General features: G+C 43.7%; 1 long non-coding RNA gene across 2 annotated transcripts; it reads right to left on the minus strand.

The window, feature by feature from the left end:
* Positions 1 to 18,626: 18,626 nt before the first annotated feature.
* Positions 18,627 to 47,791, minus strand: LOC142829066 (uncharacterized). 2 transcript variants are annotated; one of them, XR_012903271.1, is made up of 3 exons: positions 47,454 to 47,791; positions 47,127 to 47,214; positions 18,627 to 18,830 (listed from the first exon to the last, which is right to left on the minus strand). It is a non-coding gene; the product is annotated as an uncharacterized LOC142829066 (long non-coding RNA). The 2 variants fall into 2 exon arrangements; XR_012903272.1 differs by lacking the exon at positions 18,627 to 18,830 and adding an exon at positions 40,874 to 41,308.
* Between the last annotated feature and the right edge of the window lie 13,157 nt (positions 47,792 to 60,948).

Here is a 60,948-nt window from a genome sequence, read left to right on the forward strand (position 1 = left end):
AGGATGTGGGACTGCTGACCCGCCACTTATGGAGGAGGAGGTGGTGCAGGGTGAGCACTGGCAGCTGGTTACTTCTGGCAGCAGGCAGAGTTCCACCCCTGCTTCTAACCCTCCCACTGTGTTGTTACATAACCATTATACTTTACTTTCTTCAGGAGACAAGGAGTCACCCCCCACAGTGGAGGAGACCAGGCCTTGCACCACCAAGGTTGAGCAGTCTCCTGCCACCGCTGCGAGGAAGAAACGTAGGGTAGTGGTGGTTGGAGACTCTCTTCTGAGGGGAACGGAGGCGCCCATCTGTCGCCCTGACAGTTCATCTCGAGAGGTATGCTGTCTGCCAGGGGCCCGTATCCGAGATGTTACGGAGGCATTGCTGAGGATTATCCGGCCCTCTGACTACTACCCCATGCTACTCATCCATGTGGGCACAAATGATACTGCCAGGTGTGACACTGAGCAGATCAAGCGTGACTACAGGGCTTTGCGAGTAAAGGTGAGGGAGTTTGGGGCGCAGGTGGTATTCTCTTCGATCCTTCCTGTCAAAGGTAGGGGCCCGGGCAGAGAGAGGTGCATCCTGGAGGTGAATGCCTGGCTGCGAGGATGGTGTCGCCAGGAGGGCTTCGGCTTCCTTGACCATGGGGTGCTCTTCCAGGAAGGACTGCTTGGCAGAGATGGAGTTCACCTTTCCAGGAGCGGGAAGGCCTTGTTTGGACACAGACTGGCTAACCTTGTGAGGAGGGCTTTAAACTAGGTTCGACAGGGACAGGTGACCAAAGCCCACAGGTAAGTGCTGAATGTGCGGGACTGGGAGATGGGTTGGAAATGGGGGGAACTACGGACTATAATGGCAAGGAGAAAGGAGAGTCAGGGCACAACAGGGAGGCAAGATCAAATCAGTATCTTAGATGCCTATATACAAATGCGAGAAGTATGGGTAATAAGCAGGAAGAACTGGAATTCCTAACAAATAAATATAACTATGACATCATTGGTATTACAGAAACCTGGTGGGATGGGACGCATGATTGGAATGTTGGTATGGAAGGGTACGGCTTGCTCAGGAAGGACAGACAGGGGAAAAAAGGGAGGAGGGATTGCCTTGTATATTAAAAATGTACACACTTGGACTGAAGTGGAGATGAACGTAGGAGATAGATGTGTAGAGAGTCTCTGGGTTAAGCTAAAAGGGGTAAAAAATGAGGGTGATGTCATGCTAGGAGTCTACTACAGGCCACCTAGCCAGGTGGAAGAGGTGGATGAGGACTTTTTTAAACAATTAACAATACTATCCAAAGCCCAAGATTTGGTGGTGATGGGGGACTTCAACTATCCAGACATATGTTGGGAAACGAACACAGCGGGGCACAGGCTATCCAATAAGTTTCTGGACTGCATTGGAGACAACTTTCTGTTTCAGAAGGTTGAAAAAGCTACCAGAGGAGAAGCTGTTCTGGATTTGGTTTTAACAAATAGGGAGGAACTAGTTGAGAACTTGAAAGTGGAAGACAGTATGGGGGACAGTGATCATGAAATAATAGAGTTCATGATCTTAAGGAAAGGTAGAAGGGAGACCAGCACAATTGAGGTAATGGATTTCAGGAAGGCAGATTTTGATAAGCTCAGAGAACTTGTAGGTAAGGTCCCATGGGAAGCAAGACTGAAGGGAAAAACAACTGAGGAGAGTTGGAAGTATTTCAAAGGGACGTTGTTAAGGACCCAAAAGCAAACAATTCCGCTCTGTAGGAAAGATAGAAAATACGGCAAAAGACCAGCTTGGCTTAACAAGGAGATCTTGCATGATCTCAAAATAAAAAAGGAGTCCTATAAAAAATGGAAACTAGGACAAATAACAAAGGATGAATATAGGCAAGCAACACGGGAATGCAGGGGCAAGATTAGAAAGGCAAAGGCACAAAATGAGATCAAACTAGCTACAGGCATAAAGGGAAACAAGAAGACCTTTTATAAATACATTAGAAGCAAGAGGAAGACCAAGGACAGGGTAGGCCCACTGCTTAGTGAGGAGGGAGAAGCAGTAACAGGAAACTTGGAAATGGCCGAGATGCTCAATGACTTCTTTGTTTCGGTCTTCACTGAGAAGTCTGGAGGTGTGCCTAACATAGTGAATACAAGCAGAGAGAGGGTAAGTTTAGAAGATAGGATACACAAAGAACAAGTTAAAAATCACTTAGGAAAGTTAGATGTCAGCAAGTCACCAGGTCCTGATGAAATGCATCCCAGGATACTCAAGGAGCTGATAGAGGAGGTATCTGAGCCTTCAGCTATGATCTTTGAAAAATCATGGAAGACAGGGGAGATTCCAGAAGACTGGAAAAGGGCAAATATTGTGCCCATCTATAAAAAGGGGAATAAGAACAACCAGGAAACTACAGACCGGTCAGTTTAACGTCTGTCCCAGGGAAGATAATGGAGCAGGTAATTAAGGAAATCATATGCAAACACTTGGAAGGTAATAGAGTGATAGGGAATAGCCAGCATGGGTTTGTGAAGAACAAGTCATGCCAAACTAATCTGATAGCTTTCTTTGATAGGATAACGAGCCTTGTGGATAAGGGAGAAGCGGTGGATGTCATATACCTAGACTTTAGTAAGGCATTTGATACGGTCTTGCATGATATTCTTATTGATAAACTAGGCAAATATAACTTAGATAGGGCCACGATAAGGTGGGTGCATAATTGGCTGTATAACCGTAGTCAGAGCGTTGTTGTTAACGGTGCTAAATCCTGCTGGAAAGGGATAACAAGTGGAGTTCCGCAAGGGTCTGTTTTGGGACCCGTACTGTTCAATATCTTCATCAATGATGTAGATATTGGGATAGAGAGTACGCTTATTAAGTTTGCAGATGATACCAAACTGGGTGGGGTTGCAACTTCTTTGGAGGATAGGGACATAATTCAAAATGACCTTAACAAGTTAGAGAAATGGTCTGAGGTAAACAGGATGAGGTTAAATAAAGAGAAATGCAAAGTGCTCCACTTAGGAAGGAACAATCAGTTCCATACATACAAGATGGGAAGCGACTGTCTAGGAAGGAGCATGGCGGAAAGGGATCTAGGGGTCATAGTGGACCACAAGTTGAATATGAGTCAACAGTGTGATGCTGCTGCAAAAAAAGCAAATATGATTCTAGGTTGTATCAACAGGTCTGTTGTAAGCAAAACTCGTGAAGTCATTCTGCCGCTCTACTCTGCACTAGTTAGGCCTCAGCTGGAGTACTGTGTCCAGTTCTGGGCGCCACATTTCAAGAAAGATGTGGAGAAATTGGAAAGGGTACAGAGAAGAGTGACAAGAATGATTAAAGGTTTAGAGTTGCATGACCTATGAAGCCAGGCTTCATGAACTGGACTTGTTTAGTTTGGAAAAAAGAAGATTAAGGGGGGACATGATAGCGGTTTTCAAATATCTAAAAGGGTGTCACAAGGAGGAAGGAGAAAATTTGTTCCTCTTGGTTTCTGAGGACAGGACAAGGAGTAATGGGCTTAAAGTGCAGCAAGGGAGGTTTAGATTGGACATTAGGAAAAAATTCCTAACTGTCAGGGTGGTCAAATATTGGAATAAATTGCCAAGGGAGGTGGTGGAATCTCCCTCTCTGGAGATATTTAAGAACAGGTTAGATAGACATCTGTCAGGGATGGTGTAGACGGAGCTTGGTCCTGCCTTGAGGGCGGGGGGCTGGACTCAATGACCTCTCGAGGTCCCTTCCAGTCCTATGATTCTATGATTCTAGTCCATAGCCAAGAGCTTCAGCAAGGGGGAACTTCATTAACAATGTAACTACAGCAGGGAGACAATTGGAAACTTAACTTAGTTTAGTTTGTGGCCATAAATAATCATGGTAATACGGTTCAGCTGCCCTGAGCAGATGTTTGACCCGCCCATTGTTCAGAGGGGAGGTGCTGAGACAACTGAACATGGCCTCACTCGCTGGCTATTAACATGAAGATCAATGGAATTGAGAAGATAAACCTCACCAGTCACACAATGGAAGTGAAGGGTTGTACTCTTACTGGCGTGTTTTATGGTTTCAGATTGCTCTGTGAGTTTGCATTAACTACACATGGGCTAAGTCTATTAGAATTTAAATAGTGTTGTCTAGAGGGAGTCCAAAATGATTTGGTGGATTCAGGGCCATTGAACTTTGTGGTGTTTGGAAAGCCACAGAAAGTTGTGCATTTTACTATTCCCAGAACACCTGCTCACTGGCAGTGTTGATAAATAATCTGACTTGGCCCTGAAGAAATTGGCAGGAAGAGCAGCTTTTTCTGCTTCTGTTGCTTGATTTCTGATGGCCTGAAACAACCAGCAGCCTTTTCTGTTTGCTTTTGCTGCAAAGACTAGCAATATCCCAGCTGTGGAGTTGGGCAGAAAACCAACTCAAATCCTTTAGAAAGACCAGGAATTGGTTGAGAGTGTATGTTGATGTTTAAAGTTTTGGGCCATAGGAGCATAAGGACGGCCATACTGGATCATAACAATGGTCTGTGTGTCCCACTATCCTGTCTTCTGGCAACGTCTGGTACTAAATGCTACAGAGGAAGTGAACGTAACTGGGCAGCTTATCGAGTGATACATTCCCTTTCATCCAATTTCAGTTTTTAGCAGCCAGAGGTTTAGGGATACACAGAACATGGGGTTGTGTCCCTGGTTGTGTGGACAAATAGCCATTGATGGGCCTATCCTCCATGAATATACTAGGGATGTAAGCAACTAGTTGACTATCCGATAAGCATAGTCCCTCTATCATATCCCCCCTTTAGTCATCTCTTTACCAAACAGAACAAATCCAAACTTTTAAATCTCTCCTCATGTGTAAGCTGTTCCATATCCCTTGTCATTTTTCTTGCCCTTTTCCAACTCTAATACAGGTTGAACCTCTCTAATCTAGCACCTGACTGATGCTGAACAAAAGAATTTGCCGAACCATGGGAGGTGAATGTTGTCTAGCGGTATTAGCAACACTTCCACTGGGCTCTTAGAAGACATTTAGGGGTAAATTAGAGCTAAATAACAGCACTGAACACTGAGAGCCAGGACTGGTGGCTGTAAACAAACTTTATGGGATTGCAGGAAACTTGGCCACCCTTATGATAAGTGGACATCTGGCTAACTAAAATCATGCTGGACCATGGATGTTGCTGGACCAGAGAGTGCTGGATTAGAGAGGTTCAGCTTGTATACCTGTTTTCAGAGGGGGTGACCAGGTCTGCACACAGTATTCAAGGTATGGGTGCACAGTGGCTTTATTATATTTTATGTCTTATCTGTTCCTTTACTAAATGGTTCCCACCAGGATTAGCTTTTTTTTGACTGCAGCTGCACATTGAGCAGATATTTTCAGAAAACTATCCATGATGACTCCAAATTCTTTTCCTTGAGTGGTAATGGCTAATTTAAACCTCATCATTTTGTATGTGTAGTAGGGATGTAAAATCCTGTTGAATTAGTTAACCAGCTAAAAGTGGGGGCTGCTCTAGCTGTGCTGGAGCGCCCCATGCCTGCAGCAGGCCCTGCAGCACTGGAGCAGCCCTCCTGCCTGCCATGGGTAGGGGGCTGCTCTAGGCCCTGCTGGTTAACTGTAAATGGTAACCATCATCCAGTAAGGGTGATGCTTACTGGTTAGCTTATTAACCATTCACATCCCTAATGTATAGTTGGGGTTATGTTTTCCAGTCACATTACTTTGCATTTTTCAACACTGACTATCATGGCAGTTTTTTTTGCCTGTCACCCAGTTTTGTGAGATCCCTTTTTAACTCTTTGCTTTGCACTGAACTATCTTCAGTCTTTTTTTTTTATCATCTGGAAACTTTGATGCCCCATTCTCTATACACTTTTTCAGATCATTTATGAATACAATAACCTTGAGGGACCCCACTATTTGCCTCCTTCCACTGTGAAAACTGATAATTTTTCCTACTGTTTGTTTCCTGCCTTTGAACCAAGCACCGATTCATGAGAGGACTTTCCTTTGTAAACCAGGACCGTTTACTTTGCTTAAAAGTCTTTGGTGAGGAAACTTCTTAAACATTTTCTGAAAGCCCGAGTACAATATATCCAGTGGATCACCTTGTCTACATGTTTGTTTATCTTGTCTCCTTGTCCTCAAGAATTCAAATAGATTGAGGTATGATCTTCCCTTCACAAAAGCCACGTTTACTCTTCTAACATACTGTGTTCATCTATGTGGTTGATAATTCTGTTCTTAAGCTTTGTTTCAGAGCAGTTTCCCTGGCATTGAAATTAGGTTTACCAGCTTGTTATTCCTAGAATTGCCTCTGGACACTTTAAAAAAAATCAGTGTCATGTTAGCTAATCTGCCAGTCAGCTGGTACAGAAAATGATCTGGTACAGGTCTGTGCATGTGTATCGCATGAGATCTTGCTGCCTCTAGGCAATTTAATTGTTGTCATGACAGTCTCTCTCTCTCTCTCTCTCTCTCTCTCTCTGTTTTATAGATCCCAGCAAAATCTTCACCTCCCCAGATTCACCAACAACAGCTATAGATAGCAGAAAAAGAGAATGCAGTCGACGAATAGGCTTAGAATATCATCACTTTCCAGTTAACAATCCCTAACCATGAGAGGAAAATGCCCAAAGTTTTAGACTAACAGACATGTTAGAGACTGAAAAGTTGAAACTACCTGTGTAGATTTTTAATTTGCAAAGTCTGATTTCAGACTAATCTTCGTGGTGTTTCCTCACCCCGCTTCTCTATTCTTTATCTCATTGTGAGGTCAATTCCTCATTCACAGTGCCATGGATATCAGCATCAATTGTCTAGTTCTCCCAAAGGGACATCTGTAAAGCCTCTCATCTTCCATAAAGTCCCTCTCTGCCATAACAAATAGGAAAAACTGCCTACTGATAATCATAAGAAAGGCTGTGAGCTGTGATTACGGCTACTGATTGGCTAAGAATTGTGCACCCAGTTGATCTGAGCTAAAGCGTGTTATTTTTGCTACTCCAGCTTTCTCTTCCCACTTTCCTTCAAAGCTCTGTCTCATGCACTTGCTGTTTTGACGGTTTAGACGGTATGGTCATTGAGGCAGGGATTCTCTCATACTCTGGGGTATGTACAGTGCCTAGCACAAGGGATCTTAATGATTGAGATTTCTAGGTGTTACTATAAAGAATTAGCTCACATGGCATTTATGTAGTCAGTGTAAACTACTTTGTGGTCTATGTGTAACTGCACAGAAAAGAGGCAGTTACAAAGCTATTTCAAATATGATCTTTTATAACCATTTAGATCAGCTGTTTTTTGAGGTATGATCTCACTCGGGTGGTTTGTAGCTATTTCCCCACCTGCTGAGGGATTTTCTGTATAATGTATGTTGTTTAAGGAATGCTGGCTCCCTTTCAACTCACAGGCACCTCAGGAGCCAGAAACACATAGGAAAGTATGGCATAAGCCACTGGTGGCAAGAGTATGTTTGAGATAGTAGGGAAACGGGAAAGGCTTTACCAGAACTGAATGAAAATAGTATCCTAATCTGCTTTCATTGCAGAGTAAAATGAAGCAGATAGCCTCCAAATTAAATATTAAATCTAAATCATAATTCAGACTGTCTACAAATCATATCAGAATTAAAAGTGAAATTTAATTAGCCACAAGATACCTTTATTTATGTCATTTTGTACATCATCTTATGCTGTTTGTTTTGGGGGGTTTCACAAATTGGTTTTATTAAAACAAGCCATGTTGCTGTGTTTTGTTTTGTTTTTTACTAGATGGGTTTATTAAACGAAACCATAATGAAACACAGAAAACAGCTAACTATAACTAATGACTAGGGAGGGGCTGACTCATTAGAAGCCAGTGGGAACAGAGGACAAATCCCCTTCCCCATAAAATAACTATTTGTTTATCCAATGATGATGAAGACTCAAACCATTCTCTATTTAAAGAGAAATAACTACAGCAGGACATGAACCAATTTGAAATTAATGATGAAGTCTCTTAGAAATGTCAAAATACCCTTCTGAGGGGTGTTGGAAGAATACAATCAGCAACCCATTGTGCATAACACTGAATAAATACACTGTTACAATAAGATTCACTGCTGAAAAGAACTTTGCTTAGGGGGAAATCCTGGTCTTATTGAAGTCAACAGAAGCTATGCCATTGTCTATGGAGCTATGATATATGTTGCAATAGCACTCATTATGTATATTTCATCAGCAGCCAAAGTGTCTGCTACCTGCCAAAATCTTTAAAACCAAAGGAACTCCTGTATCATCTCCAGATATCACATTATGCAATGAAACATTATTTTATTAAGCTTATTATTCAGATGGAAATCCCCCCACCCCCTTATCTTTTATGTAGTAAATACCACCCACTGAATTCACTGAATGCAAATCAAAGTGCAGATTAGCATTATTTGTCATACTCTAAGATCGAAAAACTGAGACCAATGTGCAAATGTAACTTGTTTGTAAACAGAGAGGGAATCTTTACAGGCATATCCAAAGTAGTTTATTCTTCTGTCATCAGAAGTGTGGGTGTGTGGTTAAAATGTGCAACTCCCGTTAGTGCTGGGGGTGTGATTTTTTTTCTCCATATTGACAGGAATCTGGAGTCTCATGTGTCAGTAAAAGAAAATATAATGGCAGAACAGGGAGATGGCATTATAGTACAAGTGTGGGAAAGCAAAAGACACAATAGAAATCAAGCAAATGGTTCTCTTCTAGAATTAGGTGTGGGCATGTGCATTCCCTGTTCTGGTTGCTTTCACTTTTGTTAGCAAAGCCATTGAGTTAAACTTTGCAACAATAATGAAAGTGAGTAGATACGCTAATATCTATGCTAATTCAGCAATGCAGTCTGAATCAAGGAATACAAAAATGTCACAGTGAAATCATGAAGAAATTAAAATTGAAAGTTGTAGCAGTCAGCAAACATAGTTTTGCCATTTGTGATCAGCCCTACTCATGGAAAACACATCCTGTCTTGCAGAATAGTGGTTAAAAATAATGCTAAACAATTCCCCAGCCTCATGAAGGCTGTAATGAAAACATAAAACACATCTTTCTCTTAGAACTCTTAATGCACCACATCTTGATGAGAAAATGCTCTAAAAGGGATATGTTTATTTATTTATACTGAATTCATTTATAGAAGAGTTTATTGAATTGCGACCCTGTAGACACTGTATATATACAGTCCAACGTGCCATGGACTAATATAAGAATGCATATACTGACATTGCATGTATCATTAGATTTAATTTTTTTTAAATAAGATGTTACATTTTTTTAACACTAATTTCACATGGGGTGCATCTACACAGCACCCTTATCTCAAAATAAGGTATGCAATTTTCGCTATGCAAATTTTGTATTTCATTCCAAATTTATGTCGAAATTTGAAATTTGATGCATCTACACAGCACCAAATTTTGAAATAATGCGCTATTTTGAGCCATCCCTTAAGCCTTGTGCAACAAGGTTTACTGGGATGGTGAAATAGCATGCCTGTTATTTCAAAAAATATTTCAAAATAACGGACAGCGTGTGTAGATGCAGGGTAGGTATTTCGGGATACTTCCAATATCCTGAAATAGCCATGCAGTGTAGAGAAACCCATGGTATCTTACAGCTATCCTAAACTATATAGAAAGATGGGAACTCTGTTCCCTGAGACCTTATAGCCTAAAGAAAAGAGGTAGTTGAAGAATATGGAATAGCTATGTAGCAAAGGGATGTGGTGTCCTTCAGAGATTGACAACAAAGGAGGGCCAGAGGCCTCCTGGTGGGTGGACCCAGGAAAACCATGCTTAGCATGCTGAAAGCAAAGGGGCAGAACAGGAAGAGGAAGTATAAAAGGCAAGCCCTGTAGTTCAGTTGGGAGGTAGCTGCCAAAGGAGATGGATGCATTTTCTCCACTGCTGACGCAGGAGGCTGTAGAGGACGTCAGTTACCCTGAGGACTTCCCCAAGCTATCAGAGATGCCAATCCAAATGAACACTGAAGAGGTGCTGGAATTGCCACTGGCAGTACACCCCAGAGAGACAGAGGAACGAGCCCAAGGTTCGGGTTCATCCTGAGGAAAGGGGAGGAAAGAGCCTAGGGGGAGCCAACTGTAGTCTGGCTGCAAGGGTATCCAAAATGCAATCATCATGTTGGAGTGGGATTCCTTACTAGCCCAGTGGCAGGCCATTGTTAACCCCCGGGACTGGGAGTCAGATGAACCTAGTTACAGCACATGCCAGGGATATAGGACTATGTCTAGACTGCAGGCTTCTTTCGAAAGAGGCTCTTTCGAAAGCATCTTTCGAAAGCGCCTCTTTCGAAAGATCGCGTCTAGACTGCAGGCGGATCTTTCGAAAGAGCAATCCGCTTTTTCGAAAGAGAGCACCCAGCGAGTCTGGATGCTCTCTTTTGAGGAAGCCCTATTTACATTGAAGAACGCCTTATTTCGAAAGAGGAACTTTCGAAAGAAGGCGTTCTTCCTCGTGAAACGAGGTTTACCGCCATCGAAAGAAAAGCCGCGTTCTTTCGAAATTATTTCGAAAGAACGCGGCTTGAGTCTGGACGCAGGGGAAGTTTTTTCGGGAAAAGGCTACTTTTCCCGAAAAAAACCCTGAGTCTGGACACAGCCTAGGAGACCCCGCCCACGTTTAAGTCCCTGCTAGAATCTAGGTCTCCGACATCCTTGGCAATTTCCTTAACCAACCTGCCTATAGAATTGTATCTCTCTCAAGATCTCCTGTTAGAGCTGCTCCTCTTTAGTCATTTAGCCATTTGACTCTCTAGAGAGAGTCAAACAGAGCAGGGTCTTCATCCTGGGTTTCCCACATCCCAGGTAAGTGCCCTCATCAGCAGGCTTATCAGCTGTTCTGGTGCTTCCCTCTTTGGTTATTCACAATTACTTGGTTTTGTCCCAAGGCAAACAATGAAAACAATTTGAAATATTTTTTGTAATTGAATTTTTATTTTCCAGCCAGCACTAGACGGCAAGCCCACTTCTGGCTTCCTCCGAGCCACCAGGTAGGCCCTAGCTGTTGGAAACGGTTAAGGATATGGTCAGGAGGATCAGAGAAAACTATGGCTGAGGACCGCAAGCTTGATCTAAGAAGGGGAAGGGTTGGGAAATGGGAAGCCAAATATCCTGACTTCCTTTAATTGTGACAGTCATGAAAGGCTTTCCCTTGCAGCCTCCAACAGAAAAAGATCATGACGCAAATCTGCTTCTGTGCTATTAATGGATTCACTCACTCAAAATGCTCAAATCCCCTGTGTCAGTGACATAAATACATTTACAAGAGACCGTTTTTAATGGTAGCATTTTTCAGTGCAAAGCCTAAATAGGGCTGAAAATTACACAAACAAAATTAAGAGCCTTCTGTTTCCATTAGTAACGTGAGCAACAAAGACAGAGAGAGAACAGGTGTCTCTTAGGAGGTGTTAAAGATTAATAGGATTTTCTAGGATTGTTGATGACGCATTTTGTTTTTCCAAGCAGAATATAGGGGGATGTTCAATAGCTTTCACTGGTACTTTAGAGGTAAGTCAGATTCACCCCTATTGTAACTGTGTTGCTTTCAAAGGGGTAACTGCAGAAGTGAATTTGACCCACTCATTTGTCCTACACATCTACTTGGCCAAGTTCTGTTCTCAGTTATAGCTGCACAATTCCAGTGAAGTCAATGGAGTTGCACAGAGTATTCGAGGAGAGAATGTAGCTAATATAATACAGTGATCACTAGTTAATGATAAGCAGATCTGAATATATATAGTCAGAAAGAGAAATCTGCAAAAGATGCATGTTACAACCTTCAAGTATCAGAGGGGTAACTGTGTGAGTCTGAATCTGCAAAATCAACGAGAAGTCCTGTGGCACCTTACAGACTAACAGATTTATTGGAGCATAAACTTTCATGGGCAAAGACCCACTTCACATGCATCTGACGAAGTGGGTCTTTGCCCACGAAAGCTTATGCTCCAATAAATTTTAGTCTATAAGGTGCCACAGGACTTCTCGTTGTTGTTGCAACCTTATTCATTTTCAAGAATTTGTATATATTTTGCAGCACAGAATCCCATCAGACTATTAAAAGTTTCAGGCTTTTTTCCCCCATCCCTAACACCCACAACCAATGTGTCTGAGAGTCTGGAAGTACCCAAATCTGTCTGCTTTCAATACAGTCTGTGTTTCACTGGTGTGTGGTTTTCAGTAGCTTGTGTGAGCCCCATATTCAAGAGAGTCCAACAGGTGGATCTACTTGAAGTGAAGCCATAGTACCCACAAAGACAGCAACCTGACCACACAGATGACTGTGTCTGCACCCTATTTTGCACATACAAGGCCCAATCTCCATGTACAAAAGTTGGATATTGCAGGCACAGTGTAGGACTGCACATCATTGCAGGTTCACTTCTTATATGTTCCTTTGAAATTCCTCTCTCACTTTTGTGGTTTTTTTTTTTTTTTTTTTTTTTGCAATATATGTAATAAGTACAACATACTGCACATTTTCTGCTTACTATTATTTGTCAGGCTCAAGCCAAAGCATATTTCCAGGATTATGAATCTAATTCAGCAAGACACTTAAAATGTACTTTACTTTAAGCATGTCCCATTGTCCCATAGTCCCAAAGAAGTCCATGGGGCTACTCATGCACAAAGTTCAGCATGTGCTTAAGTACTTTACTGAATCAGGGTCTATGGCAGCAGCCAAAGACCTAACTGTAGCCCAGGTTAAAACCAACCACTACGTTTGAATATGTGCTATTGTTTATCTTCTGCTAATGCCAAACAGAGAGCATCTTGGCAATGTGCAATAGATGATATTTGAACTTTACTTTCAACAGTGAACAACATCAACAGGCTGCTTTCTCTGAGGAAAAGATCCCAAGACCATAAATAATGTAACAGTACAATGTATGTTGTTCTCACTGTAAATATCTCTTCATAGTGTGTTCACCTTCCTTTCTGAATTATTGTGAGATAAACACAGTGCTTAAAATCTGATTTATTTTAGTCCGAGGACAAATAGTTTTTTATCAAAAGTAGCTTCACAACAATTAATGTGACAGGCAGTGAGGGTTTGTCGTACTGTTTCAGAGTTGACGGTGTCACTTCTGAAGGCAGGTGCTGTTCCTTGTGCCGGGTCCCTCCCCCACATCCCTTTCCATTACAGAGATAGTTATTGTACCACTGTGAAAAGAGCAGCTGCTGTTCCTGAATTTTCATGTCAGCTACTGTTCCTAACGTTGGTATGGAATAAGGGCACAATGTTGGGTCTTAATTATCCACAGCATCACTACTAGAACTGCCCCATTCTGGCATTCTTCCTAGGAAGCATGTGTTGAATGCATATTAATCTCTTTGCTGCTACTCATTGGGAAACCGTTTTTTAAAAGTGATGGCTTTGTATTATTCAAGAAACTCCTGGCTGGGGTGCTAAGCAGTCAAATTAAATATAACCTCCTCTCTTGACCTCTAACGATCAAGCTGTTTTCAAAATCCTATTATGATTTTTTTTTAGGTAATTCTATTTAGGCCCAGTATTTCAAACACAGTATTTTTAGCAGGGCACCTGTTTGAAAATCTGAGTATACATTCTGAAGCAAGGAACACTTTGGACTAAATATTTTGATGAGTGGCATGTGTGAATTTGGCTCATAACGTGTGTGAGGCATGAAAAGGAAGATTGAGTCCCAACATAAATAGACATGAATTATGGCTACTTGGTTCTCATACTAGTCTTACTGCAACTGCCAAAGGTTATTGAAAAGAAAAGAAAAGAAAAGAAAAGAAAAGAAAAGAAAAGAAAAGAAAAGAAAAGAAAAGAAAAGAAAAGCCCACAAATTCTGAGCTATCAGTATAAGAAGTGCAGTGGGCAAACTTTCTGGCAAAAATGGTGACTATCTGAGGAAAGCTCTGCTAATTAGTCAACACTCCCACTTCCCTTAATTCCACCAGATCACTATATTTCTTTCACTCTCTTGACCTTCAATCAATCTGCCTTTTGCTGTGCTCTTGACAGATCTCAAAAACTAAGCAAAGTTAAACCAAGTTAGTATTTGGACAAGAGACCTCTGAAATACACTTCCTGGAGCATTTGGTTGTACTGTCCACTAGGTGGCACTCTTCCTTCTGAGTTGGGCCTGAACCAATGCCTCTGAAAGCTGATAGTCCACAGCCTTTATTCCTTGTGCTGCTATATTTAGGATGAGATGTAAAAACAAAGCTCTTGTCCCACACTGTAGCCATTAAAACTTGAATGGCATCCCATTATCCTCACAACTTTCCATGATGTGTAATTACATTCCACCTAAGTCCCAACCAGCCTCTCAGCCATGCTCCCCCCTCACTCCATACGAATGGCCATTCTGAAGGTATAAAATGCCTCAAGTCCTAAGTGTTGGTCTTGTTCAGATTATGCTGGTGCCAGTTCGTAGAGGTCATTCAAGTGGGCTGGTGTTTGTGTTGCCACTAGCAAAGATGATAACTGAGAGCCTTTTTCGGTGTGGAAATGGGGCTCTCATATCTAATATTTTCTGGTCAGGGCTGTGTAGGAAATACCATGAGGAAAAGTTCTGCATATAGTAATTCAGTATTTCCTAAATCAAAAACAAGAGATGAAAAGAAGCTAAACCATCTAAACCACATTTTTAAAAGTATCTAGGACTTTTCTGAGATTCAGAAAAAATTAACTTCTGATTTTGTTTCATTGGAATGGCATTACCTGTCTCTGCCTGATTCCAGGTTGTTAATGAAGAAATGCAAATATGTTACCCCAGGAGAACACACACAAATTTAGATCTCATGTAAGCGTGTTCAAGTCCACTGATGTCAGTGTAATTGGCCCTGCTATGTTAGATGTGAATTTGGCCTAGGATTAGACAGTTTCAGTGACTGATATGCTGTTAGCTTTCATCTCTCTTATGCAAATGTCAGGGATTCTATTTAACTAGTTCTCTCCAAGGGATCAGTCCTAAAATTGGATTTTCCTTTTTATCTAGACCATCTCAGGAAGGTGTCAATTAAAAAAAAATCCCAGTAACATCAGTGATGTTTTGCCTCAGATTCTCAGTTCACATCGTTCATAGTTTTAGTAAGAGTAGCTGGCAACAGACCACAAGAGTTGAGCTCAAATTCTATACCCCATTTTCTATACATCAGCAGTATAACTATTACTGGAAGAATGATTAACAACTGTTTTTTTGTGGTACCCACAAAGAGACTTTTCTGAGCCTCAGAAAAAAATTAAAAAATTATTTCAGAGTAAGGACAACACCACAGAAGGATAAAACAAATAGCAGGTCTCCATAAAGGAGGAGTGTAGTATTGTACATTTGAATGGAAATGAAAGTCAGGTGCCTCAAAGCAGGGAGACACCCATTATTTTTTATTTGTATTACTCTGGCATCTAGACACTCTAGTCATGGACCAGGTCCCCATTGTGCTAGGCTAGAGGTGGGCAATATGACAGTGGTGGTTTGCCCAGATTAGCCCTCGATGGGCTGCTGCTGCTATATTTTCCTGCATCCCCATAGGTAAGGGTGCTTGTGGCACATATTGGCCATGGATTGCCATTCCTGGCAACTGGGAGCTGCTGGAAGTGACACGGACTGGGACATCATTTCCTGCAGGTCCCATTGGCCAGGAGCTGTGAACTGCAGCCAATAGGAGCTACCATCCCCCGTTATCTGCAGAGGCGCAGACAAATAGGCTACGTCTAGACTGCATGCCTTTCTCGACAGAGGCTTTTTCGACAGTATCTTTTGATAAAGCCTCTGTCAAAAAAGAGTGTCTAGATTACATTATGCAGATCAAAAAATCAATCTGCTTTTTCGAAAAAGATCATCCAGACTGCTGGATGCTCTGTCGAAAAAAGAAAGCACCCAGAAGTACTTCTGGCAGGGCATAGGGGCAGCCTTTATTTCCAGGTGCTGCTACATGCCCTTTGCAGAGACGTGTGCTTAAAGGGATCCCTGTGGACAGCCATTGCTCTTCTCCTGCTTCTGGCTTGCCTACCTCTGAGCGGGAAAGCAAAGCTGCTGCAGTGCTTGCTCTGGTTGCCCTGCTTCCTCGGACACCATGGCAGTTTATTTGCAGGGTTTTTTCCTGCTTTTCACTGTGTTTTTGGTCATGGAGCCTGAGCTGCCCCTGGACAGGCTATAGACCCACGCTGCCATAGTGCAGCTTCTGCTGCATCTGCATGACTCTGTCATGAATCTCCTGCCCCATATGGACCCGGACCCCTCCGGGATGCAGGCGCTCTGTCCTTGCCCCCAAACTTTTCTGGGGACAGGCAGATTTGGAGGCACGAGACGAGTTCAGACTGGTGGGACCAGCTCATCATGCAGCTGTGGGACGATGAACACTGGCTCCGCACCTTCTGGATGCAGAAGGCCACATTCGTGGAGCTGTGTGCCTGGCTCGCCCCTGCTCTGGAACACCAGGACACCCACCTGCGGCCCGCCATCCCCCTGCAGAAGCGGGTCACAATTGCCCTGTGGAAGCTGACCACCCCCGCCAGCTACCACTCCGTGGGACACCAGTTTGGCGTGGGGAGGTCTACCATCGGGGCCATCTTCATGGAGGTAAGTCACTTTCGGGGGACAGGCCCTGCTGATTGGGGGGCTTGAGAAAGGGGGACTGCCAGGCAAGGGCAAGAGGGAGTAGGGGATGGAGTGGCACTTGGAGGCCGCTCCTCGGCCACACTTGCACTGATGCGGGGGAGGGGGGCGTCCTGACAAGGGAAAGCATGGGTTGGGGGGAGGGAGGGTTCTCCTCCCAAGCGCTTAAGTAACCTAACTCCCTGGTTTCTGTCTGTCTGTTTGTCTCGTGCTGCAGGTGTTGAGGGCCATCAATGCGAAGCTGCTGAAGAGGCTCGTCCGTCTCGGGGACCTGGACAACATCATTGCCAGGTTTGCCACCTTTGGCTTCGCGAACTGCGGAAGAGCCCTCGATGGGACACACATTGCAATCCATGCACCGCCCCATCGAGCAGCCCAGTTTATAAACAGGAAGGGCTACTATTCCATGGTGCTGCAGGCCTTCGTCGCCCACCAGGGACACTTTATGGACATTTGTGTCGGGAGGTCAGGGAGGGCACATGATGCCTGCATATTCCGTAACTCCTAACTGTACCTCAGGCTGCAGGCAGGAACATTTTCCCCCCAGCGGCACCTTGTGCTTGGGGACGTACAGATGCCAGTGTGCATAGTGGCCAACATGGCCTACCCTCCTGATGCTATAGCTCATGAAGCCCTACACCAGCCACCTGGATGCAAGGTAGGAGCTTTTCAACACACATCTTAGCCAGGCTCGCATCCAGGTGGAATGCGCCTTCAGCCGGCTGAAAGGGAGGTTCCATTGCCTCCTCACACACCTTGAGATGGGCGAACACCACATCCCGGAGGTGGTGACCACATATTGCGCCCTCCATAACGTGGTGGAGAGGAAAGGGAAGGCCTTCCTGCTGCGGTGGGGGACAGGTTCTGATGGCGAGAAGAAGTAATTTCAGCAGCCCTGGATGGCTGCCATCGGCCAGGCTCACCAAGCTGGTGTCCAAATCCATGAGGGCCTGAGGGAGAGATTCTCAGAATGAGCCTATTGACTTTCCCCAGGGCCTCTCCCATGGGGAGTTTGGCCTGGCCCACCCCTGGCTTTCCCTCCATAACCCTCACTCTCTTCCCATTAAGAAGACATCGACCCAATTTTTTTTGTAAACAGAATTTTTTTTTTATTAGAAACACTAGCAGTACAGAACAGGAGCAAACTGTGTGTAAAACACCTTTCTCTTCTTACTGTTCAACTCTTTATAAACAAAGTAAATCTGTCAATCAAAAATAAAGATTTTGTTACATAGCTAAAATGTCCTTTAACTGGGGTGGTAGCAGACTGAAAACCTGGAGGGGGGCTGAAGTAGGTTGCTGCTTCCTTGATCTCAGGGTCCTGCCACTTTCCTGTGTCCTGGCATCGCCACTGCCTCAGGATCGGGTGGAGCGAGAGCTGGTCCTGGCCTGGGCAGGAGTGGGGGGCGGAGGGGCGGAGCTGTTGGTCCTGTGAGGGCTCGGGAGTAGGAGGAGCTGGAGGGGCTGGAGGAGCAGGACGGGCTGGGGGGGAAGCAGGGGCTGGAGGGGCTGGGGGGCAAAGGGGGGACTGGAGGAACAGGGGGAGCCAGGGGCCTGGTATGCAGGAGGAGCGGTGCCCGTGACAGGGGCAGGCAAGCTGAGGACCTCCCGCATTGTGGCATAGATGAAAGTGTGCTTCTGGACCAGCTCATCCAGCAGCCTGGTGTGCCACCCGGCCTCTGCCTCCATCCTCTGCTGGAGGGTCCTGTTGAGGTCCTATAGGGCCACAACGTGCTCCCTCAGCAGGTCCGTGTAGACCCGCCAGTGCCTGCAGGTGCCACGGGTCTGGGATGGTGGTGGGGCGGGTGTGGGGCACCCCTGTTGGGTAGAGGGTCTGGCTGTGTAGGAAAAGAGGAGGAGACAATCCGTGTCTGTGTGCACCCCTGCTGTCCCTGAGGGCATGCCGTGGCTGTCAGGGGCTCTCCTTTGCACAGGAGACTCAGGGGTGTTACAGTGTGAGTTGGGCAGTGACCTGAAAGCCTCATAGGAGCCCCACAGTGGCAATGGGACTTGATGCCCCCCCACACTGCCAACTCACCCTTGTGTGGTGACCCCTCAAAGCACTCACCTGATGTTCCCTCCCCACTGTCCATGGATGCCTGGGAGGCCTCTGGGGTCTGGAGGACCGGCTCCTGGGAGAGGGTCCCTGCTGCTTCTTCTTCCTCCTCCACTTCCTGGAGCAGCTTTACCACCTCTCCCGCCTCTTCTTCCTCCTGCAGGGGTCAGTCCATGATGTGGTGGGGTAACCCGGACTCCACCACACGCAGTGGAGTCTGGGCTTCCCCACTGCCCAGGATCTGCTCCAACTCCTGGTAGTAAGGGCAGCTCTCTGGGGCTGCCCCGGAGCGGGAGCTCTCGTCCTGGGCCTTGGCATATCCCTGCCGCAGCTCTTTGACCTTGGCCCTCGCTTGTGCCCTGGTGCGGGGTGATGCCCTTTGGTCAGTCCCTGGGCCAGGAACTCATAGATGTCCGCATTCCTGTGGAGTGTCTGCAGGGCCTGCAGGCATCTTCCTGGGACCAGAGCTCCAGCAGGTTTTTTATTTCTGGCCCTGACAGGCTGGTGCCCGCCTTTTGGTGCCCCTGGGTGGGTCCTCCTCTCTGTCCCGAGAAGGGCCAGGGAGGCCTTGAGGCTGGGACATGGCTAGCATGGCTGGTACGGGTGCTCTGGCTAGCTGCTGGACAGCAAGGCCTGTCTGGGTGCCTGTGCCTTTACAAGGCTGCAGCCAGGAACCACAGAGGTGCTCTACATGTAAAGGCTAGACTGTCCACCAGAGCGTCTTCTTGGAGGCCTTTTTTTTCGACAAAACTGGCTCCCTACATCCACACACACCTTTTTTCGATAGATCTCTGTCGAAAAAGGCGTTCTTCCTCGTAAAACGAGGTTTACCACTGTCGACAAAACCACCACGTTCTGTCAATTTCAAGTCGACAGAACACGGCGATAGTCTAGACGCAGGTATAGTTTTTTTGAAAAAAGGCCAGTTTTTTTTTTAAAAACCATGTAGTCTAGACACACCCATAGAGTGGCAGCCTGCCAGGGGCTAACCCCGGTGAACTGGATTCAGCCTGCAGGCTGGTATTTGCCTGCCACTGTACAAACACAGAATGTAATGGTGCAGTAGATAATAAACAGGCTGACAAAGACTCTTTCCACTTACATGGCTATCTATACCCCTGAAGTGGTGAAAAGCTTTCTTCTGAGAGTAGGTCTCACAGCGGCAAGGTTAATGCACATTTATGTAGATTTGATGTCCAATGAGCCTAATCTTGAGGTACTTAAGCATTCCCTGAGTGCACAAGGACCAATTAAAAAACTTTCTTCAAGGCCCAGCTAAAGATCTGGGCCAGGAAGGCCCAAAGAGACGGGAAGAGGCTCCTGTTGATGTGGCCTCATACCAGGGCTGGGGCTGCTTGAAGAGTAGGGAAAATTTGAGGTAGCTCAGAAGGGGCTGAGAGAGAGAATTCAAACTAGGGTACTGTACTAGGCTCTACTGGACTGACTAAGAAGCTGTGCCAGAGAGAGGGCTGCAGATAAGGAATCTTCCAGGGGGCACTGCAATAGGCCCCTTGGTGGACTTGTATCCCCCAGAAGGGGATTGTTCTTATATCACAGATTGTGGGTGACTTGGCAGCAGGGCTGAGTCACCAAAGAACAACCACAAACTCAGAGAGAGTGGGCAGGCACATATACTTTTCCAGGGGGTGCTGATAGGAGATGAGCACACCCCATAAGTGTGTTTATAAATAGAAATAATTCTACAGTGAAGCATCTATTTTCCAATCATCTGAAGAATTAAGTTGCACCCATGAAAGCTCATGGTACCATCTGGCTGTATCTAGACTGGCCAGTTTTTCCGGAAAATCAGCCGCTTTTCCGGAAAAACTTGCCAGCTGTCTACACTGGCCGCTTGAATTTCCGCAAAAGCACTGACTTCCTAGTGTAAGAAATCAGTGCTTCTTGCGGAAATTCTATGCTGCTCCCGTTCGGGCAAAAGTCCTTTTACGCAAAGCTTTTGCACAAAAGGGCCAGTGTAGACAGCTCAGATTTGTTTTCCGCAAAAAAGCCCCGATCGCGAAAATGGCGATCGGGGCTTTTTTGCGGAAAAGCGCGTCTAGATTGGCACAGACGCTTTTCTGCAAAAAGTGCTTTTGCAGAAAAGCGTCCGTGCCAATCTAGATGCTCTTTTCCGCAAATGCTTTTAACAGAAAACTTTTCCATTAAAAGCATTTGCGGAAAATTATGACAATCTAGACGTAGCCTCTATGTATTTTCTTAGTCTTGTAGGTGCTGCTAGACTATTTGTTGTTTATTAAGTTTTTCCAGTTATAGAGTAACTCAGCTACCCCTCTGAATCTATTTTCTAGTCACTTTAACACATGGAAATTGTCTTCAGACCCTCCACAAGACATCCCAACTCCTCCTGTTCTTCAAGAACCTGCATTGCTTTAGCTCTGCCTATCTTACTGCCCCTACTTCCTGGCTCATGAACTTGTCTGATAATTTAGTTTGCCTGTGTGCGCCGACAAAGTCCTCCACTCAAGCTTCCCTGGCTATAACCTTCCCCCTTTAAAACCTCATTCCTTGTGAAGTCATGAACAATGCAGTTATCTTAAACATATGGCCATAACGCTGTTTTATACCACACTACAGTGAGGGAGCGAACTATACATACGGAATGTGCAAACACCTACATAGTTACTGATAGCCGATATTGTGGGTGAAAATATCTGATTTGTACTATCCAAATGTTAGCAGCAAGAGCTACATTTTGGTGTTATCTGGCTCTTTGGTGGATAGTTCAGTATGTCTTTATCCTTAAGTAAGTCACGTTACACAAATCAATTGCTAATTCAATTAGTCATGAAAAACATACAAAGAGACATCCGAAGGAATTGATTTAGAGTAAGTTATGTATGGGTGACTGAGCAAAGAAAGTTAGTCTGGGTCAAAAGACTTTGATTTTTAATCCTTGATGTCACAGATTTCCATTCTTTTGAACTAAAATCTGACTTACAATTTATTTTTTGGAGGGTACAGTTATAGCTACATTGACATTGGCATGTGTGGTCATGCATACAAAGTCCCCTTTCTTATGCCTGACTAATAAGAGCTTTTATGGATGAACAAATCAATATAGGCTTAAGATCTATGACGGTCTGCCTGGCTGACATTATTTCAGACAGTACACATTGTATCACATTTATTTCTAACTTAGTTTATAGGAAGCTAAATTGTTTCATTGCATTCTTTAGATCTTGATTTCTTTTGTTCTTGTGCATTTCATAGGCTGGTGCCTTTATCCCTATGGCAGAGAAATTTCCCAGTGATGTCAGGGGAGGTTTTGATACATCAGAAAGGCAGGATTTGACCCTCCATCATTTGTATGAAATGCATATTAGCAAAATGCTTGACGGCAACTGAATTTTTTCCTGTGAACATAGACCTGAGAAAGTGTGAGTTGGTCGCGGAGGGGCCGTGCTCCATGTTGGAGCCACTGTCTAATCTTGAATGTGCGCTTACAAGTGAATAAGGATGGGAGTTGGAAATGTAAACCCTTCATTCTGCAATGTGTCCCATATAAGTGGACCTCTAGGTCTGTATGGGTTTACCTCAGGGACCATTGTGGACACAGGAATCTACCCACACAGAGCCAATTGCAAGATGTGGGCCTAAACTGGTAACATGCTTATTCCATAAAGAAGGGAGCAAAACCAGGACAGTTGGTGCTGTAACTGCTATCTGAGGTCGTAGAGCCCAAAAGCTCATGCTGCACAGCAGAGGGCAGAATTTAAACCAGCAGACTTGGGCTTGTCAGTTTAGTGCCAGCCTACACACAGTCCTTGTGTGAATGTGTGGGGAAACAAGGGGGCTACGTCTACACTGGCCCCTCTTCCGGAAGGGGCATGTAAATTTCAAGAGTCGTCGTAGGGAAATCCGCGGGGGATTTAAATATCCCCCGCGGCATTTAAATAAAAATGTCCGCCGCTTTTTTCCGGCTTTTAAAAAAGCCGGAAAAGAGCGTCTAGACTGGTCCCGATCCTCCGGAAAAAGTGCCCTTTTCCGGAGGCTCTTATTCTTACTTCAAAGTAAGAATAAGAGCCTCCGGAAAAGGGCACTTTTTCCGGAGGATCGGGACCAGTCTAGACGCTCTTTTCCGGCTTTTTTAAAAGCCGGAAAAAAGCGGCGGACATTTTTATTTAAATGCCGCGGGGGATATTTAAATCCCCCGCGGATTTCCCTACGACGACTCTTGAAATTTACATGCCCCTTCCGGAAAAGGGGCCAGTGTAGACGTAGCCGGGGTGCAGGGATGCTTTACATCCCACATAAGGACAACTGCAGTGCTGACATTCCTCTGAGTACAAAGACTGCTTCCTTCTAGAATAGTGATAGAAATGTAGCCGTGTTAGTCTGGGGTAGCTGAAGCAAAATGCAGGACAATGTAGCACTTTAAAGACTAACAAGATGGTTTATTAGATGATGAGCTTTCATGGGCCAGACCCACTTCCTTCTAGAGTCTGTCTTCCCAAGAGAGGGGCAACGGCACTGGGACTGTGGCTTTGCCCCTCTCTTCTCTTCTACCAGTCCTCAATTCCATGCTGTGCCACAGACGTCCTGGACAACTGTGGGTAAGTCCGTTGGTGTCTCTCAGTTCCTTAGTTGTAAACTGAGCTAATAGCACTGTTCTACCTCAGAGGGGTGTTGCGAAGAGAAATAGATTAAAGACTGTGAGGTGTTCAGATGCTGCAGGGATGGGGGCCAGAAAAGTACCTGAGAAAGCGAGCCTCAAATGCAGCCGCACCTGGGCACAGTCTGTTCTTCAGCAGAATCCCAACCGGGACCCTCCTTTGGATGTTATAAGGAAGGGTGCTGTGTTGCACTAAAAGGCATGTTGTGTCTTGGGGAAAGGACGTTAATTCCAGATAGAGAGAAATCCTTGACAGACACTGACTGTCAAATCAAGATGACTGGTAGGATACTGGTGCTGAGAGACCTCCTGGCTTTGAGAATAGGGGTGTCTTTCTACCAAATCTAATATGCATTGAATGTAGTGAGTGGGGAGCAAGGGAGGTGATTGCAGCATTAACATCTCACTGACCAAGCTTATACAGAAAAAAGTGATAATGGAATCCAGGTAATGATAAATTTTTACCACTCACCCAGCCAGCATCACTTGTATGCCACAGAGCATCCTTTAAGTACCTTGTCAGAATGCAAAGATGACCTCACATGCAGAGCATTAGCAACTAACAAAGCTCACCACAATTTATTATGGTGTGTTTCTTATGGCTGCTTACATAGCACCCATCATAGCAGAGCCTGTGATCCCTTTAGAGGGTTTTAGGTCAGAGGCAAAACCGTTTCCCTCTTAACAGATAGCTCATGACCACCTTTAGTACTGTTATGTTAAGGGGACGAGAAGAAAATCAGCTTGATCCAAAGCCCATTGATATCAACAGAAGGACTCCCTTTTACTTTGATGTACTTTGAATGAGGACTTAAATCCTTTCCAGTAGACTTGACTGAAATTAATTATCAAATCCTGTAAGTGCCTTTGAAAATCTCAGCCTGAGTAATGGGAGTAATGGATGATGGATCTGCAAAAAGTTGAAACGTTGAAGTACATTTTACAACTCTCTGAATTTGGCCAGACTCAGGATTAGCTATTTCCACTTATAACCAGCTCCAGAAGAGAAGTGTGTCTCTTACCAAGAATGCTCTGCCTCCTCACTCCCTCAGGTGTTACCTTTGGGACAGAACATAAGCGATTGAGATGAGTGCAGGAGGCCTGGTGCTTCAAAGAAGCAGACCCATGAGTACAGGAGCCGTTTAAAGCTGTGACTAGCTCTGAGGGTTGACTGGCAGTCAGTGCAGAGAGTGGAACACAGGCATAATAATCATTCTTGGCTCAGAAAGCGAAGAGCGGATATCTATAAAAGCTGCAGCTTTTGAGTGGCCTGACTAAATGAAACATTTTAATAGAAGAAACTCTGGAGATGGGTACACACCTTTGTGAATGTCCACAGTCAGGGGCAGCTGGCACTGACAGAAATGTGTGCCATGCAAATAGGTGAGACTAATGATTGCTAGGATCCCTAGCTAGCAGAGACTCACATTCACAAGTCAGCTGTTCTGGCCTTCATCCAGTCTATTACTTCCTGCAAGGGATGGTGACAAAGGCATTGTTTGTCTTGTCCGATGAGCATGAATTTATGTCACGATCGCAAGTGGAAGTCTCAGCTAGAACCTGATCCAAAGCCAATGGGAATCTTTCCATTGATTTGAATGAACTTTGGATCAGGCCCTTTCTACATTGCATCTGCCTGCTTATGTCACAGAGTTGATGAGTCTTCTATTCAATTTTAGAGACAACAACAGATTGATTTATACAGCCCTGTTTTACTTGGGCCTGGGCTACCTGAGAGATTGCCTCTCTGAGTATTGTTGAGATAGTTAGGGTGTGTTTATAAAGCAAGGCTTAACTCGAAACAAGCTATGCAAATTGAGCTATGGCAATTGTGAAGCTTATTTTGAAATTGGGAGCATGTACACATTACTTATTTCGAAATAGAACACTCTTCCTCCGACTTCCCTTACTCCTCCTACAATGAGGGTTGCAGGAGTTGGAGTAAGAAACCCTCCAGCTTGGCAGTATTTCAACATTATTTTGATATAACTGCCTGCTGTGTAGACGTGGACTAAGTTATTTCAAAATAACTCTAGTTAGTATGAAATAATGTTGCTGTGTAGATGTACCCATAGTGCGGGGAGAAGGTTGCAAGCAGTCTGTGGTTCTATGTGAGGCTGGTGGCAGGGTCCTGACTGTGGAGGGCTCTTGACTCAGGTATTCATTTCCTCTGCTTGGCAATCAGAGTTTGAGTCTACTGTCATTCAGAACCTCTTTCAGGATTGTCTGTTTTGCTCTGGGACTGATGAGAGTAGCCACAATAATGAGGACGTGACTTTTATTGGGGTTTCGCTGATAAATCTGCATGTGATGTGCGGGAATTAAAGAATTGAAGGATGGGTGAATATTAAAATCAGAAAAGTAAATAAGTGTAATATGGGAGTAGGCAATCAACTATTTGCTCTTGGAGCTCAATGTAACACTTCTTCCCTTTTGTAGCACTGGTGACTAAAAATGGAGTGCATTTCTCTTTCCCTGTAATTGTTCTCTTGACAACGTGTCTTTCCTCTTCCTGGACTCAGCTTATATGGGAGACTCTCCTTTTCAGCTCCCCTGGGTGGGGGATAATACACCCACAATACACATTGAGCTTTCATTAGACTCCATCCTGTTTGGTTAAAAGCTATTTCCACTCAGACAATCCAGAATTCATTTCCACCCTTAAGTGGTTACGCCACTGGATACTCGCTGAGAGTGTAATTTTTAACCACTGTTTACTGAATTTACAAAAGCAATTATTGGAGGGTTTGTGTGCAATAATTTATCCATAGGCACCTGAGAGTAGCAGCAGTTGATTTAAGCAGTTACTAACCGCATTGTGACCCTTGCAGTGCTGAGCAAAGCAACACCTAAGTGTTTTTAAAAAATTGTCAGGAGTAGACCAGCTGATGGGTCCCAGGTCTCTCAAGTTCTAAGCTATCTACTGGACCGTCTGACTTCTTGGTAGTTGCTCAAATACACTGACGGACATATTTTTCTTTAATGTTCCCCCTACTTCCTTAGAGCAGTCATTTCTAAATTGGCATTCAAATGGGCCCGCTGAGTGTTGTTGTGGTCTACAAATTCCAACTTAGGAGACACTCCATGACTTATGGAAACACTTTTGCTGACGTGGTTTGCATTTCAAATTTTTGGTTCCAGGGTCATTGCTCATATTTTGCTCCTTGACTTTAGTGGCAATACACCAATTCACACTTGCTCGGGATTTGGCCATCTTATCCTTTTGCTGGCCAACTGACAAATCATTTAGTTGCAAATAACTTTTTCACTCATAGTTAAAGTTTTTAAAATATGACACCTCCTCCTCACTAAAAGAGGGTGTTCTGACTCACATGAAGTACATATTAGCATTAGGAATGTGTTTACAATGTCTACTTTTGGTCCTAAACTGATTACTGTTTCAAAGTAATTTTTCCCCTGACTCTCCACATTAAAGATGGCATTTCTTTTTTAAGTCAATAATAAGCAGCAAAATTCAGAGATGAGTTCAGTGATTCACTCCAAACCATAGCAAAATGATGCATACCAACCACACTTAATATAATGTATATCAATGAGGCGCCTCTATTTTCTCTTTTCCTGGGGCATTGTGATATAGTCTTTGATGTATATTTTAGCCTTCAAGCCTCTGAGGATACAATTCTCTTTCACACACTGAGATGCAATGATTTAGACTGAACTTTTAAATGGGGTGGTGTGGGCACAGACCAAGGGAAAAAATCCTCCTTTTAGGCTTTCTGACTAGGGGTGTGTCTAGACTACATGCCTCCTTCGACGGAGGCATGTAGATTAGCCAGATCGGAAGAGGGAAATGAAGCCGCGATTAAAATAATCGCGGCTTCATTTAAATTTAAATGGCTGCCCCGATCTGCCGATCAGCTGTTTGTCGGCAGATCGGGGGAGTCTGGACGCGATGCCCCGACAAAGAAGCCTTTCTTCATCGACACAGGTAAGCCCGAGGCTTACCTGTGTCGATGAAGAAAGGCTTCTTTGTCGGGGCATCGCGTCCAGACTCCCCCGATCTGCCGACAAACAGCTGATCGGCAGATCGGGGCAGCCATTTAAATTTAAATGAAGCCGCGATTATTTTAATCGCGGCTTCATTTCCCTCTTCCGATCTGGCTAATCTACATGCCTCCGTCGAAGGAGGCATGTAGTCTAGACACACCCTAGGTCACCGCCATTTGGCTGTAGAAAGGATTCTGAAAATACAACTACATGCTCAGTCCATGAGGAGTTAGCCATGGGGAGTTGGTGGGTCTCTGTCCTCTCATTCTACCTCCTGTAGCCCTGTCTGCCAGGAACATCTTCTACCGAAGAGGGAAGTGAGGGTGCTCTCATGCCAATAATTTGTCTTCCTCCGTGGAGCCCCAAAAATGGATGCTGTGTGAGGATGATAGCACTGCCGTATTCAACTTTGAACCTGTTGATCCTCCACAGACCTCTCTGTTGAGTGGAAATCTCCCAGGAGGGAGCCCTGTTGATGATGGTCAAGACAGCTTCATTCACAAAGACTCCCTCAGGCCTGTTTTAATCCCAGGCCGTGTCACAAGATGACAACGTGTAGGTGGAGATGACTGCCCACCTTGAGGTGATAATAAGACTCCAAGCTTAATCTCCTGCTTCTTCATCTCAAGCATGCATGGTGGGGGAGGAGATTACAAATGCAGCAATGGAAATAATGAATGACCTTGGGAGCATTTGAAATTCATTCCTCCTTACTGGTTGCTAATGGGGCAAGGGTGACTGGAACAAAAAAGATGGTGAATTGGTGTAGGGCAGCAACAGTCTCGGAGAAACAAGAGCAAACACTTGAAGACCACCATCTCTTCGAAACCCTCATCTTTGCCTCAGTTCTCATTTTGTAAATGGCCACCCATAAGTGGCAAACTGTGCAACTGCCTCTTCTCCTTCCTATCCCTTTGAGAACAGCCTTGCATCAGCTTCTCATTGCTAGGGGAAACTCTGCTGTGTGATGATAATCAGGGGAACTAAATTAAAGTGGTGTGCATGGGAGATTTATATAACTGGTACCTGAGTCACAGTCAATATCTATTCCCACGATTCAAGGACTTATTTCAAATTTTCCAGTCAAAACTTCTTGGTTTTCTAAGGGTCATTTCTATGCAGATTGACACAAATGTATTCATTGCTTTGAAACAACATTTTGAAACCAGAATTTTCACTTAGTTTCAAAACCAAATAAAATTGCTGTTTCATGTTCGGTTTTTGGAAACAACGCATTTTGGATTTCCATTTTCTGCTTTCGGCACTTCCCAGTCCCACCCTTCCCTACTGGAGCCATCCTTTCACACTTCTCTTTTTCCAACTGGGAAAAAATTGGAAAGCAGGGAGAATCTTGTGTGAGGTAATACAGGAATCTGTGGCAGAGCCATGCATTGAATACAGTAGAGGTTTTTTGCTCTGTATGTGGCAGTAGTGCAATTGCTGCTGGAAGACAGTGTCCAAATCTGGTGTCCACAAGTGAAAAATTGGATAGGGGTCAGAGAAAGAGTCACACGGGCAACAAAAATGCAGAGGGGTTTGGAATGGGTGCCATATGAAGAGAGATTAAAAAAATTGGGACTTTTCAGCTTAGAAAAGGGGAGACTAAGGGAGGCTATGATAGACGTCTATGAAGTCATGACAGGTATGGAAAAAGTGAATAGGGAAAAGTTATTTACTTGTTCCCATAAGAACTAGGGATCACCAAATGAAAATAATAGGTAGCAGGTTTAAAACAAACAAAAGGAAATATTTTCACAGAGCACACAATTAACCTGTGGAACTCCTTGCTAGATGATGTTGTGAAGATCAAGACTTTAATGGGTTCAATAAAGAACTAGATAAATTCATGGAGGATACAGCAATCAATTCTTATTAGCCAGAATGGATAGGAATGGTATCCGTAGCCTCTGTTTGTCAGAGGCTGGAAATGGGTGACAGGAGATGGATCACTTGATGGTTCCCTGTTCTGTTCACTCCCTCTGGGACATCAGGCATTGGCCACTGTCAGAAGACAAGATACTCGGCTAGATGGACCTTTAGTCTGACTCAGTATGGCCATTCTTATGTTCTTAAGGATTAGAAGACTTGCTTTATAGTGCCGGCTGCAAGGAGCTCAATCGGTTGTGCTTAACAAAGTGAAGGGGGAGGGTGACTTGATTACTGTCTGTACGTATCTACATGGGGAAACTGTTATTTAATAGTGGGGTCTGTATAATCAGACCCATGGTCTGAAAGTTGAAGCTAGACACATTCAGGCTGAGGCACAATTTTTAATAATGTGGGTAACTAACTATTGGAACAATTGACCAAGGGTTGTGGTGTGTTCTTCATGACTGAAAATTTCTAAATCAAGTTTGGATGTATTTTTAGAAGATAAGTAGTAGGCATTTTGGGGAACTTCTACAACCTGTTTTATAGGAGGTCAGGATAGATGATCAAAATGGGTCCTTCTGGCCTTGAAATCTATGGATCTCCAATTTGGTGTTTTTTAAAAGAAACCAATATAGGCACCGGACCTGTGGGGTGCTGAGTTCCTGGCCTACTATCAGGGGGCCTCTGCAGCTGGCCTCATGTGCCAGGGTCCTGATTTGAGCCCCATATATGAGGGGTCCCTGCTGCTGAACCCATGTCCAGGCTCCCAGCCTTGTGTGCCAGGGCTTTGCTCCCAGCCTTAGCTGGGGGTGGAGGTGGACAGGGACAAGGGAGCTCAGCACCCCCACTTTTAAAAACATTCCCATGCCTATGAAAGCTCATGATACCAGCTACATGTTTTGTTAGTCTATAAAGTGCTACCAGACCATTTGTTGTTGTTGTTTTTCTGTACCAGACTAACTCGGCTACCCCCTGAAGCTTTTAGTTCAACAATCAGTCAATCTAATGAAGCTGTAGGTTTATATATGCTTTAATTATTTCTGAAAAAATAGGGCTGTGTATACAACCATGGGGAGGTGTAGCATATACAGGGCCAGATGCTCACTGATGTAATTCAATGAAACTCCATTGCCTCTAGTAGAGCTACATTAGTCTATATTTGCTGAAAATTTGGTCCGTAGACTAAAATAAAATCCCCCAAAGGAACCTGAGCTTGCTCTATTAAAAGAAAAGGAATGATATTAAATGTCACTGTTATTGATGCTGCCTCCTCATAGTTAACTTATCTGTCTTTCTAGCTTCTTTTTTTCCCCTCTCCTGCTGTTTATTGGAACTATTTGTATGCAAGAGAAAAATAAACCTGCCAAAGTCACTACAGTCCCTTCAGGATTTTTCATTTTGTCGAAAGCTGTCAAACTCCAGGTGCGAAGAGCACGTTGGCAATGATGTAATTGCTATATTCAGTGCTGCTGACGCTTTAAAGTCTTAAAAATACGTTTCTGCACATGAAGGAGGCTAATACAAACCAGAAGCCTGGGTAACAGAAAATACCAGGGCAGTGCTGCTGAGCAAAATGGTCTCTTTTCTTCTTTAATATGCCCCCCCCCCCCCGCCCAAACATATAGCTGACTATGTGTTAGATTTTCCTGATCTGTGTGAATAAACTTCCTCTAGATGCGGTATAATTCTTGCTTAATGCATGTTGCAACAGCAATGGAAAGCACATATGGGTGTCCTTGTCATGCAGTGTAAGCCCTGGGTCTGTAAGAGGGTAGCAGATGCTTCACAGCTGTTATAGACTTGCAGCTATGCTGAGTCACTCTGGGCTCTGGTTTATTAAGATGCATGATGAGTCAAGTGGATCCAATTGGCTTTAACCAAGGCAATGAGTGTCTTGTGGGGTAGAGTGGTAAAGCAGATGTTACGGGAGATCTTTGGAGCAAGCATGCTTGGAGAGGAAACTTAAAGGGAAGTTTATGTTGTAGTGGTTTTATGTGTTATCAGTAGAGCTGAATCCCTGGTCAAGCAGGAATGTGGACACTAATTCAGGATCCATATGTTCTGTTGAGGACTGTGTAGGGGCCCTGAGGGTATGTCTAGACTGGAAGCTTCTTTTGAAAGAAGCTTTTCGAAAGAGAGCATCCATACCTCAAAACCGAATCGAAAAAGTGATCTTCTTTTTCAAAAGAGAGCATCCCGACTGTATGGATGGCCAATTATCACCTCTAATATCATTAGCTCACAGACATTTACCTTCCCTCCCCCCATCCCCGTTCTGTTCTGAAATTTGATTTGTCCTTTTCATATGTGTTCATTTTTTTAAATTGTATCCTTTGGTATATATGGTTGTGACAATTTTCTTCCACTATTTGATCTGAGGAAGTGGGTCTGGCCCATGAAAGCTCATCACCTAATAAACCATCTTGTTAGTCTTTAAAGTGCTACATAGTCCTGTATTTTCTCTCGAAAGCAAGCCCTGATTGCTATTCACAGAATGGCCACCAGGGCACCTGTGCTTTTCTCGATTGCCTCTTTTTTCAAAAAATGTCCCTGTTCTGTGTCCACACACACTTGTTTTCGAAAGAGCTCTTTCAAAAAAGGCTTTCTTCCTCATAATATGAGGTTTAACAATGTCAAACCCTCCCCCCCGCGTTCTTTCAATTTAATTTCGAAAGAACGCAATTGCAGTGTGGACGCAGGTGCAGTTTTTTTTTTTTTAAAAGGGCAGGTTTTTTTTCAAAAAAACAATGTAGTCTAGACATACTCTGAGTGGCCTTGTAGTCTCTTTAATAGAAGATGAGCATAGAGGCTTGTATAATTCATTGCTCTCATATGGGCATATTTTTAAGTCTTTGTTAATCTAGCTGTGATCGACATGTTATGTTCTATTCTTGGATCCGTGTGTGCAGGGGATAAGGGGATATTCCTACATCAGATAGTCTTTTGTACATTAAATACATCACAGGACTAAACTGGTACTCTATTCATGAACCCAACCCTCGCAACTCCAATCTTGTCCTCACAGTATTAGCAATGCACTGTGGGGAAACAGCACTATGTTAGCATGTACTGAAACCTTTAGCGCATATCAGCAGGGTCTACACAGCCCAGCGGGTGCACTTTCCATTTCACACCCTTCTGGTGTTCATTGCTGCAACCATGCACACAAGCCCTGTGAGCATGAAAAGCGACAATATTTTTTTTCCTCCTGAATTATTCTTATTGCTATTGTAAAGGCTTAAGAACTAAAGGAAACAACCTCACATAGAGGATACTAATGAGACAGAGGGTTTTCTTTTGGTTCCAGTTTTAATGGAACTGGAGAGAATTTGTTTGGATATTCCTGCCCCCTTCCATTAGACAACTGTGCGTCTCCAAAATGAGTCCTGGCTTCACTTTGATATTGAATTGTTTTTTATGTTAGTGCTGTATTCTAGAAGTAAATACAAACACCTAGTTCTCCATGTGGAGTTTAACTCTTAGTATTTTGTGGCTGTCATTAGTTTGCCCATGGAATCCAATACTGTACACATAACTTTGTTGTTAGCATTATTAGAGTATCTTCTCCTTGAACGACTACAAAGTTTCAGTAGCTCTTATTAGACTATTTCCCTCTCCAGAGGGTTGACAAAAAGAGAGGTAATTTATATTATGTCCAGAAAGGACTCAGGGATACTGATATTACACAGTACACCATTAATTGCAGGATTCTATTTTTGCCATATAATATTGATTTCTTCAGATAACCAGATATCATTAGTTTGATTAATGCCAGCATAGCTTGGACTAACAGGCTGGAAAGTTCAAACTGGGGCATTTGTCAGTGGAAGAGAAAAGTACAGCTTGTACTTAGAGTTCTTTTCATATATTCCTGAAAATTGATGGCCATACCACTGTGGAGTATCACTTGACTTATTGATATCAAACATAAGAGATCTGAGAACAGGGACATAAAGTTATAAGTGGAAAAGCACCACCTGGACTTTCTGATGCTAACCCTGCTCAGCCAAGCTAACAACTTCTGGATTTTTGTTCCCAGAAATCCAGGTTACTTTACAAATGTCACAATCTTTGTTTAGAATGCCTCAGAGCCAATGGGTGACATGTGGGCTGTTGAGTGGGAGGAAAGTTCTGATATTAAAAACATAAGAATGGCCATACTTATGGGTCAGACCAACGGCCCATCTAGTCCAATGCCAGGTTCTTCACATGTAATGAACAGAACAGGGTAGTTTATAAAGTGACCCTTCTTATTTTCCAGTCCTAAGTGTCTAGCAGTCTGATGATAAGGATACCCAGAGCATGGGGTTGCAACCCAGCACATCTTGCTTGAAAATAAGCGGTAGAACAGCTCTTGCGCAAGAGGGGGTTTTTGCATAAGAAGGAGCAGTGTAGACTGCACCTTGTTGAGCAAAAGCCCCTTGTGCAAAATGGCGGCTCATTAAGTATGCAAATGAGGCACAGCAATATTCATTGCCACACCTCATTTGCATATGTTCTTGCACAAGACCGGCCAGTGTAGATATAGCCTAGCAGTATTAGCATGATTAGATACTTGTGCACCCAAAGCCTGAAATAGAGAGGGGACAAAACAGTATGGTGTTAGGGTATGTCTGGACTACAGGGTTTTTTTTTTTTTTTTTAAGTAGCCTTTTTTCTAGGGTGTATCTAGACTGGAGCTGCATTCTTTCGAAAATAAATCGAAATAACGCGGCAATTTTTTCGATTGTGGTAAACCTCATTTTACGAGGAATAATGCCTTTTTTCGGAAGTACTCTTTTGAAAAAAGACGCCATTGAATGGAAACTGCTTTTTTGAAAAATCTGCTTGTAGTCTAGACGCTCTTTCGAAAGAGGCTTGTGGTCTAGACATAGCCTAAGAGTCCTTTGTAGTGCATAGCCCAAGAACTTGAGAAGAGAGAGAAATTCTTTTTCCAGTAGCCTCGGAGACTTTGAGTAAACATTAATGTGTGCCTATCGTTTACAGGCCAAAAAGAGCAGTGACAAGGGTCTTCATATCTCTTGCAAGAATTGTCTCTGTTCCTAAATGTGTAAAACTTTTAAAGTTTCAGGGTATGTTTACACTACAGAGGAAGATAGAAGCTGCTGCTGTTGATCTTCCAGGGTTCGAATTAGCAGTCTAGTGAAAACAGCCAATTCAAAGTGAGAGGGTTGATGCTAGTAACCCTCATTTCAGGAGGAGAAGTCCTTCGACTTCCTGCTGTATAGCTAGAGCCAAAAGTCGAGTTAAGCTTCTTGGACTTCAACTACACAATTAACATAGCTGAAGTTGCGTATCTTAATTAGATTTTGTCCAGTAGTGTAGACATACCCCTCAGGCTGTATCTACACTGGCGCAATCTTGCGCAAAAGCGGCCACTCTTGTACAAAAACTTGCTGCCTGTCTACACTGGTCACGAGTTCTTGTGCAAGTAAACTGACATTCTAATGTATGAAATCAGGGCTTCTTGTGCCAGAATTCTGACACTCCTACTCAGGAATAAGCCCTTTGTGCAACTGCTCTTGTGCAAGAGGCCAATGTAGACAAGCAACATGAATTTCTTGAGCAAGAAAGCCCTCTGGTTAAAATGGCCATCAGAGCTTTCTTGTACAGGAGAGCATCTACACTGGCATGGACGCTCTTGTGCAAAAGCACATCTCTTCCTCAAAAGCACATGCCAGTGTAGATGCTCTCTTCTGGAAGAGTTTTTGCACAAGAACTCTTCCACAAAAGAGTTCTTGTGCAAGAAGCTGCCAGTGTAATCGTAGCCTCACTATCTGATATGTAGTGCCTTACTCAGGGTATGTCTACACTAGAAAGTTAGTTCGAACTAACGGACGTTAGTTCGAACTAACTTTCCTATGCGCTACACTAGCGCTCCGCTAGTTCGAATTTGAATCGAACTAGCGGAGCGCTTAGTTCGAACTAGGTAAACCTCATTTTACGAGGACTAACGCCTAGTTCGAACTAGCTAGTTCGAACTAAGGGCTGTGTAGCCCTTTAGTTCGAACTAGTGGGAGGCTAGCCCTCCCCAGGTTTCCCTGGTGGCCACTCTGGCCAACACCAGGGAAACTCTATGCCCCCCTCCCAGCCCCGGACCCCTTAAAGGGGCACGGGCTGGCTACGGTGCCCGTGCCAGGTGCAAGCCTGCCAGCACCCAGCTAGCAGACCCTGCACCTGGCACGGCACAGAGCCACCCACCCGATGCCCCCCAGCCCACCCCCTCTTGCCGGGACCAGGCTGGCGGCTCCCGGGAGCTTGCCCTGGACCGCAAGAGGCGGGCACCTTCCTGGGCTAGTGCGGACATCGTGGACCTCGTCCACGATCTCCGCACTAGGCACAGGAAAGTGGCCGTCTAGGGCAGGAGAGCTGCCAGCCTGGCCACCCAGGACCAGGTGTGCATGAAAATCAAGGGGGTCCACTGAGACCCCCGACACTGAGCCCTGAGCTTACAATGGCCGTCCTGGGTCAGACCAAAGGTCCATCTAGCCCAGTAGCCTGTCTGCCCACAGCGGCCAACCCTAGGGACCCTGGAGGGGATGGACCGAAGACAATGACCAAGCCATTTGTCTCGTGCCATCCCTCTCCAGCCTTCCACAAACTTTGGGCAGGGACACCACTCCTACCCTCTGGCTAATAGGACTCCATGGACCCAACCTCCATGACTTGCCTTTAAACTCTGTTCTAGTTGTAGCCTTCACAGCCTCCTGCAGCAAGGAGTTCCACAGGTTAACTATTTGCTTTGTCAAGAACAACTTTCTCTTACTAGTTTCAAGCCTGCTACCCATTCCTTTCCTTTGGTGTCCTCTAGTCCTTCTTTATGGGATCTCAGGAAGAACTTTTCTGAATGCACCCTCTCCACCCAACCCCTGCTTTTACAGACCTCTATCCTGTCCCCCCTCCGTCTCCTCTTTTCTAAGCTGAACAGTCCCAGTCTCTGTAGCCTCTCTTCATCTGGGACCTGTTCCCAACCCCTGATCATGTTAGTTGCCCTCCCCTCTCCCAGCCTTTCTCTTCCCCTCTCCCACCTCCTTTTCCCAGTCTCCCCCAGTTTTTTTCAATAAAGACAGAGTCAATGTTGGAAGAAACGTTATCTTTATTTTGTACATCAAGAAGAAGGGGGGCTAGGGAAGGGCAAGTGGAAGGAGGTGAGGGAGGAATGGGGTACGAGCCCCCGATGGGGAGGACTGGGCTGGCTCTGCGGGCTTCTGGGGGTGGAAGCTCTCCTGCAGCCCCCCAATTACTCCCTCTCCCCAGATGGCAGCCTGCGGCAAGTGCAGCCGGGCTGATGGCCGAGTGGTGTGATGTGCCCAGTGTGGGCACTCAGGGCACTCCAAGCCAGAACTTCTTTGCAAGCGGGGCACCCCTTAGAACTGTGTGTCCGGGGTGGGGGTCGGGACCCTTTAAGCGCAGCCCTCGGCTAGCCTGAGACAGTATCTCCATGCTCTAAGTCCTCCTTTTATGCCCTGCCGGCACTGCTTCCGGCCATCCTTAAGCCCTGTTCAGAGTCCACTCAATGTGGACTTACTAGTTCGAACTAGCAAAACGCTAGTTCGAACTAGTTTTTAGTTCTAGATGCGTTAGTTCGAACTAGCTTAGTTCGAATTAACTAATTCGAACTAAGTTAGTTCGAACTAGCGCTGTAGTGTAGACGTACCCGCAGATAGTAACAAAACCAATAGGATTACTCTAAGGAAAATTACTACAAAGATCGCAGAATCAGGCTGTTAATGATTACCATGCTGCAGATGTACAAACTTCATTTGGGTGGGGTCAGCAGGGCATATGTGGTCTCCTTCAGTCAAAGCAGCCCAAACCAGCTGTGCTGATCAAATATTGAAGTAACATCAGTTTTTGGCTGTGGTCACTACCTATTGCACAATGTCATTGACGGAATGAGACGACATGGTAACCAGCTTCATGGAAAGCAAGCAAAATGATGCCATTCCTTCCTTTGCAAAGCTTGCAAACTGATTGCCATATGGGACACATTTGGCCTGTGATGTCCTTAAGTGGACTCCCTTGTCAATTCTTGAATAAGAAATATGGACTAATTCTGTCCTGACAAATACCCAGTACTGTGTCATTAATTTTTTATGATATATCCTGGGATAAACCAGAACAGACTTTTTCTCATTGTCAAGCAGAGCCAGGCTAATAATTTGTAATCAATAACTTATTCAAACTAGGGCTCTTTTCACAAGCTATCCATGAGCAGATGACAACATTCTTGAATGCTATTTCTTTGCTCTCCTTGTAAATATTCAGAATTTGAGCTACATTGCTTAGTTGTGACTGGCCAGATAAAACACATGGTATTATTTCTGTTCCCTGATCAGATGGCTATGAAAGCTCTGCTGACAAATACTTGAACATGTGAATTTAAAATTCGCTCTCTATGAAGAGTTTTAGTCACTTTCTACAAACACAATTGCCAGTAAAACTTCATTAACTGGATGAAAGGGCATGACCATGACGTATCCAAACTCATCTCTAAATCAAAAAATTAACTTTTGTTTTATGTTCTTCCCTGCCTTCCTACTTTGCATCTGACCAAGCCTCCTAGTCCTGCATTTAGCATCCGTGACCTTGAGAATTTTTCCTCAATCACAACTGTCTGCAACCAACACCTTTATTTGCTATCTTAAAGCTGATATGACTTCCCTGCCATCTCTCATAAAGTGACACATACCATTATTCCTTCTACTAGGCAACCACTCAGCCTCCATGTTTTTGGCATATCGAGAGGGAGATGACATGATAAAAAGTACATAAATAATATTTGCAAGCCTGATGGAAGATATATCAGAGGATTTCACTTCTCTAAAGAAAGAGCATGGAACTTTAGAATTCTGTATTTGAGAGACAAATGAAAGATGGAAATATTCACCACCTCCAGAGCAGAGTGTGACTTTCCCTAACTCTTTGCTAACCAAACCAGAAGTTGAGGTTAGAGGTATTTAACACACACCTTTAGCACTTTGAAGTTGTCCAGCAGTTAGGTTGAATGTAATGAAAACAGCTTAATAAGAAAATGTTTATCTATTCAGCACAAACTGATAGCTGAATCAATACATTACTAGAATTGGAAGAAAAAAAACAACCTGTGGCTGAATTGTTGCTGAATTGCATATTTGGAGAATCCTCTCCAGTTTTAAAATTCATATGAGTTATTAGAAGGGCTCTGAATGGGAGAAAACATAGGTACTGTACACATAATAAAAAAAAGTAAAAAGAGAGAAAATAAAAGGGAAAATAGAGCTCTATTATATTTTCTTTATATTTGGTTCAGTTTCTTATACCCGGCCAACCTCACTGTTTCTGATTGCAAAGACTAAGATTTTTCACAAGTGACATGGGACGTTCTGGGTGTTCGGTCTTAAAGGGCATGACTTTCAGAAGGTGCTGAATAGTCACTCTGTGAGAATTGGCCCACGTTAGGGTCTCTCTTAATGATCACCCAACCTCACTTGTTACTTCCAGTCCTATTATTCTATGATTCTATGATTCTGACAATGTTAGCCTTAGAGAATTATTAATGCGATCAATGAAAGAGACTATAGGCCTCATGAGCCAGTGAAAAAAGTCCTATAAAGAATATATGATGAGTTGGTTTAGATAGTGCACTCTTGTTCATTTAAAGAAACAAATTGACATTTATTTGCATTCCAAGATAATGATGCTAATTGGGCTAAGGACAGATTTTTAGGGTAGAGGTGTGGGAAATGGAGACTTGTGTCAAGTGATGAGCAGACTTAAAATGACAATAGTATACACTGGATTGCAGCACATCTCATATCATCAAGAGACATATGTATGGTTTGTGCCTCTGTTCATTCCTTCAACCAAGACACTGATGTGCTTATTAAAAATAAATACAATATTGATGTGGTTGGCTTTTGATGGTTTTGAAGATTTAGTGGCTTGCCCGAAGTCATAGCAAGTCCATGTCAGGAATTTGCCCCACAACCCATGATTTCCTCTGATTTAACCATAAGATCTTTCATGTATCAACTACTGGCTTGGCTTTGTGAGCTGTCATTGGAAAGATCATTAATAAATATATGGACAGAATAGAAAGAAAATTACTCTTCTTAGCTGGATTGCTAATTACATTATTTTCAACCAGACATGGGTCGAAATCCAAACAATAAATGTGAAACCCTCGAAACGTTAGTTGTTCCAGTGTAATGGGGCCAGGCCCTAAGGCCAAAAGGGCCATAGAGATGTCTTCCAAGTAGCTAGAGTGGTAGAAATAAACCTGCCAATCAGAGGCCAGAAGGGACAATATAAGAAACTGCAGGAATAGAGGCAGCTCAGTTATAGCCCTTACCTGGAAGGGAGAAGGTCAGGGGTAGCTGGCTTACAGAACTGGGGACAGCTTAGAGTGGAGAGCTGTTGAGAGACTGATGAACTGATATAGAGCCCTGAGATAAGGGTGAGGACTTGTCTCCAGGAGGGGGAAGTCCCAGATGTACCACTGTCATTCAGAGTGAGGCAACAAACCAAGGGAACAGCACTGAACTGAGACACCCTACAGAGGGTACCCAAATGGGCCCCTTTTAGAGGTGTTCCCTGGAAGAGGTTTGTGATTGCATAGAACATAACTCGGCTGAATGGCTGTGTTGCTGAAAAGGCTGAAAACTGAGGCCAGTGCAGGCACATGCACGTGGCCGAATAAGGCGTGCTCAAGGGAGGTGAGTGCCACTGGGGCCTCTAATAAAGGGGAACCAAATCCCGGTCACTTCTAGCTTTTAGATGTTGCAAAAACCAAAATCTGACATGCAAGGTTTTTGCAAAATCAAGTCACTTGCAGTTTTACCTGTTGCTATTGCCAGCAATTCCACATGCACCCACTCTCACCAAGAGTTGACACCTGGGCCCTCTTGTGGTTAACTCGCTTGCTCTCAGATGATGTGAGTTCAAATCCCGGCTTTGCTGCAGACTTGCCATGGCTTGGGAAAAACACTATCTCTTGCTATGTGTCAGTTTTCCATTTAGGTAATAGGGATGACATTTCCTTCCCCCCACCTTTTATTTAGATCATAAACTCTTCAGGACATGGCGGCTGTGTCTACACTGGCACCCTTTTCCGTAAAAGCGATGCTAATGAGACACTTCGGAATTGCAAATTCCACGGGGGATTTAAATATGGCTGCAGCTTTTTTCCGGCTCGGGGTTTTGCCGGAGAAAAGCGCCAGTTTAGATGGGATCTTGCTGAAAATAAGCCCTTTTCCGGAAGTAGGAATAAGGGATCTTCCAGAAAAGGGCTTATTTTCCGCAAGATCCCGTCTAGACTGGCGCTTTTCTCCGGCAAAACCCCGAGCCGGAAAAAGCAGCAGCCATGTTCATTCAAATGCCGCGGGGGATATTTAAATCCCCCGCGGAATTTGCAATTCCGAAGTGTCTCATTAGCATCCCTTTTACGGAAAAGGGTGCCAGTGTAGACACAGCCAGCCTGTTTCTCTTTGATATGTTTGTACAGGATGGACTGCAGCAGTTCAAACAATGTCTGTGACTAGACATGCTAGACATCTTCTAACTTGATTTCATAAAACGTATGAACCTATTGTCTTAATGGGATTTCAGTTTCATCAGCAACATTTGTGTTCATTGGAATCAGTAGCCTAAGAGCCACTTACCACGTCTGTAGCCGGATCTGATGTATACCGCCAGCCACCTCCAGATGTAGATAGTAAATTATTTTCTTTTATGTGGTAGATACAAGACAATTACAAGCTTAAGTGATGGCATGTCATGTCTTAACGTAACAAAGCCTTTTATTAGAAGGGGCATCAAAAGAGGTACATAAATATTCAGAACAATGGCAGACAAGGGGAAACAGCTGCTCAGAACCACATTTGACTCTAGGAAAGCGATCCGGGTGTGCCCTGGTCCTGCACCTGCTGACTATTTCATTCCAGGTCCCTTCACCCATTGCCCAAATGCTCACTACCGCCAGTGCTCTCAAAGGCTCTGTTTGTTTTCAGGCATCTGGACACTTTTGCTCTGCTTCAGGGCTGCGCTACAGTTCTCTGCTTCCTGGCCGAGGCAGCTTATTGATGCGGCTTTGAAGCCAGAAGCTTTGACATCTCCCAGATGCAGACTGAAAGCAGCCCCAGCTGCATGAGTAAGAGACAATGATATGAAACAGCACAGTTCCAGCACGGAGCAAAATTCTTGCCCCTCACTCGCTAGCATGTAGCTCCTAGTTCTCAGTCAAGAATCTGCTATCCAGCTCCCTTTCTACCAATGGCCAAGCAACCTGATCTCCAGGTATGGTCAACAGTCTGTACACCTCTGATCCAACCTTTCCCCCCCATCCCGAGTTTTTTTGGGAGTCCCTACAATGGCAAGAGAGAGAAGGATGCATTTGTCCCTCTCTCCTGGAGATAAGGTGTGTCTGTATTAAAGCTGGCTGCTGCTGCTGCAGGGCAGAGATGGACTTGGAGAAGCTGATTTGATATTTGACAATGGAGCCAGGACGTTACAACTAAAATGATTTCTGGGAGGGTGGGGGAGCAGGAGACCAGCACAGTATCTTATGGCCACAGAACTAACTCACATAAGCTGCTGAGGCCTGGTCGTCATCAGCAGTGCCGTCAGGATGCCATTCACTGTGTGTTCTAGTCTGCTTTGTCTCCTGGCATTTGGAACACTACCAGCCTGATCATGACAATGAGGACAGGCACTGGCCGAGGGGTAGTCAGCTGGCTTGTGCACCTTAGTAGCCACGTGCGCTTACCTGTTGTTTATCAATGCCTGTGAATCACTCCCTTGTGGAGTGTGCAGGCCGCTTACACCACAAAGGATTACAGCTTGAATAAACCTTCCCAAGCAGACAGTTGGAGTAAGCGGAAGAAATGAAAGAATATAAACTTGTTTAAGAGCCAAAGGGGCCCATGAATAGGGAATCAAGGACAGCACCCCTGTTAGAGCATTGGGTGTGCTTTGTGTGCAGAATATCAAAGTTAAAAGTTGCTACACATGGCCTACGGCTTCCATAAGTCACAGTCTGACTACTGGGTTGCCCATCCTGCCAAGCTAACCTCCACTCTCCATCTCAACATAATCCATATCATGATTGTAAGGGTCTCCTTTTTTCCTTACGCTTGCCTCATTGGGGGCCAGACCCAGTTGCTGCCTCACTTCTTAGAGTGCAAACTCTTCAGACAGGGACCGTCTCTGAGAGGTGTTTTTAAAGTGCTTAAGCACCAAGCTACCACAATACAAGCTAATTATAATAGCAAATTCTTGCTCATCCTGACTTTAGACATGAGATCCAAGTGGCCAGAGAGTCCACTGTGGTGTCAACACCATTGACATTCACTGGTGGTAAACCTGGGATAACTTTTCCCTCATAATACACATTGGATGACTTGTCATTTTCTCGCAGGCTATGTCTAGACTATGGGGTTTTTCCAGGATCCAGAGAACGCATCTGCTCTTGCATTGGTGGTGGTTGTTCTTGTTGTTGTGGGTTTTTTTTTTTTTTTTTTTTTTTTGCGGAAGAGCAGACGCAGTCTTTCGGAAGCCCTGTCTTCCTCTTCCTATGAGGAAGAAGGGCTCTTCCAAAAAAGGCTTTTTTTCCCCCAAAATTTGGCCCAGTATAGACAGGCCAAATTTCAGAAAAGCATCTTCCAAAAATACTATTAGAAAAAGGCATGCTAATGGTGGACTGCAATTTGCGTACTTTTTTCCGATAAAGCCCCGTAGTGTAGACATAGTTCCAGTCAATGCAAACAGAAAGACTTATGAGCAGCATACAAGGTAACTTTGGGAGGGGAGGGGGGTAACTGACAATAAAGCAGTGGTGTAGACTGGTAAAGCTATTTGTAGCACAAGGACATCAGAGTTCAAGGTAAAAGTCTTTTGGATTTTGGGCTGGCAGGGTCTGGGAATGCTGTGGAAACCTCAGAGTGGGTGGGAGAGCATCTCTTTCCAATGCAGCAGTAGCATTGATGGGCTTTGGGGGTGAAACATACACCTCTATTCATCCAACAGAAATCACCATAACACTGGGATTCTCCTAGCTACTAGCTCTTGTTCTGTTCACTCTTGGCTGGTGACCATGTCCTGGCTCCTCTCCAGAGCTGCCAAGCATCAGCCAGAGTGAGATTTGTGCAGCGCTTGAAGGGAGATTTGGAGCTCTGTAAATTTTCAAGCCCAGACTGTTCCAGTTGATTAGTGGCTGTGTGCTTTGTGTGGCCCAATATCAAAGTGATGAATGTTGTGCTGACTTAAGCACCATGTATGCCTGTGTACTGAATATTATGTGCTGCAAGTAAATAAGGGCAGATGAGCAAACCCGGCTGTGATGCCAGTTCAGTGTCCATAATGTATCCATCCACAAAATGCAGTGGGAATATATCATTTTGGCTGTAGAAACAGATAAGCAGTCAACTTTCTTTATTTTTTCTTGGAGATGAAAACAAGAGAACCAGAAATAAAGTCAGGAATGAGGAATATTAATAATTGGGCAATATACAGGCAGTCCCTGACTTACGCGGATCCGACTTATGTCGGATCTGCACTTATGAACGGGGCTTTTCTCGCCCCGGAGCTCACGGGCGGCGGGTCGCCACCCGTGTCCTCCGGGGCGAGAAAAGCTTCTCCCGGTCTCCATCAAAGCCGCTGGACCCCCCCAGCAGACCAGGGACACCCGAGCAAAGTCGCCGCCTAGGGGCGGCTTTGCTCGGGTGTCCCTGGTCTGCTGGGGGGGTCCAGAGGCTTTTTTGGACCCCCCCCTCCCCAGCAGACCAGGGGGACAGGAGCAAAGCCGCCTACGTGGCGGCTTTGCTCGGGTGTCCCTGGTCTGCTGGGGGGGGGGGGGTCCATGCTGGGAGGGGGGTCCAGCGACTTTGCTGGACCCCCCCCCCCAGCAGACCAGGGAGACAGGAGCAAAGCCACATGGGTGGCGGGGTGCCTCCGCCTGTGCGGCTTTGCTTGGGTCTCCCTGGTCTGCTGGGGGGGGAGGGGGCGCAGCTAGTGTGCCCTCCCCCCCAGCAGACCAGGCTTTTGTTGCGGGACGCCTCGGATAGAGCAGCTGGGGTGCTGCCGGGTTGGTCCTGTGGGAACCTGCCGGGCAGCACCCCAGCAGTTCTGTCCCAGGCTCCAGATTCAGCAGCTGTTGAAACAGATCAGGCTGATTCCAGGAAGCTGGGGGCAGAGCAACTCTGCCTCAGGCTTCCTGTAGTCAGTCCCTGGTCAGTTTCAGTGGCAGCAGCTGAATCTGGAGCCAGTTCCAACTTACATACAAATTCAACTTAAGAACAAACCTATAGTCCCTATCTTGTACGTAACCCGGGGACTGCCTGTATTTCAAAAGGTTAGCTCTCACCCCCATCTCCAAGTTCTATTTTATGCTTTGGGGGGATCTTTCAGATTGACAGTGTCCAAAAGAGGAGGTAAAGACTAGAAAAATCCACCAGGAAAAAGGACCAAAATAATAAAGAATTCCAAAACTCATCTATAAAACTTTTCTGATGGATTATTGCACTGGGACATTCAGGACTCTTAGCATGATGTTAAAATGTGATTATCTAGCTAATTGTATAGTCAATACAATTTGTATCAAGTATATGATTAGCCAATAAGCGACTCTGCAGAGCTGCAGCAGAGGTAGCTCCAGGAGCTGACTCAAGCCGGGACTGAGCAGTTCTGGCTCATGCCGGCTCCGGACCACCCGCAATGTGGCTCTGTATTTCACCCGCAGGGTTTTTGTACATTTCAAAAGCAGAAGCACCCACAGTGGGAACTGGCGCAAGAGGGGACTGGACCAATCCACACTCATGCCATTTCATGCTGTGCCTCTGCCTCTCCTCCCACTGCACAGACCTGCTGGGGGAAACTGGCTTTACTGGTTCCCCCCAGCACCGGCTTCTACTCCACCCCCCCTTGCTGCCTCTCTCTGACAGAGGCAACAAGGGTGGTGGTGGGGGGAAGTGATAGTAAACTGGTCACTTATATCCCTACCCCACTCCATTATCTCAGCTATACTCCATAGCCCTTTCCCCCCTCTTTTTGCCATGATGCTGAGTTCCTTACACTTGACTGTTCACCTTGATTCATTCTCATACCATCCAATGTGTAAAAAAGGTATTATTCCAGTCCTGGTAGCATAATACAGAACAGACTCATGCTTTCCATGTGAGTATGCTAAATGCTTTCCCAGAAGAGACAGAATTCAAAGCCAATAAAAATGTGCTTAAACTGGGATTCTCTTGGATGGAAAAGCAAAGAGGAAATGGAATATGAAAATTCAGCTTCCAACCTGGATTTCTAATTGCTATAAAAGTTCTGGGTTGTTTGAATATAAATTCTAAACTCTTCAGTCCCCTAAAAATTATGCAGGTGGTAGCTACAGGGCTTTGCTACCTAAGGGTATGTCTACACTACCCCGCTAGTTCGAACTAGCAGGGTAATGTATGCATACCGCACTTGCTAATGAAGCCCGGGAAATTCAAATCCCGGGCTTCATTAGCAAGTGCGGTATGCATACATTACCCTCCTAGTTCGAACTAGGAGGGTAGTGTAGACATACCCTAATTTCCCAGGAAAATAAGCCACAACTTACTTCTCAGATAATTAACAGATACCCTTCTCAACCCTTTTAACCCTTTTCAATGATGATAGTCACAAATACATGAAACCAGTATTTTTTTTTATGCTAAGTAGATTCTAGAAGAAGATAACAATGTCTAAGTCATGGCACTGCTCTGTGCCTCAGTTTCCCCATCTGTAAAATGGGGATAATTATACTGACCTCCATTGTGCAAATCTATTGATGGAAAAAGTGAAAAAGAAGTGCTGGGTATTATTACTAGCGTACTGGAATTAGCCTTAAACCTTGCCATGTCAAATTGTACCTATGGTCCTACAATCTGTTTTCCTTAAACTGCTGTCACTTTCAGTATCCGCTTTCCCAGCATCCATATTCCATTCCCTCATTCACTACACGATGATGCCCTTTTGAAAATCCCTGATTCTGCCACTCTGCCTCCAAACACTGATCTGACAAATGTTACAGATGACAAACCTTTAGCTACAGAAGGTGCATACCATCTATGCAATCCCATGTGCATTTAGCTATCGCAGCAAGGTAGCAGAATGATTAGGATAGTCATTAGATGGTAAATTAGAAACTCCCAGCAGTTTCCTGAGTGAAGATACTAACTTACAGGCATATTTTTCACAGTATTCCTAAAAATGCCATTAGTCATACCTGTAAATATATGCTAGATTTAAACCCCTGGTGAGTATTTTTATTAACATATGAATATGTTAGGGCTCTTGTGCTGCTTAAAATGTAATTAAGCATCTTCTAAAGATTAAGGGTGCATAATCATAAAAAGAACTTCAATCTTGTGCATTTAATTCATCTAATCTGTCTTGTGTTGATGTTAGTGCTGAGGAATAATTGCTGGTTTGCTTTAACAGTTGGGCTTGTGCTGTAGACAGAGCAAATCACTGGATGTATTTTTAAACTTCAGACTTGGTGGGTTTGCATTGATGGGGAAAAGAGAAACCACAGAGGCCGAGTAGGAAAACTTATATTTCTTTCTATTCCTGTTGCAAATGCCATGCAAATGTAAAGAGCTCTTTCAGATAGCTTCATTCAGCAGACTTATCAGGTATACACGCACACACACAAGATTTGGGGACTTGAGCACCCAGTGAACACCAAAGATAAGAGTGATAGACTTTAATCTCTTGAAACATTAATTGAAATCTATAATGTGCCAACAAAGTCACAACAAAGTCATGCCTGACTGTCTTACTTAAGGAAGGTAAGGAAGCTGGGCAGGCTTGGCTGAAGATGATCTATTAACCAGTTTGGAGTATTATGACACAAGATCCAATCTACAAAACAAGTTAATGATCTTTTTACTTTCATTCAAATAGAATACGAGGAAGAAATTCCTCCCTCAACATACTCACATGCACTGTTCCACAGCCATTCAGTCTCATTTAAGGAAACGTGGGTACTATCAGGTGTTACCCATTGCTGCACACGTCCATGTACTTCCTGGCAACAAGATCAATAAAGCCATCAGATAATTCTGAAGACTTCAGAGATATCATCACCCCCCTCCCCCATCCCTCCTAGCTTGACTCCTTAAAAACTAGGAATAGATAACAGAAAAGCTCAGAGACAATGAGCAAAGGTCATCTGCAGAAGGCGACCTTATTAATTCATTTTAAAGTTGTGCAGCAATTGTCACGCTGAAACTATTTCATGGAAAGTAAGTAGGGCAAGACACTTACTGAAAAATTAAGGCAGATTTGCAACTCTAGTCAGCTCCCGCACGGAACTGAAGGGGAACGAAGACTGTAACTCTCTAGAGCAGCAGTTCCCAAACTGTGTGTTGCAATCATCAGCAAATGTGGTTGTGGCAATCCCTAGTTTGTATAGGACACATTTTGCTTCTCACAACAAGACATTGAAAATACAATGCATGTGAAGTCACAGTGCTTGGAGGATTCCATTTTGCCCTAAAAAATGGTATCTTCCATATAGCGTGACCTCACACACACCATACATACGAGGTCATTCTGTAGAGAGGTTACCATTTCGTTTTTCAAAACGGCATCCTCCATGCTGTCTTGGGTCCTAGGAGGAAATAATTAATTAAAATGAGGTTGTGCCACCAGAACATTTGAGAATTCCTGCAGGAGAAGTGCTCAGAGTTGGCAATCTGCTCTTGTGTTTCCCACCTCCTTGATTCAAGTGCTGGAACTGCAAGAATGTAATGATATAAATCAATGGCAGCTGAAGATATGGAGGGAAAATGCAAATTTTTGTTTAAAATAATTGTCCTTTTCATGATTTTGACCAATGTTAGGCTTGTTTTAAGGATGGTTGGCACTTAGTACACCTCATAAATACATTGTTGTAGGTCAAGAGGAGCCTATGTATGGTGCTGTGGTCAATTGAGTCTCCCTCTCATTAATGACCTTAATGCTATAGTGCAGGAAGTCACCACATAGCACTGTGATACATAATCTTACAATTTATTTTCTTAGGGTGAGATCAAATGCTCAGTTTTTGAAGAAATTCTGTGGTGTGGATAGTTTTATGATTTAGTTTCTATTTGAGGGATTTTGTTCTCTGCCTTTGTCTCTCTAAGTAGACTGAATTTTTGAGGCAGAGTTGTTCTCTGGAAATGGATACTAGTGTTTTTGGCTCAAATTCCTGAAGGAGGGGATTGTCTGCATGCTGTTTATTACCACCCATGAACAGGGACTGGCATATACAACTCTGGTTTCATCTCTCAGGGGAAGCTGACTTGTAAGGCCCTGACATCTGTTGCCATGTGGTGATACTGTCCTCATGGCGTCCAGGTCCAAAGCCTATTGAAGTCATGGGGAATCTTTCAATGGGCTTTGAATCAGACGCTTATGTTTTAATGTTGCACAAAGAACCTTCTGAATTTCAAGTCTCTGGTACCAAAAAAAAAAAAAAAAAAAGCAGACTAAATTGTTCAGGGTCATGAAAAACTGAGTTTTCTTTTGGTAAGTCTGACAATCATAAGCTAACATTCGTTGGTACAAATCTGCTAGTAGTATTATATATGAATCACATGTAGTTTTTTGTACATCATATAAGAATGAAAAAAAACCATCTTCAACAGTGAACAGATGAAAGCCAGAGTCAGACTTGAGCAGATCGCATACCTGAACTCATAGGTGCTCAAGTCTTGGCTTTTCAGAAAAGCCTGAGTAAGTTCAGTATGGATGCATTACTGTCCTAGGCAGGTGGCCTTTCAACCTGAGTGTATTTAAATGTCAATGCAAAGAATGCAGGGAGTTCAAAGTCATCCCAATTACAGCAATGTTTATGTGCAATACTATCAATAACTTAGTGTAACCTTTAATGGACTTCAGAGCCCTGTTAATTCTTCCTGCCATTCAAAGCCACACTGAATATAGTCTGTAACGTCATTGTGAGAGCCAACTTACATCCCATCCTGTGTTCTAGTCATTTAGTGTCAACCCAGAGCATTCAATATTAATATTTTTGACTCATGTTACAAATAGGAAATAAGAGCCCTGTTAGGCTTCCCGTGCACCACTAGCTCAGTAATGCTAATATGATGATCTCGTTGAACTTCTGTGCTGTAGCTTAAGGTAGTATTGTCTTGTTTAGGCACATTAAACATAGGAAATTGGATGTTTAGAAGAAGACAAGCTAGACAATGTAGGATAAACCACTCATCTTGGCTACGTCTACACTGGCACCCTTTTCCGGAAATGCTTAAAATACATATTCCAATAAATATCCCAATTCCATTTCTTACGCCTAGTCTCAAGGGTATTTTCTTGTTTGCATCAGCTTGGTCAGGCTTAACTTTAGCTATGCCTTCAGTACTAATATGTGGAGCCTGTTCATCAGTGCCAGCCAGTGCTCCTGCACCCTAGCACTCTACATCGGATGTGTCAGAATCAGCAATGGCTGCAGAACTCCTGAAGGTGGCTGATGTCAGGTGATGAGTTTTCCCTACACACATGCGAGGATGAGTCATTCCTGTTAGGCTTCAGCGAATCCACAAGCCAGCAGCTGGTTTGGTAACTCTCCAGCATAGGTATCTGAGCTGCTGTTTCTCCATGGAGACTTAGAATAATAAAATCATAAATCCTAGGGCTGGAAGAGACCTCAGGAGGCTATTGAGTCCAGCCTCCTACCCAAAGCAGGACCAATCCCAACTAAATCATCCCAGCCAGGGATTTGTCAAGCCGGGACTTTAAAACCTCTAGGGATGGAGATTCTACCACCTCCCATTCCAGTGTTTCACCACCCTCCTAGTGAAATAGTTTTTCCTAATATCCAACCTGGACCTCCCCCACTGCAACTTGAGACCACTGCTCCTCATTCTGCTGTCACTATTGAGAACAGCTTCTCTCATCTTCTTTGGAACCTCCCTTCAGGTAGTTAAAGTCTGCCATCAAACCCCCCTCAGTTTTCTGTAGACTAAACAAGGCCAAATCCCTCGGCCTCTCCTTGTAGGTCATGTGTTCCAGCCCCCTTAGCATTTTCTTGCCTTCCTCTGGACTCTCTCCAATACATCCACATCCTTGCTTTAGTGGGGGGCCCAGAACTGGATGCATTAGCCTTCTTGGCTACAAGGGCACACTGGTGACTTAGTCTGCTCAGTGTCACGTTATGGCTTGGAACTTTTCTTTTCCTGATGGAGGTACAGCCTCCAGGGGCCTCAGACTGCTCCAGCTCTTACTCTGGCCTTGTCCCTGCTCCTGCTTAGCCTTGCTCTGGCTGCAGCTTAGCTTGCAGCCCTATTCTAGCCTTGGTCATACTCTGATCTTTACTTCTGATTCTAGCTCTGATGCTAGGCACTGACTTACCCTGCTCTGATCCATAGGCCTGACCAGCCTTCCCTTGATTTCTGGCAGTTGTCCTATGATTGTCATCTGCTGCTCTTCTCTGGTGCTTTTTACTCTTTACACAGCAAAAATCATATGAAAAAATCAAACAGGCACAGGTAGGTCCCAAATAACTGTGTTTACAATCTCAACACAAACTTCTAAGACTTGGCTATATACATCTCTGGCTTGTTTCCGGTGGCTTCTAAAACACAGAAAACAGTAAGCCTCACTAGAGGACTAACAAACTATTATTCAATGGGATACTCTCTATTTTATTATATTTCACCTTTCCAACATCTGCCTTCAGCTTATGGTTCCTGGGCACATGTACCTTGAAAGGGCCAAGTTTCTAGTTTTTGGTTGAAGTAACACCTCTGAACAAAATGTTTATACTAGGAGCCTTTCAGCATCAGGTGGAAGGGAGGGAGGAGTTAGAAAGCTCAGCTATTTGTAGTTTATTCTTACAGTCCACAGGCAATATCACAACACAGCTGGAATAGCTAAGAATAAAATGGAACAGTCCTGGAAAAAATAAGTAGACAGCATGTGAATCCATATAAATGTGCAGAGTCTTTGAATGGAGCATTTTGGGGATTTAGGGATATAAATCCATTTTTAAAATGTATTTTTATGCCTGAACAATTAGAGTAGAATTTATACTTCTCCTTAACTCCTCCTTTTATAAGGAAACACCATTTCCTCTCTCTCCCTGTCTCTCTTTTTTTTAAAGTACCTCTTAAAAAGTGAACTTTCATCTCTTGTCTTGAATTATTTGCATGTTGCTGGGAAGATTGCTAATGTGTAGGTGGTTAGCATATTAGCAAAACATATCATTAACATGTAAAGGTCATATTCCCTTACTTGCTTTTCATGTGCCATAGGAATATATCATATTTACAAACAATGTTTTTCTTTTTGGAATTCCAGCAAAATGTCTGGTCATTTCCAATTTTATTCGTGCTTCTTTCTTTAGCGAACACTAATGAGATCCAAGTAAACAATTTCCCCCAAACAATTTACTTGACAAATTTAACCTCTTTCTCTGTCTGCTGAAATGGCTTCAAGCAGATCACAATTTCCTTGAATTTATTCATTTTTGAATGTTCCCAGCATGCCTTAGATTGATTTTTTAACCACTCGATAGACTGATCACAGACAGTTCACTGGAGAATTTGATACTGGCTATCCAAAAGTTAAGCTTTGTTATGCAACTTTTCAGTAGTAGCTCAGAACAATGTGTCATTCTTTTGGGCCAAAAGTAGATGTTTCTAGTGGCACTGTCAAGATCCCACCAAGATTTCTTAATTATCTGCTTATTTATATGGCCACAATCAGAGCAGCATCTGGCTCCCTTCCAAGCCAATCAGAAAACTAAGGTTTCTTCTTTCTCCTTGAGGACTATTCCTTTCTTCTACCAACTTAATTTATAATCCAGCTCTAATGAGAGGTTAGCTAGTCATGATCTTCCTTAGGTGATTTCATGCTATCATCAATCTCCCTATGTGGTATTTATTCTCATGAACATTTGTTTTTCCCCATTACAGAAAATCCAATTTATTATTTTACATGGTGTATCCCCTCCCAACATCCTTTCATAAATAAAGGTTCAAAATGTAGTTTCTTTCCAGTGCCTAAGTATTTTCCCACTTCTCTAATGAACTTTTAAAATATGTCTGCACTGCTTTCTTTATGTTTCTGGAGTGGAATCTATCTGGCTGTGCAGTCTTCATAATCAACTACGAATAGTCCTGGACCACCTTCAAGACTAACCAAAATATATAGAATCATGAGCTTTTGTGGGTAAAACCCACTTCATCAGATGAATTAGTGTGGAAATAACAGAAACAAAGAGATAGATATAACGGTAGAAGAAGTACCTGTCCATTGTAGTTAATGAGGCTAATTAAGTGAGCTTGATATGTCCCATACATAGATTTTGATGTGGAAATGCAGATGTTAAAGGGAGGAGAAATTGGCTTTGTAAAACGCCAACCAGTAAATGTCTTTGTTCAAGTCTAGGATAGTGGTGTCCAATCTGTAGATGAATTCCAGTTCTGCAGACTCTCTCTGTAATTGATTCGTAAACATAAACTGAAAGAACGACACCATAACTTGGGAGGACAACTGAAGTGGCAACATTGATATTGACACTTGGGAACACTCATTCAGGATAACTCAAAATGGAGACAAGTCCTATGCAATGACTCCCTGAATTTTGAATTTTTCCACCGACATGCTGTAGAGAAGAGGTGCAGGAGGAAGGAGAAACTGGCTTTTAGTTATGATCAACAGCCTCCTGCTGTATATGGAAACATATGTCTTCACTGTAATAAAACTTGTGGTTCAAGTATCGGCCTTATCAGCCACCTGAGGGTCCATAACTCCCATGGAAGATGATCATACTCCGCAACAAGTGATTGCCCAATATCATCATCATCACTATCATCATCAGATTTACAGGGCCAGATCCTAATTCCACTGAGATTAATACGAATAAAGCTGTAGACTTCAATGGCAGCAGGTACACACCTAGGCTGTGTCTAGACTGCATCCCTTTTCCGTAAAAGGGATGCAAATTAGACACATTGCAATTGCAAATGAAGCGGGGATTTTAATCCCCCCCGCTTCATTTGCATAAAAATGGCTGCCACTTTTTTCCGGCTCAGAGCTTTGCCGGAAAAAAGTGCCAGTCTAGACGCGGATCTTTCGGAAAATAAAGCCTTTTCCGAAAGATCCCTTATTCCTCTTAAAATAGACTCAGCCTATAAGTTCTTCTACTATCCTCATGACATTCCTTTGTAGAAGAATGGCTACTTTTAAATCCATAAGGATTTTAAATCCACACCACTCAAGAATGAGATTTTGGAATCATTGTGGACTGTTCTCTGAAAACATCCCCCCTATGTGCAGCAGCAGTCAAAAAAGCTAACAGAATTTTAAGAACCATTAGGAAAGGGATAGATAATAATACAGTATATTTCATAATGCCACTAAATAAATTCATGATGTGCTCATATCTTCAATACTGCATGTAGTTTTCATCGTCCCCTCTCAAAAATGCATTAAAATTGGAAAAGGTACAGAGAAGGGCAACAAACATTACTAAGGGTACAGAACAGTTTCGCTATGAGGACAGTTTAAAAACACTAAGGCTACGTCTACACTGGCCCCTTTTCCGAAAGGGGCATGCTAATTTCACAGGTCGTAATAGGGAAATCCGCGGGGGATTTAAATATGCCCCGCGGCATTTAAATAAAAATGTCCGCTGCTTTTTTCCGGCTTTTAGAAAAGCTGGAAAAGAGCGTCTACACTGGCCCCGATCCTCCGGAAAAAAGCCCTTTTCCGGAGGATCTCTTATTCCTACTTTGAATAAGGGCTTTTTTCCGGAGGATCGGGGCCAGTGTAGACGCTCTTTTCTGGCTTTTCTAAAAGCCGGAAAAAAGCGGCGGACATTTTTATTTATTTTTATTTTTATTTATTCCCTATTACGACCTGTGAAATTAGCATGCCCCTTTCAGAAAAGGGGCCAGTGTAGACGTAGCCCATGACTTCTCTTCTTGGAAAAGAGAACTAAAAGAGACCTGGAAAGAAAGTGATCAAGAAAATGTTTTCTCCTTTGCATAACACAAGAGGCAGAGTTCACCCAACAAAATTAATAGGTTTAAATGAAAGAAAAGGAAGTCCTTCACAAAACACACAGTCGACCTATGGAGCTCATTGCCAGGAAATATTCTGAAGGCCAAAACTATAAGAGAGTTTAAAAAAGAATTCTGAAATTACATGCAGGATCGGACCATCATTGGCTATTAGCCATAGACAGGGATGCAACCCTGTGCTTTGGGTGCCCCTAGTATCTTCCTACCACCATTTGGGAGTGGCAACAGGGGATGTGTCACTCAATCATTGCTGTTCTGTTCATTCCCTCTGAAGCACCTGGCATTGGCCGCTCTTGGAAGATAGGATACTGAGGTAAATGGACCACTGGTCTGACCCAGTATGGCCATTCTTATGGTTTTATATGTAACGTTCTCAATAAAAACTGAAATCATGACTGAACTGTGTTTAACCAGGTAAGTCTGGTGAGTGGCACACCTGTTTCTCAAAGTCAAAAGGCAAGCTGAAGCCTCTAGGAATATGTCATCTAAGCTGATTGGTGAGCATTTCTCAAGTACCCTGTCTTTGGCAGTGAAGGGGAGAAGAGGAGATTGATTTGCATTTTATCACATAGCTATATGGAATCTCTTTTCACCCATGAGACTCCATGCCTCATCCACACAACTAAAAGGAAATTTATCTAGGGGTTACCTTCAGGAAAAGATTTACTGGACTTTAAATGAGAGGGGGTTAAAACATCCCAAACATATACCTCTCTCTCTGTCTCTGTATCTATCTCCCCCTTTCTCTGGGTATGGCTAGACAGCAGGGGGTGGGGTTGGGATACCGGAGGTATCCTGAAAAAACTCTGCCGCATCCAGGGAATGCGTTTGCTTGTCTGCTTTTTTTTTGCAGAAAAGCAAATGCGCTCTTTCAGAAGCCCCTGTATTCCTTGTTCCACGAGGAAGAAGGGGGCTTTCGAAAGAGGGTTTTTTCCCGAAATTTGGCCCAGTCTAGACCAAATTTTGGAAAAGTCTCTTCTGACAAAAGTATTGGAATAAGATATGCAAAATGCAGAGCGCATTTTGTGTATCTTTTTCCAATAGATCCTCACAGTCAAGACGTACCCTCTCTCTCTCTCTCTCTCTCATGCAAACACCCAAAGGACTCAGTCTTTGGACATTATTGATGGGTTTCAGAGAATATTTGTTCATTGGTATGTGTATGGTAAAATCTATATTTACTTACATTTACTGATAAAAATCGAATCCTTCCAAGCCTAATGATTACCGAGAATTCAAAAACAATAATGTCCAACAACCCAAAAAACACAGCGAGAGAGACTGGCTGTTCCCTAAAATAGTTAACCATCATTCACTCAGCCTTGGTTTAAGCCAGTTATTTCAGGCTTTACTACAAAGCCCTGGAGCCTGCAAGAAGGACCTGAAAACCAACCCTTCTTTTCCCCATCCCTTCCCCACCCCAAGCATATACCACATAGCACTGTTACAATGATAGCCTGGAATTCTAGAACAGTTCATACACAACACCTATTATAGAGAAAGTGTAATAGTGTAAAACAAAACTACATTACTAGAAAATTGTGGAACTGTCCATTAAAAAAAAGTAAAAAAACCAAAAACCACCAGACTCTTGGTAGGACCTTGCAGTCAGTAGAATAGCTCGCTACCTTGTGGCTTTGCTGTTCGATATGAACAATTGTCCTGAGCTGTATGTGTCTGTGAAATCCAGTCTTCCATAGTCTATTTTCTCTGTATACTCCAGACTTTTTCCCTTTCTGAAGGAAAAGTCAAATAATCTATCATTTCTCTGATACCGTATTCAAGGCTCAGTGCTTAAGAATTTCATATGAAACTGGAGAGTGAATTGTGCATATTGAGAAATAGTCCAAGAGCTAATATGCTTGAATGCATGTCATTTTCTTTTGGCTTATTAACTTTGACTTCTCTCAGAATTTAGATGATCCAAATCCTGCTTCTTTAGGCTTTTGTACAAGTGGCAGTTCTGAGTAGCCACCGTCTCCTTTTTAAATGTTCACATTCCTCAGATTTTTTTCTTCCTCCTGTTCAGTCTTGAAATTTGCAAAGAAATCTTCATAGGGCCACCTTGAGATTTGACGATGTTATCTGATCTCAAAGTGTAAACATTTTATAGGAAAACTACCCAGGAGATTTACTTTTTGTGGAGGTAAGGGAGGATTTAACATAGCCAGAGATCTTAACAAGATTTTCTAAGAACATCAGGACAGTCAATGAAAGTGGCTTCCTTACATATTTTTGGCATTCATTGATAATTAATAGAGGAGCTTCTCTTCCATATTCTATTGACTTGCCACCCAACAAGACATTAGCAGCAATATTGGAAATACTGATGGAGCCAATTGTGATGCTGAGTGGCTAGGAATAAAGTTTTCCACCAAATGCCTGTTTGAAAAGGAACCCTGTCCTGCCCAGTGAAAATGAGTGAGGGAGTGACGGTGGGGGAGAGAAAGTGACGGAGGGAGGGAGAATGGAGTGAGCAGGGTGGGGCTTCAGAGAAGGGCTAGGGCAAGGGCAAGGGCACTCAGTTTTGTTCTGTCAGAAAGTTGGCAACCTGTGGAGTGGCTTACAGTCACGAGTGCCAACCTCGGGGCAGGCTGTCCAAAAGCAGGGCAGAGACTCCAAACTGTATGTTCTATAATGAGACTTAACAAATGTGAACTTCTGTAACAGTCATCCTAGGAAGTCGGACAGTACCCTTGGGCATTACAATCCATCTCACCACCCTGGAAAGCTGGACATAGTGATATTTGATTCCTATATGCCAAAGAATCTAATATTCTAGTGGCTTCAAGAGAACAGTCACTAATGCCAGGTCAGTTTTTACTTTAGATCTCTCACCAAAGAACATAGGAACAGCCATATTGAGACAGACCAAAGGTTCATCTAGTCCAGTACCCTTTCTTCTGACAGTGGCCAATGCCAGGTTCCCAGATAGAAGGAACTGAACAGGTAATCATTGAGTGTTCAATTCACTCTCACACATTCCCAGCGTCTGGCAAATAACTGCTAGGGACACTGGCATTGCCCATCCTGGCCAATAGCCATTGATGGACTTATCCTCCATGAATTTATCTAGTTCTTTTTTTGTACCCTGATAGTCTTGGCTTTCACAACATTCTCTGGCAAGGAGTTCCACAGGTTGAATAAAAAAATACTTCTTTTGCTTGTTTTAACCCTGCTGCCTATTGATTTTATTTGGTGACCCCCGCCCCAGCCCTTGTTTCATAAGAACACTTTCTTATTTATTTTCTCCACATCAGTCATGATTTTATAGGTCTCTCCCATATCCACCCTCAGGGCCGGCTTTAGGCCAATTCACCTGATTCCCCCGAATTGGGCCCCGTGCCTAAAAGGGCCCTGTGCTCTAAAGCCAGAGGGCCCTGCTCCCTAAGCCCGCAAGTGTGCTGGGCGCACTGCAGGAGGGGGCATCGGCCCCGGAGAAGAAGCACGGCAGCTTCTGTGCGCTGCGGGAGGAGGAGTCAGCCTGTGGGTTTGGCTGGAAGGGACTCTGCCCTGTAGCTGGGGATTTAAAGGGCCTGTGAATATTTCTTTGTGTGTTGGGTTGTTTTTTGGTTTTTTTTTTTTTTGCTCGACCAAAATTTGGTTCGAATTGGGCCCTGCACATCCTAAAGCTGGCCTGTCCACCCATAGTTGTCTCTTTTTAAAGCTGCAAGTGCTAATCTTATTAATCTCTCCTTGTATGGAAGCTGTACCATACCCCTAATCACATACCACTTCATCACTTTTGTTGCCATTTTCTGATTCTTTTCCATGTCCAATATATCTTTTATGAGATGGAGTGACCACCCTGGCATGCAGTTTTCAAGATGTGGGCATACCAGGGATTTATATAGAGGAAATATATTTTCTGTCTTACTATCTTTCTGAATGGTTCCCAACATTCTGTTCACTTTTTTGACTGCTGCTGCACCTCGAGTATATGTTTTCACAGAATTATCCACAACGATGTCAAGATCTTTCTTGAGTGTTAGCTAATTTAGATCCCTTCATTTTGTAGCTGTAGTTCGGTTTCTGTTTTCCAATGTACTTGGCATTTATCACCATTGAATTTCATTTGCCATTTTCTTGCCCAGACACCCAGTTTTGTGAGGTTCCTTTATAGCTCTTTGCTAGCTGCTTTGGACATAACTATCTTGAGTAGTTTTTTATCATCTGCAAATTTTGCTACCTCACTGTTTATCCCTTTCTCCAAATCATTTATGAACATCCTGAATAGTACTAGTCCCAGTAAGACAACAGACGCACAGGGGACACCTCTGTCTCCCTCTCTCCATTCTGAAAATTGACTATTTATTCCTACCTGTTGTTTCCTATCTTTAACCAGTTACCAATCCAGGAGAGGCATTTATCCCATGACAGTTTATTTGGCTTAAAAATCTTTGGTGAGTGGCCTTGTTAAAGACTTTCTGAAAATCGAAGTACACTATATCCACTGGATCAGACTCATCCACAAGCTTGTTGACCTCCTCAAAAATTCTAGTAGTTTGGTGAGGCTTGACTTCCTTTTACAAAATCCATATTGACTTTTCCCAAACAAATTATGTTCATCTGTGTCTGACAATTCTGTTCCTTACTGTGGTTTCAGCCAGTTTAGCTGGTACTGAAGTGAGGCTTGCTGGCTTATAAGTGCTAGGATCACTTCTGGTGCCCTTTTAAAAAATTGGCATCATATTAAGTATCCTCCAGACGTGTGGTACGGAAGCCGATTTAAATTATTGTATTATGAATGAAAGGCAACACTTTTAGCTAAGACTACGACTCTCTCATGAGTATTTTTAGTAAAAATCATGGACAAATTGTGGGCAATAAATAAAAATTCATGAAGGCCCATGGTCTGTCCCTGACTTTTTCTAAAAATACCCTGGAGATGAGGAGGAAATTAGAGTGCAGCTGGGGTTAGCAGCTGTACCAGCCTGGCTGGTGCTTCTGTGGCAGAGGCTAACTACTGCTGTTCCAGCCCCAGGAGCCTGATCCAACCTCAGCTGTTGCTCAATTAAAGTCCTAAATCGAACTACCTGTTATTCCTCTGCAAGGAGGTTTAACAGGTAATTCAATTTAGGGGCTTTAATTCTAAATACCGGGTCCCTGCCGCGTGTAGACACGGGCAGTTAGTCCGGACTTGTAAATTTTAAAAATGGCGACCGGCTGGGAAGATGCAAATCAGGCACGGGATATTTAAATCCCAGGCTTGACTTGCAACTTCGAATGCCTACATTAGCCTCCGTAGTTCGAACTGGGGGGGGGGGGGGCTAGTGTAGACATACCGTTAGTGATTAGCAGAGGATCCCTCTTGACCAAGTTAACCATTTCAGAGCACATCTTCAATATTATCTTATAGCATGTCATGGTATGAGTGAGATTTATGCATGCCACAATTGACAAGCATTTTATAAAGTCTAAACACATTGTTACAAGTTCAATACCTTTCTTAATCACACAGGTGAAACAGATTGAATTTGTCAGTGCTCAGCTAAGGCCTAAAGGCTTGATGAGAGCTGGCACATGCTCTATCGGCATCCCAGCATTATTTATTGGTGGTATTATTCAAATGTACATACTTCAAATAGCGCCTAGTAAATGCTTTTAGGCTACCTCACTGATGCATGCAGACAATGTCCTACATCGGGGGTGGTGCTACCTTTCCCTTTTAAAGTGATTGTTTATGTGGTCTGGATTAACTGTGCTTGTAATAATGCAAATGTATGCAAAATAAGTGTGTCTGTATATCACAAGAGGGTGGTGGCTATGGGAATTGCAGTTTGGCAGACTGATGAGGTCATCATACATCCAGGGATTTTATCCTCTGTCTGATGGTTTGAGGTAACATTTCGGGTCAGATGTGCCAAACAGTGGGCTCATCATATTCCTACTCTAATGTTTATAGGGTTGACATATTTTCTCTGAAAACATGTTAAAATTACCTGTGGGCTAGTTCCTTTGATAATGTAATTGAATAACTAATTAAGAACTGAGAAATGAATGCAAATGTATGTGACTAGACAGCAGTCAAATTAATACATTTCTGTATTTGGGGAACTTTTAGACAGGAATGAAGTATCCATTGGTGAGCTGCATCTACAACAACTTGCTTGCGTTCATTATATGTTTTGTTGGCAGCACTTTCTTGTTGCTATTAAATTCATGGCATAAAATGCTATAATTTTACACTATTTAACTCCTCTTTGCTGTTAACTGAAAAATCAAATCTTGGCCCACATCCCCAGCTATGTCCAGTTGATACCACAATGCCGTTCAGGAGGGCCTTTATGATTGCTGATCCTGGCACAGCTGTCTGGTCCCTTGGTGTAAAGAAGAGCAGATCGAAGGCCACTATATTTTCACTGGCTGCCAATGACTGTTAAAGGGCTGGTACGGCAGCTGGGGATTTAAGGAATCTTTCCTCCACTCATGCCTTGTACATGCACAAATCAGGTATTTCCATGAATAAATGGTTAAATTGCATTAAAGGGCTTGAGTCTAGAAGTGCCTCTGTGGCTCATCCCTCAAGAAGAGCATGCAGCCACAGATGTTCATTTCCCTCTCCGAAAAGGTTAATGAAATCACTTCAAGAAGCCAATTGCACATAATGTTGGAGACGAGTTCTTCACCCAGCTAATAGATATCTATTAACCAGGAAAACATTGCAAAGAGGCTACAAGTCTAAGATCTTGCCACATATGGCACCTGAGAAGCTGCAAGGGAGA

The sequence above is a fragment of the Pelodiscus sinensis genome, chromosome 4, assembly GCF_049634645.1.
Source record: "Pelodiscus sinensis isolate JC-2024 chromosome 4, ASM4963464v1, whole genome shotgun sequence".
Classification (NCBI taxonomy): domain Eukaryota; kingdom Metazoa; phylum Chordata; order Testudines; family Trionychidae; genus Pelodiscus; species Pelodiscus sinensis.